This window comes from Culex quinquefasciatus, chromosome 1 (assembly GCF_015732765.1).
Source record: "Culex quinquefasciatus strain JHB chromosome 1, VPISU_Cqui_1.0_pri_paternal, whole genome shotgun sequence".
Classification (NCBI taxonomy): Eukaryota; Metazoa; Arthropoda; class Insecta; order Diptera; family Culicidae; genus Culex; species Culex quinquefasciatus.
In genome coordinates, this window is record NC_051861.1 from 110029735 (window position 1) to 110101823 (window position 72089).

The window sequence follows — 72089 nt, forward strand, 5'->3', positions numbered from 1 at the left end:
ATGTATTCCTTACCATTGTCGGTGCGCTGCGCAGCGTCTTCAGCTTCATTCCGGTCTGGCGCTCCGCCATCGCGTGGAAGGTCTTGAACACTGCCAGGACTTCGTCCTCCGATTTTCGTTGCAGGAAATACACGAACATGCGCCGAGACTTGTCGTTGATGAACGTGATGTAGTACCGGTTGCCGCAGTAGGAGTTCACCTCCATCGGCCCGCAGATGTCCGAGTGCACCAACTGAAGCAGTTCCGAAGCTCGTGATCCGTTCTTCCCAAATGGTAACCGCGCCTGCTTGCCCATCGGACAGATCCGACAATCCTTCGTAGCTTTTGCGTTGATCTGGATTCCATCTGCTGCACCGTTCGCAAGTTTGCGGATGTTGTCCGCACCGAGGTGACCCAGGCGCTTGTGCCACAGGTCCATGACTTGAGCAGCACCGCACGCCATCGCAACCTTCGAGCCGCGCACCTTTTCCAGCTTGAACTGGTTGTTGACGTGGCTCCCAGTTGCCACCAGGTCGCCGTCGGAGTTGAACACCTCACATCCTTGGTTCGTGAAGTTCACCGTGTAACCCTTCTCCACAATCTTGCTCACGCAATCGACGGAATCAACTGCACTTCACTGACCGTCACGCCGTCCTAGCCGCCGGAACACTTCGGCCAAATTTCGGTAGTACCGGTGGCGACGATGTCCATCAGTCCGCCGTTCGCTGCCATGACCTTACCGCATCCGTTGTCCAGCATGCTCCTGTTGGCCGTCATGTGAGCGTACGCGGCCGACTCGAAGATCCAGTCGTCGGCGTCGCCCAAATCAAACGTCGAAAGCACGGTGCAAAACGTGCTGCCTGCTTCTTCTGCTCCTTGTTGTCCTTGCAGTCCTTAGCGAAGTGGCCAAACTTTTGACACTTCCTGTACTTGGGACCTTTGGACGAAGTAGGCTGCTGCTGCTTTTGCTTACCGTGGCGACCAGGTTGTTTGGTGGTTGCGAAGGCCGGACTGTTTTGCTCGTTGCCATAGAAACCTTCCTCCTCCTGGAGAAGTTTTGGCCCTTTTCTTCGAACGCGTTCTCCAGACTGTCCGCGCAGATTCTTCGTTCTCGATGTGGACGTACAGCGACGGATCGATCAGAGTGATGATCTTGAGCCTCGCCCGAAGATCCGTTTCCTCCTCAACCGCCTCGAACGTTCCGTCCGCCTTCCGCTTTGGCTTCACTGCGCCCCAGAACTTTTCCAGCTGAAGATAGGTCTTCGTTGCCAGCTTCCACGTTCTCCAATTCGCGCGTCCCACCAGCCTTTCGAGGCCCGGAACGCCGGATCCCGTGTTGGAGCTTCCAGCTACTGCGCCATCCGCGCGACTTCCGGAACCGTCTGACATTTTTAAACTTTTTAAAGTGATAGGCCCATAACCTATCGCGAGTACGCTTTAAAGTAGGCGTTTATTGTACGATAGTTAGATTAGTAATAAATCAAAGCGAGAGCTCGCATTCATGGCATGCTTCGTTACTTCCAATTCAACAATAACTCTGAAAATTTAACAATTTTATTAGTAACTTTTATGCTCAAATTAATGTAATTCAATGGTTTAACTTAGATTTTTATAGTCCGTTTTCTAAAAAAAGAATCATAGCAATTAAACGATCTCAACTTTTGAGAAAAACAACCAAATGTAATCGACCTTCAGAACTAATCACTAAACACCGACCACCTGAACTCGCGCCCCATTGATCACCAGCTCCGTCTGGGTGGCGTTCCAAGCCGGCAGGACGTACGCCGCCGGTGGAATTCCGCTCGCACGCACCGTCTCCGACTCGATGGTCAACTTGCGCAGCGATGGCTTCTTGAGAATCGGTCCAAACAGGCGAAAATCCGGCGTTGTCAGGACGCACCCGACCAGCGTGAGATCGCGCAACTTGCAGAGATTGCGACCGATCTGGGCGAGGACTTGCTGCAGGGTGGCTTCGTCCGGACCGGCCGGGAGGGCCAGTTCCTCCAGGTCGTCGAGGATCGAGCAGAGGTTGTGCAGATTGTTGCTGGTCCAGCCGTCGGCGTAGGAGCGCGCCCGGAAGACGCGCAAACAGGGGAACATCAGGGCAAGCCGGTCGATGTCCACGTGGAGGGCCTGGTCAATGTCTATGGTGGAGACCATGTGGATCGGGTTGAACAGGTCCATCATTTCGGTGTCGGTGAAGACGGCGAGCGCGTCCGTGCGGAAGATCTGCAGACAGGGCAGGTCGCGAAGGTGACCGAGATCACACTCCTGGCAGTTGACCAGCTCCAGCTCCTGGATCCGAACGTGGCTGGAGGACACCGCCGATTGGCAGTAACAGTTGTTGATGCCAACCGTCAACTTGCGGAGATTTTGAAGACGTTTGCACAGCAAGTGGATGTCATTTCCGGCCTGTTGGTCGTCCTGCTCCAACGTGGCCCCCGTCACCAACAGCTTGCACGTCCTCAGCTTGGACAGGTCAAAATCGGCGAAGGTCAACCCGGTCAGCATCGGTCCCAGCTCGACCGTGACCTCCAGCGAGACCACGTTCGGAGACACCTTCTCCAACAGGTCAATCATCCGTGTATCATTGACGACCAAGCTCAACTCCCTAATCCGAGGCAACGACGGCAAACGCTCCAACTCCTCCTGAAACACCTCTCCCGTTGCCCAAACGCTCCGAACATCCCCACTAACCTGCCAGCGCAACTCCACAATCTTGGGAAAGTTTCGCAGCACACGGAGCAGCAGCTCCGCAAACCACGGCGCCGTCCAGGTCATCGCAAGACTTGTGGCCTCCGAGGCAAGCAGTTCCAGCTGGCATTTGACGGCGTCGTCGTCGTCGTGACGCTTCGCCGGAACCGGAAGTCCGCAGCGGGACAGGTCAACGTGGCGGTACGTGCGGTCCCCGCACAGCCCTTCCGACTGGGCCGGACGGAACACGAGCTGGTCCGAGCAGGCGCGGAAGACGAGCCGGTTCCAGCGGTGGGACACCGTGGACAGGGGGAGAATGTCGGGGAATTTGAAGTGCCGGAAGACGGACTCGAGGACCTTTGGTGGTGGGTGAAGGACAATTCTAGATGGGAGTCGTAGGGTTGGTTGGGAGAACTTACCTGGTCCGGGAATCCGTCGAAAGACGCGGCAGAAACGGTTTCGGTGGCCACCTGCATCGTTGATCGGTTTAATATTTCTTTTCGAAGAACTAAAAATATTTTTGGCGGCAAAATCGAGACGCTTCGGAATCTGCACTGTTATGCGAAACTAGTTATTTTCAGGAAGAATTTGCTTTGCACTCTCATTTAAAAATAATAAATGTGTCAGTTCAATAAACCCATGCTTTTTAAATCTGGATTTTACGCAAATTTTAGAGTAAAATATTATCCACCGAAACACTCTAGAGAGCCTCAAATACTCCTGATATTATTGTTTACAGCGATAAAGTTTATTTTACTGAGTACAATGACCCTTTGTACGACCACAAAGAGTTTAAAAAGGTATTGCCTTCCTCACCTCAATGAGGATTGAGGAAAGGCTATCGAGAAATTAAAAGTGCAACATGGAGTTAAACTTTCTCTCAAGCTACCGGGGGGATGGCAACCCTATTCCGACCAAAGCAAACTGACAACAGTCGACATTAGCATTAGCACGGTTGTCAAATGAGAGCCCACAACAAAAGCACTAGCTGTCAAATGGTAGCCCATAACAAATCATTGTTTGGGTTTATGATTTTCAAATTTCCCGCAATTCAAACGATAAATACCTGAAAAAACACGTGAATTGTGTTGCTGATGGCAAAATCTATCATATCCTTGGAGATTCCATCCCAATATTGGCTGAAAATTCATATCGAAAAAAGTGATTTTTCTGTTTACCTTTTTTTTGCTTTTTTTCTTTAGGTCGATCAAACAGTGTGCCCGTACACGGTGAATCGGTATTACACATTTTTCAGTTTGGTTTTACACATTTGCATGGGACTTTTGAGTTTAACCAGGATAACACACTTCGTGTTACCAAAGTACTATGAATAATACTGATTCTGAGTGTTTGTTATCTGAACTTCCAAGATGGCAGCTTCTTCGCTACCCCCTGCAAGCTACTGTGAAGTTTATCATGACAGTTGCGAAAGTTTAACTCCATGTTATGCACTGATAATCAACATTACACACTGTTCAGTTCACTTTTACACACTTGTATGGGATTTTTCAGTTCAAGTATGATTACACGAAAGTGTGTAATCATACTTGAACTGAAAAATCCCATACAAGTGTGTAAAAGTGAACTGAAAAAAGTGTAATGATGTTTACCAGTGTGGCCTATCTACAATCACTTAGCTTAGAACATCTAAGTAAAGTAGTTACTTAGGAAAGTCTGCAACTTACGTTCGTCATCCACAATCAACTTAGAAAACTTGCTGGGCTGATATACGTTGCTATGCAGTTGTTTGTTTACCTTTGATATGGAAACGTCAACTTACCGTAGATTTTGAAATTTTCCAAACCAAACGTCAGTTTCTAATTTGATTACTTTTCCATTGTAGAAACTCAAATTCATTTCCATTGATTCAAATTCCTAAGCTAAGTGAAATTTTCTAAGCTAAGTGATTGTAGATAGGCCATTACCGGCTCATATCTCTCTTTTTAATTTCTCGATAAAATCACTCGAAAAATGAACTTCTTTATTCGACCTCGTAGACCCATCTTCACGTATACCTATCGACTCGGAATCAAATTCTGAACAAATGTCTGTGCGTGTGTCTGGATGTGAGTCCGTGCACCCAAAAATATGCACACGATTATCTTCGGACTGGCTTAACCGATTTGGACCGTGTTGGTCTCATTCGATCCGTCTTAGGGTCCCACAAGACCCTAATTAATAATATGAAGTTTAGTAAAGTACTTCAAAAGTTATGCTAAAAACGATTTTAGCTAAACTTCTGAAGATTGTAAAAGGGTGTTTTTTTGTAAGAAACCCCGCCATGATACATATTGTTAGTAAGGTATTTGAAAGACCTTTTCAATGCATTCAAAAAAATGAAGATCTGACAACCCCACCAAAAGTTATACACTTGTTTGAGGCCGGATCTCAAATATTTTGATGAAAAAGTTGTCCGGATCTATCATTCGACCAGATATTTTGATAAAAATAAGTGTTATTTTTATACTTTTTTGAGGCTGTGTAGTGTTTTCACTTTTATGAATGCGAGGAAGGCACCAACCACCTAAAGGTGGATTAAGTAACGATTTAAATCAATTTTGGAAAATTTATCTCGCGGTCCTTCTAGTCAGAAAAGGTCCTGCTTGACAGTTCGTTCCAAGGGTACAATAGTTGATCCATCGAAAAAAAGTTGTCTTGTCATTTTTTTTGCTTTAAAATAAAAAAAAAGTGATTAGAAATGGTTTTTAATCGTGTTTTTTACCGTTGTACATAAAAATTGACATAGGGCTTTACACTCAAACACCGATGGTTTGACACCAACTGTTGTCAAACGAACGGGGTCACTTTTTAGTTTGACACCCCTTTTACACGGAGTTCACATATACTATTAAACGTTTGTTTTGATAGTACGCGTGAGCGCCGTGTAAAAAGTGACAGTTCGTCACTTTTTAGTTTGACTTTGACCAACCAACGGGGTACAAACTAAAAAAGTGTCAAACGAAAAAGTGACCCCGTTCGTGTAGTACCAATTATGCCAAAAGTCCCAGATTGTTTTTCAACGAGTTATGCCAAGCGTCCATTACGTCCAAATGTCCTTCTGTGTCACCCCCAATTGGGTCCTAAAATGAAGCTTAGATTGCTGATATTATCGAGAAATTAAAAAGAGAGATGTGAGCCGGTAACATGGAGTGAAATTTTCGCAGCTGTCATGGAAAACTTCACAGCAACTTGACAGAAAATTTACCTCCATGTTGCACTTTTAATTCCTCGATTGTTTACAGCGATAAAGCTTATTTTTCTGAGTAAAATGACCCTTTGTACCACCACAAAGAGTTTAAAATTGATTTTTAAATCAATTTTCAGCTCGTTCCAAGGGGACCATAGTTGATCCATCGAAAACATGTTGTCTTGCCAATTTTTTTTTGCATTAAATAGAAAAAAGTGACTAGAGATGGTTTTTAATCGTGTTTGTTACTATTGTACATAAAAATTTACATAGGGCTTTAGTACCCAATTGCGTTACGTAATAAAAGAACGCTCCTCAACGCTACATACCATTTTGGAAGCTGTCCATTCAAAAATGGTAGGGTATTTTAACCATTAGTGGACCCCCTAGTAGAGCCGAAGCACATTTTTCACAAATTTTCAATATTTTAAGCACTTTTTCATAACCCTTTGTACAAAACATTGAAATCTGAAGTCTTTTGAACAATTTTGACTATTTGTTTCATCAGTTATTTGTTTTTGAGCATAAAAATAGCCATTTGAAAAAAAAGTTTTTTTGCCTTGTTATGGACCCCCTTTTCCTATAGTGGACCCGGGTCCATAATCCGATTGTGGACCCGGGTCCACTATAGGCAAACTGTTATTTTTATACCAAATTTAACCCATATTTGATGTTTTGATGCATGGTGTAGGTCTAATGATAGATATAATGAATAAAAGATGGAATTTGCTCATTTTTCATTATAAACAAATATGTTTTGTTAACAAATTTGGCTTTAAACAACAAAAAACCTAACAGACATTTAAAAACATTTATTTCCGAAAAAGATCAGAGAAAACGTTTCAAAAACCACTATAAACATAAAAATAATTAAAAAAAGTAATCTTGATGCAAATTTTTTTATATTAATTACATAAATGGTTGAACGAAACTTAATAATAGATTTGTTTACAGTTGCTGATAAAATCACGCGTGTTTATTTAAAAAAAATGTGTTGTTATTGATTTATTATTATAAAATATCATTTCAAACTGCATTTATGATGCTTCAGTTAAGTACAATCAACTATAGTTTTGATTAATTATAAATTTTTACGGCTTCAGCATTTTTGGTACTTTTAACATGAAAACAGCTATATTTATACTCATAATTGAAAAAATATGCGTTTAGGTTGATAACAACAAGCATTTATTGTATGTTTTAGAGAAACTTTTGCTTGAATACACAATTTTCTTCATTTTTGAAGGTTAAATTAACAGGGGTCCACTTTTGGTTAAGTTTGGATTTCGTTGTCCTATATTGGACCCCCCTAATTTTTGCTCGAAAATGGCAGTTCTTCGCTTTATTTTAGTAAAGATCCTTAAACTTACATTATTTCGACTTGCTGAAGTTAAATAATCAGTCAAAAAATGATTGGATGGTTAATTCAATCATAAAATATAAATGCAGTTTTGTTGTGAAAATGCTAGTGGCCATGGCTGATTTCAGATGTCGAACTCAAAACACTTATTTTGGCGAAAAGGGCAATTCAATGTCAGTCAACATTGTTTTAAATGATGCTGAACATGCCAAATAAAAGATTTGTAGACAACAACACGCTTGAAATTGTGATTTTATTGAATTTTTCATCAAAAACCCTTCAGAGGGTCCACTATAGGAAAGGGGTCCACTAATGGGTAACGTACCCTACGTAAATATTCGAAAATCTGTATCTTTTAAAACTATCTGATCGGTTTGGTGTCTTCGGCAAACTTGTAAGTACACTCAACCCCCTGTGGTTGGTCACTTTTTCGTTTAACACTTTTTTAGTTTGTACCGCGTTAGTTTGAGAAAGGAAAACTAACGAGTGACGAACTGTCATTTTTTACACGGAACTCACACTTACTATCAAACCAATCGTTCAGTAGTGAGTGTGGGCTCTGTGTAAAGGTGGTGTCAAACTAAAAACTGCAACAATCGGTGTCAAACCATTGGGGTTTGAGTGTATTTTCAATGCTACAAAACGAAACTTTTGTTAAATTTTCAAAATAATTTAGAAAATTTCAAATCAGGCATCATTTAAAAAAAAATATTTTTTAATTTCATACTAACACATTTTTTATTTTAATCGGATTTTTTTTATTATTTTTAAATAAGCAAATAAATTAAGAATTAACTTACCATCCGTAACAAACCCTTGTCGTTTTCGCTCCACCAAGAATTTCAAAGAAAAACCAACCAAACTTTCGTGTCTTTAGTAAATATAATGTATATTTTTGTTGTTGCTTGCAATAATGGATTTTACGTTCCTTTTTGTTTCCCCACCCTTTCTTTTATTATTCTTCACAGTTACACAAAAAGTAAGTTTTTTTTTCCGACCACGCTCGTTTGGCACAAACATCCACAATTAATTCTTCTTGCAAAACGAAAGTAAAGAAAAGAAAATGCAAATTGTTAAAAATCTAATCAGTTTCTGGGTTATTTTTATTAAGTTTAACATGCTTTTCCTTCTTTTTTTTTTGTTTTGCTTGTGTCTGTCTCTGTGTTACTTAATCTTGATTCACCTGTTTTGATAACAATATTTAATTTTTTTGCTGCGTCCGAATTTTGTAGCTTCTTCTGTTTTTTAACATGCATTTCTTGACGAATTGTTTTTTTTTTAATAATTCTAATTTAACAGCGAAAAACTAAGGAAAACGAAACAAATATATATATATTGGGAAATTCGTCTGGAAGTGTGTTTGTTTGCTGCTTGGGAGTGTGTCTTCTACGCGCTTGTCTGTGTGAGCTTGAACCATTATCACATTCCTTCCTCTTCTTTTTTGTTTTGCCTATTTGATAGTGTGTGAACTTGTGTGTTTCTGGTTTGCTGGTGAGTCCGGGTTTAAATTCTAAGTTTTTCTTCTTCTTCCCTAAGTGAATGTTCGTTTTTTTTTCGTCTGAATCGACCGGTGGCGAATCCTTTGAGGTCGCCCCACGCCGTCACGTCACAAGAAGGTAGAAAATAAAGGTAAAAAACTATTCCTCCTCCGTCATAAAAAAAAAAACAAAAGTTGTTAAAGTCCCCATTTACCACTTCTTCTTGTGCTCATCCATCGACACCCCGCCCGGCCCCAGCGACACGATCATCAGCAGGCCCCCGATCACCGACAGCGTCTGGAAGAAGTCGTACTTCAAAAAGTCACGCAGCGGCTTGTACGCCGGAATGGTCCACCAGGCGTTGTGGTACAGGTTTAGCACCGTCAGCAGCGCGACCAAAATCAGTGCCGACAGCTTCGTCTTGTAGCCGACCGTAACGAGCACCATCAAAATGGACCCCAGGATGTCCTGCAGGATCTGGAGGAAGCTCAGCTCGAACCGGATCAGGGTGATGAACATGAAGGCGAGCAGGATGCGACCGGCCAGCTGCATAAAGTTCTTGGGTTTGTTTTCGCCCAGGGAGGGCACGCCGGCGAAGAGGCTGCGCGCTTCGCCGCGGGACTCGGCGAGGACGAGCAGGAGGGCGCCGATGAGGGCCAGGTTGCGCAGCAGGAACTGGATGTCCCACAGGATGGAGTAGGCGATGGTCTGGGGGAAGGGAGAGAGCAGATTTTAATTGTTATTATTGTTATTGTTATTATTAAATCTAACTTCTCCAAATCTCTAAATTTCAGAATACCAGGTTTTAAAAATTATATACGAGAATAGGTTTGAGGATACCGTGGAGATTTTCCCTTATCCCCTTAAAAAAGTGGAGCACCAACAGTGTTATTCAATACTTCCCATCTTCCAAATCCCCTTTCCTTTTCCCTGGTGCGCGGTGGAGATGAGAGCGACCGACACTGTACAACGGTCATGGTGGTGGTGGAATTGATTATAGAACCCAAGTATCGATTTCTAGGCAACTGGGGCTTTGACAATCATCACATCACATGACGAAATCCAGTCTGCAATCCGCCAAAATCACCGTCTCTTAGCGCAGCGAAGCGAATAAGTTTGTTTTTTTTTTAATTTAATCTTTTTAGCAAGGTTGTTAAGGGACCATCCATAAACCACGTGGACACTTTTTTGGAAATCTCAACCCCCCCCCCCCCCTTCGTGGACAATTGTTCATACAACAAAAAAATCTTTTTTGTATGGAGCGTGGACAATCGCTTACCCCCTCCCCCCAAAGTGTCCACGTGGTTTATGGATGGTCCCTAATCGATAAAATTATCGTCGATAATATTATCGTCTGACGATAACGATAATAGTTAACGGGACGATAACGATAATCTGTCGTTATCGTTATTTCGATAATTCTATCGTCGATAATCTTATCGCCGATAATGGACGTCTACTTGATGATTATTGTATTCGATCGTAATATTTCGATCGTAATTTCTCGACTAACGATCGAGATTTTTCGATCGTAATTTGTCGATGGTGAGTCGTAATTTGTCGCATCTACATACCATCGACAAATTACGACCGACGATCGAGAAAACCTCGATATGGTTTGGAAGCTCGTATTTAAAACTTTTAAATAATCACAATTTTAAAATTTCAAAAAATTCAAACATTTCAAAAATTTTAAAGATTTCAAAAATATAAAAAATTAAACATTTAGAAATTATAAAAAAATTAAAAAATCTAAAAAATTTAAAAAAATTAAATAATTTAAAAAATTAAAAAACTTTAAAAAATTATAAAAATTAAGAAATTTAAAAAATTAAAAAAAAATTAAAAATTTATTTTTTTTTAAAATATAAAAAAATTAAAAAATATCAAAAAATAAATACAATAAAAAAAAATTAAAAAATTGAAAAAATTAAAAACATTAAAAAAACTAAAAAAATTAAAAACTTAAAAAAATTGAAAAAAAATTAAAAGGTTTAATTTTTTTAAAAAATTTAAAAAATGTAAAAAATTATAAAAAAAATTTAAAAAAAATTAAAAATTTGAAAAAAATAACGATTAAAAAAATTAAAAAATTAAAAAAAAATATAACAAAAATTTCAAAAAGTTCATAAAAATCATTTTTAAAAAACATCCAAGATTTTTTAAAATTTTATTTTTTTTTTAATTTTTGAATTTCTAAAATTTTAGAATTTTTGAAATTTCTAAAATTTTCAAAATTTTTGAATTTTTTAAAATTTTTAAATTTTTAAAAATTTTTAAATTTTTAAAAATTTCTAGGATTATTGAATTTTTATATTTGTTGGATTTTTTAAAATTTTAAATTATTTTTAAATTTTGTAGGGGACAAGAGGACAGCCACTTCTAAATTTTTGAATTTTTTAAAAATTTGAATTTTTTATAATTATTTTTTTTAATTTTAAATTTTTTAAAATTTTTATAATTTTTAAAATTCAAACATTTCAAAAATTTTAAAGATTTCAAAAATATAAAAAATTAAACATTTAGAAAATATAAAAAAATCTAAAAAAATTAAAAAAATTAAATAATTTAAAAAATTATAGAACTTTAAAAAATTATAAAACTTTAAAAAATTATAAAAAATTAAAAAATTATAAAAACTAAAAAATAAAAAAAATTAAAAAAAAATTAAAAATTATTTTTTTTTAAAAATATAAAAAATTAAAAAAATATCAAAAAATAAAAACAATCAAAAAAAATTAAAAAATTGAAAAAATTAAAAACATTAAAAAAACTAAAAAAAATTAAAAACTTAAAAAAATTGAAAAAAAATTAAAAGGTTTATTTTTTTTTTAAATTTAAAAAATGTAAAATATTATAAAAAAAAAATTAAAAAAAAATCAAAAAAATTAAAAATTTGAAAAAATAACGATTAAAAAAATTAAAAAATTTAAAAAAATATAACAAAAATTTCAAAAAGTTCATAAAAATCATTTTTAAAAAACATGCAAGATTTTTTTAAATTTTTATTTTTTTTTTAATTTTTGAATTTCTAAAATTTTAGAATTTTTGAAATTTCTAAAATTTTCAAAATTTTTGAATTTTTTTAAATTTTTAAATTTTTAAAAATTTCTAGGATTATTGAATTTTTATATTTGTTGGATTTTTGAAAATTTTAAATTATTTTTTAAATTTTGTAGGGGACAAGAGGACAGCCACTTCTAAATTTTTGATTTTTTTTATTTTTTTTTTTAATTTTAAATTTTTTGAAATTTTTATAATTTTTGAAATTTTTAAAACTTTTAAAATTTTTATTTTTTTAAAAAATTTGGAAATTTTTGAATTATTTTTAAATTTTTAAAATTTTTAAATCTTTGAAATTTTTAAAATCTTCCTAATATCGATTAATTTAACCGTATCATGTTAAATTTTCTATGCTTTCACTAAGATTATATTTTTTGAAAATCTAGTAAGTTTCGAAGGTAAAATATGTACTCAAAATTGTTCAAAAAATACCCTTTTTCGAAAATACTCAAATTTTCATATTTTGCAATATGGGTATCAAACGAAGCGAAATTTTGTATGATTTTTCACATTATTAGAGTTTTTTTTAATACTAAAATAATCACAAATGACTGTTTTTTTTTGGAAAGTAGTCAAATTTTCATTATTTACTATATGGGTATCAAACGAAAATACTAAAAAATTTCAAAATATGCAATATGGGTATCAAACGAAGCAAAAACGTATATGCTTTTTCACTTTATTAGAGTTTGTTTTTCTTTAATTCAAAAAAATTCACAAGATACCGTATTTTTTTAAATACTCAAATTTTCAAAACCGAAATTTTGCATGCTTCCTACATATATTTAAATTCTGGAGTTTTTTTTGAAAAGGTCCAATAAACCAAATTTCCAGTTTTCGCTTTTTGAGTGTTTTTGAAACCGCCTTGAATCAGGGGTATTAAAAACACCCAAAAAGCTAAATCTGAAAATTTGGTTTATTGGACCTTTTCAACAAAAAAAAAACTCCAGAATGGTAAATGCTTCATACAAAATGTTGCGTCGTCATTGCGAATTTGAAAAATTGAGTATTTTCGAAAGAATTCGAAAGAATTTTGTGGAAACTTAAATGTTTTACAAAAAAAAAAACACTTATAAAGTGAAAAAATTTGACCAAATTTAGCTTTGTTTGATACCCATATTGCATATTTTAAAAAATTGTACTTTCGAAAAAATACGGTATTTAGGTATTTTAGGTATTTTTTATTTAAAAAACTCAATAAATGTGAAAAAGCAAACTAAATTCCGCTTCGTGTGATACCCATATTGCATATTTAGAAAATTTGAGTATTTTCGAAAAATACTATAATTTGTGAAAAATTTAGTTCTTTGCTAAAAAAAACTATTAAAGTGAAAAGCATGCAAAATTTCGCTTAGTTTGATACCCATATTGCAAAATATGAAAATTTGAGTACATTCGAAAAAGACGATATATTGTGAACAGTACAAATTTTACTTTGAGACTAATTAGATTTTCAAAAAAATATATTCTTAGTGAAAGCATAGAAAATTTAACGTGATATGGTTAAATTAAACGATTTTTGAAAGATTTTAAAAATGAGTTATCGTACATTATCGGGCGATAGAATTATCGAAATAACGATAACTATCGTTATCGAGCCTCGATAATTTTATCGTTTACAACCTTATTTAGGATTAATTCGGAATTTTCAAAAACGATCTCTTCTAAAAAAATCTTATGTTTAGAAGATATTGAATATTTTGATTATTTTTTTGTTTGTTTTTTTTTCAAACTTGCCACATCTTTATAAAAAAAAATTAAAAATATGTTAAGATTTTTTTAAATTTCATGTCGCAGATTTTTGATTTAAAATATTTTAATAAAAAAATAAATATTTTAATAAAAATTTTAACTTTTGATATTTTTGAGTTAAAAATTTTTTAGGTGCTTTGATTTTTTTTAATTTTAAAACTTTCAAGCATTAGAATTATTGGTCTGTTTATTTTTTTAAATTTAATTTTTATTTGGCAAAGTTAATATTTTTTTAAGATTGTTAATTTTATTATTTTTTATAACAGGGACGTCGTTCTCTTTACTAAAATTCTTTTTTTTTTCTGTAATTTTAAATTCGAGTTTAAATTTTGAATTGTTTTAACCAGCTATGTTTTATTGTGATCAATTCTCTACGAAATCGGCCTTATTTTTATTTTTTTGTATTTTTTAAACCGGCTGAAACTTTTTTGGTTGTCATTTTACATCGATTTTAGGTTTTTTTGTTTCGAAAACTTTTATTAGTATCACAATTTTGATGTATTGTTTTTTTTATGAATTTTTAAAGTGGATTTTTTTTATAAATGAACTTTCCTCATTTCAATAATTCTCGTTTTAATTTTTTTTAAGAATTCCATGTCATTGTCTGTTTTATGATTTTTATTTAATATTTTAATAGTTTTTATATTTTATTCCTTGATTTTTATTTTTCTATAAAGTTTGCCACATTTGTTTAAGATTTAGAAGTGTCAATTTTGAGATTTGGTCTGAAGCATAACAAATTTTAAACTCAAGAACCTTTTTTGAATTTTATTTTTCAGGTATTTTAAAATCGTATCAATTTTTTATATCCTGTTTTTTAAATTTTCGATTTGCTAAAACAAACGCCGTTTATTTATTTTGAATCTTCAAATTCTTCACACAATGAGTTTTTTATTTACTTTTTTAATGAATTCATTAAAAAATACTCTTCGGGTAGTTGAAACTTCAGATAATCGAATCACGACAATAAAAAAAACCACCTAAACTACTCTAAAGTGATTTAGAATTTTAAAATCTATGATTGCGGTGAAATATGGAGAAGATTTTATTTTTTTAAATCAAAAATTTAAATTTAACTTGAATGGAGTCGCAGAAACCGAATGTTAAAAGTAATATATTTAAAAAAAGATTTTTTACGTGCTCATGATTCGATTATTTGAAGTCCCACATCCAAAGAACTTCAGAAAATCTAGTCTGGAAATTTTAAAAACAAATTTATTTTTTTAGATCACACAAAAAAATTAATTGTTCCAAACATCCGTGCATTGATTAAAAAACCATTCAAAATTTCTTAAAACTGTACTTATCATAAAATTGTCAAATTCTCCTTCATTATTAAATAATATGTCTTTTCACGAATTTCGTAAGCTTAAGGAGGTATTAGACTATGACAAATAAACAGACTCGCACTTTTTGACAGTTGCGTTTGGCTTTGTTAGCGAGTTTGGCAAACTGTCAACCACGAAAATGTGCGAGTTTGTTCGCTTGTTTGTCATAGACTAATACCTCCTTAAGTTTACGAAATTTAAAACAGGCAAAAAAAAACATGTGTATGATATAAATACAGTTTTGAGAAATTTCGAATGAACAAATTTGAACATTGAAGTTTTCGAATATTTCGAGCTGCTTATTTTTGTTATTTATTTTTATAATTGGGAGGTTAATTTTATGAAAAATACATTATGTTTTTTTATTATATATTTTTTTTATTTTGAACTGAATTTTTCACCCTGTTTAATTTCAAATTACTTGACCAAAAGCAAAAATGATATTTTTGTATGTATTCAGTTTCAGATAATTTTTGATGGCTGAAATTTAAATTTAAGTTTCCTTAAGTATTTTAATAAAAAAATCAACTTTCGATATTTTCGAGTTTGAAAATTTTTAGGTGCTTTTTAAAACATCAAAATTATTTTTTTAACACATATTTTTTTAGTTTCTGGATGTGATTTTAAGAATACAAGGCTTTTATATAACTTAGTATAATAGCACACAATTGAAATGTTTAACTTGTTATTCAAGCAAAACAATGAGAACAGTGTATCCTGCTCACTCTTAATGTAAACAACCACTGACGTGAGCAGGACTCTTTGGTTACACACTTGCATTGGCCCATTTGCAATGTTTTGCTTGAATGGTTCAGATTAGGATTTTTTTAGAACTTTATATTTTTGAATACTTAAATTTTCAAATTGTTTCTTGTTTTTTTTAGTTCTTTGATTTAAGGTGTGTTTTGATATGTTATGATTTTAATGTTTGAAAAATAAACTTTTTTTAAACAAACTTCGAGTTTTTTTTTTAATTTTCCAGTGTTTGAATTTGGGATTTTTCTAGGGTTTATGTATTGAAACTTTTGCATAAAATATTCAATAAAAAAAACCATGTAAAAATTTGGTTTGACAAAACAAATAGAAGTGTCTGTCCCCTTGGTCGACCAGACCTACCCCGTTCAGTTTACAGCTTACACGATTCTTTTCAAATGAACAAATTTTACCCAAATTCTTCTCCCACTGAATAATAAAAAGTGGGATTTCAGAACGTTTGCATCCATTCGAGAATTTTTTTTATCCACTATCGACAAATTACGTCTTATCATCGACCTATCCCTGTCCATACAAGTTTCCAAACAAATTTGACTGATGATCCTTTACGGTATTTAAACGGTATCTAGATAAGTGAAAATCGGTGTCTTGTGAACGTATTTTCTTGTCGATTTTTCTGCTTTGAGCAAATTTTAAGGAATTCAGAAAACAAAACATTGTGAAAAATAGAATTTTTTATTTGGTTTTAAACACAAAATTTGTTTTGTTGCGGAAGCAAAGATTACTAAGCAGTGTTGCATTTTTTTCAAATTATAATTGTTTAAACATTTAAAATCTAAAATATTGTTTACAAAAAAATAAGACTACTATTACAACTTAAAAATTTGAGAGCGTTGAATTGTTTTTTAACTCTTATAATTTAGAAATCTATTCAAAAATCAATGAGTTTAAGGATTTCAGAATTTGATAATTTAATATTTTATGAATTTGAGAATTAAATTTGAGTGATTAAAGAGTTTATAAAATAAACATGTTTTGAATTAAAGAACTTAACCAATTAACAATTTAAGAATTACAGAAATAAAGAAATTTAAGAATTTAGGAATTGAAGGGTTTAGGCATGAAGGAATTAATAATTTTAAGGATTACGAAGTAAGGAATTTCAGAATTTAGGAATCAACAAATTTAGAGAATTGAATTGAAGGTTTCAAAATAGTGAATTTGAATTAAAAAATTGTGATTAACTTTTTTTTAAAGTAAAGTTTCTATATACAAATAGTCGTTGAAAATATAAATATAACTATTACACAGTACCAACGAAAAAAAGTGAAAAAACTATTTTCAAATTATAAAAAAAATAAACAAAATAAAACTCACCTGCAACACCACGATGAAGAACAGTATCCCGCACGCGATCGACACCTTTAGCCGGGCCAGCACCATCACGCAGCCCCCAATTTGGCCGACCAGATTGACCAGCACGAACACCGTCGCCAGGAACTTGCCGCAGCCCCAGCTCATGTCCATGTACTCGCGCTGCTCGTTCCACTGGACCCACATCCGGATGCCATCCTCGAGGAAGGTCGCGATCAGGCAGAGCCGGGCGACGTGTGGCAGGACGTACTTACCCTTGCGGATCACCTGCAAAATTGATGGAGAAGAATTTGGGTTTAAGATTCTGCGGCAAACTTATGAGGGTAGGTCTGGCCGACCGAGGAGACAGACACTTCATTTTTTTTTGTCGAATCAAATTTTAACAAGGTTTTTTTTAATAATTTATGCAACATTTCTAAAATTAATTTACACTTTTATAAAAGTAGGTCAAAATTTCTGGCAACACTGCCCAGCCAAATATCGAAACTTGTCCAGAAAGTGATCCAATGGCTAGCAAAATCCGGTTTCTGCGCGAAGTTTTTTATGTTTGTTGATTTTCTGGTTTTTCGTTACTCAACACGAGCCCCAGCAGATACTACACATAGATAAACAGACGACGACGACACACACAACTGTTGTTAAGGTCAAATTTCGTCAAACAACACGATTTCAAGTTCCCTTATCAATGGGCTCTCTTTCAATGAGTTGACGCTTCTAATCGATGACGATGGCAAGAAAAAAAAAATGTTTCTGTTCGATTTGCCTCTAATCAGTTGTAAATTTATTCACCTGGCCTTGACGTGTGGTTAAGTATGCAAATCAGTTTTGAAGAGATTTCAGGTAAAGTATCAAAAAAGATTGCAAAATTTTTAAATATTTTTTTTTTTGCAATAAATTTGCAATTTGAAAAAAATATCGAAGCACTTTTTTCATGTTTGTCACAAAATGGTCAAATTACCCCAAACTAAATGTTTACTACTCGAAGGTGGTGATAAGCGCGAGATGATTTTTTGATTACGTGTTTCATTGCCGTTATTTGAGGCAATAAAAAGAAGAAAGGAAAAAAAACGCGTGCGAGCTGAGAGTAGCGAAGGTTAAACGTGGTGATACCTTATGCGTTTGAAGGGCAGTGTTGCCATTTTTCTAAATTACAATCTCGAGAAATGATTGTGAAAATTTACTGGCAAAAGAAATTTTGCACTTATTGTCGCTGAAAAAAATCATTACGAGTAACTAAAACGTCAGATTTTCCGAACCTTTCTTATCGAAATTTATCTTTTCTTATTGAATAAATTTAATGTTATCAATCTAATCTAATCAAATAATTCTAATCTTATCAATTCAATGATCTGATAATTCTTGTCAGTATGAACATTTGCAGTGTGCCAGTATTGCAATACAATGCTTCGATACACCACACACATGATAGTGGCCAGGCCCACTGCGGAAAGTTTACCGCAGAGAGAATTCGTTGCGCTGGGTTGGGTATGAGTATTTTACATTTACATGGTCTTATCTAAATGTAATTTTCATACAATAACCAGAAAATTAGTCCCAAAACTGCGGAGTCAACAAAAATCACTAGACAGTGTTGCCATTTTTCTTGAAATATTTTTTTTTGATTATCGAAAATAAACTAAAAAACGTTACTTAATCCACTTATAGGTGGTTGGTGCCTTCCTCACATATTTTTATCAAAATATCTGATCTTTCAAATACCTTTCTAACAATATATAGCAAAAACCACCCTCTTTTAAGATATTTCAAACTACAGCCAAATCGTTTTTTAAGCATAACTTTTGAAGTGCTTTTCTAAACTTCATAATATTAACTAGGGTCTTGTGGGACCCCAAGACGGATCAAATGAGACCAAAACGGTCCAAATCGGTTCAGCCAGTTCGGAGATAATCGTGTGCATATTTTTCGGTGCACGGACTTACAGACATTTGTTCAGAATTTGGTTCTGAGTCGATAGGTATACGCGAAGGTTCTAAAATGCTAAAATTCTAAAATTCCAAAATTCTTAAATTATAAAATTAAAAAATTCTAAAATTATAAAATTTTAAAATTCTAAAATTCTAAAATTCTAAAATCTAAAAATTCTAAAATTATAAAATTTTAAAATTCCAAAATTCTAAAACTCTAAAAATCCAAAAATTCTAAAATTCTAAAATTCTTAAATTCTTAAACTCTAAAATTCAAAATTCAAAAATTCAAAAATTCAGAAATTCCGAAATTCAAAAATTCAAAAATTCAAAAATTCAAAAATTCAAAAATTCAAAAATTCAAAAATTCAAAAATTCAAAAATTCAAAAATTCAAAAATTCAAAAAATTCCTAAATTCCAAAATTTTAAAAATTCTAAAATTCCAAAATTCCAAGATTTTAAAAATTCTAAAATTCTGAAATTCTAAAATGCTAAAATTCAAAAATTCCAAAATTCTGAAATTCTAAAATAATAAAATTTTAAAATTCCAAAATACTAAAATTCTAAAATTCTGAAATTCTAAAATTCTGAAATTCTAAAATTCTGAAATTCTAAAATTCTAAAATGCTAAAATTCTGAAATTCCAAAATTCTAAAATTCTGAAATTCTGAAATTCTGAAATTCTGAAATTCTAAAATTCTAAAATTCCAAAATTCTAAAATCTTCAAATTCTAAAATTCTAAAATTCTAAATTTTCTAAAATTCTAAAATGCTAAAATTCTAAAATTCTAAAATTCTAAAATTCTAAAATTCTTAAATTCTTAAATTCTAAAATTCTAAAATTCTAAAATTCTAAAATTCTAAAATTCTAAAATTCTAAAATTCTAAAATTCTTAAATTCTAAAATTCTAAAATTCCAAAATTCCAAAATTCTGAAATTCTAAAATGCTAAAATTTTAAAATTCCAAAATACTAAAATTCTAAAATTCTGAAATTCTAAAATTCTAAAATTCTAAAATTCTAAAATTCTAAAATTCTAAAATTCTAAAATTCTAAAGTTCTAAAATTCTAAAATTCTAAAATTCTAAAATTCTAAAATTCTAAAATTCTAAAATTCTAAAATGCTAAAATTCTGAAATTCCAAAATTCCAAAATTCTAAAATTCTGAAATTCTAAACTTCTAAAATTCCAAAATTCCAAAATTCTAAAATCTTCAAATTCTAAAATTCTAAAATTCTAAATTTTCTAAAATTCTAAAATGCTAAAATTCTAAAATGCTAAAATTCTAAAATGCTAAAATTCTAAAATTTTAAAATTCTAAAATTCTAAAATTCTAAATTTCTAAAATTCTAAAATTCTAAAATTCTTAAATTCTAAAATTCTAAATTTCTAAAATTCTAAAATTCTAAAATGCTAAATTCTAAAATTCTAAAATTTTAAAATTCTAAAATTCTTAAATTCTTAAATTCTTAAATTCTTAAATTCTAAAATTTTAAAATTCTAAAATTCCTAAAATTCTAAAATTCTAAAATTCAAAAATTCAAAAATTCTAAAATTGAGGTGAGGAAGGCAAAAAGGTTTTGTATTGAGCAATTCTAGCTCAAAACAGGAATTTTCTAGGTACTTTTTTCTCGACCCTCTTCGATTTCAATGAAATTTTGTAGAATACGCTTATATAAGCCATTTTTGTGTATATATAGTCAGTTTCATTCGATAATGACATTTGAAAAGTGCGCAAGTGTTTTAAATTTTTTTGTAATTCGGAATTTAAATATTTCTTCTTTTTTCGAAGCCGTTGTATCGTATCAAAAAGTGGTCAAAGACAAACTTGTAGGAAATTTAACGGGCTAAAACAAACACGCCACTTTTGTGAAATTTTCTGATTTTTAAGTTTAAAAGTCAAATTTGAAGGTGAGCCCACGATTTTTTTCGTTCAAAATGTTTGTGAAAATAGCCTAAGATTTTACAAAAATACTCACGAAAAATGTATTGAAAATTTTTACTTTTAGAGCAGTGTTCAAAAAAAAAAAAGTTTCAGTAAATAATTTTTGTATTTTTTTAGGTGAGTTGCTCCATCCTGCATTTTTCGTGAGTATTTTTGTAACATCTTAAGCTATTTGCACAAAATTTTTGAACGAAAAAAAATCGTGGGACCACCTTCAAATTTGACTTTTAAACTTAAAAATCAGAACATCTTTTTTCGGAAAGCCCGTCAAAATTCCTACAAGTTTGTATTTGACCACTTTTTGATACGATGCAACGGCTTCGAGATACAGAAATATTTAAATTACGAAATACAAAAATATTTAAAACATCTACGCCCTTCTCAAATGTCCTTATCGAGTGAAACTGGCTCCATATACATAAAAATGTCTTATATACACGTAGGATAAATTCCTCGAACCTTTTATGCATTTTTTATCAATATTTTTATTTATTTTTTAAGTCCTGGTGTAAATATTTCAATAGGAATTTTGAAAAACAACACTGAGAATTGGGCAACATTTTTCTAAGGTCAAGATTTTTCAAGATTTCGATAACTGGATGTTTCTTAGTTGGGCGCTCGATGACTGGGCTGTAGGCCAGCTAAATAAGCAAGGGGTCGGTGGATGCAAAAATCAATATCAACAAATAAAACAATTATTTTTAAATTTTTTATGAAATTTAGTGTTATATTAAAAGGAAAATTGAGGGCATGCTCTGGAAATATTTTTGAGATGCATTTTATTTTTTAAAGAACATATAATGCATCGATGTTCCCCTCGTCATTTTTTGATAAGCCCAGTTAGCGAGATGTCAAGCGAGTTTAAAATTTGAATGGATTTTAATAACAATAGAGTTTGAATTTAATAGAAAATCAGTTAACAAACAAATTAAAAATTTAATAACAGCATCTTTTCACAAAATACCGTTGTTTTTCAAATACTAAATTTTTTATGCTTCCAAATTTCAGTAAAGCAATTCTCTACAACATCGGCTGATTTTAGGCATTTTTTTATTTGGTTCAAATTATGGCCTTCCTTATGACTAAAGAAGCCATTTTTTGTCAATATTCTAAAATCTGCAGCTATTCAAAAGGAATTTTCTGAGTGAATTGGTGTCTTCGGCAAGCTTGAAGGGTATGATGAAGACGGAAAATATAAGTAAATGGGGTTTTTTGAAGAATTTTAATTTTTTTTTCGTCAAAAATTAAGTTTTTCAAACACGCTCTACGAAATCGGTATTTTTTTTAATTAATTTTAATTTTTATATTTTTTTTTATCCGGTTGAAAGGTATGCCCAAAGAAGTTATTTTGCATCATTAGTTTGTCGATATAATTTTCCATACAAATTTGGCAGCTGTCCATACAAAAATGATATATGAAAATTCCAAAATCTGTATCTTCTGAAGGAATTTGTTCATCGATTTGGTGTCTTCGGCAAAGTTGTAGGTATGGATAAGGACTACACTGAAAAACAAAATCATGCACGGATTTTTTTTTGTGATTTTTAATTTAACTTTTTGTCACTAAAACTTGATTTGCAAAAAAAACACTATTTTTATTTTTTTTTATTTTTTGATATGTTTTAGCGGATATCAAATGCCAACTTTTCAGAAATTTCCAGAATGGGCAAAAAATCTTTGACCCAGTTATGAATTTTTGAATCAATACTGATGTTTTCAAACATACGTCTTTTCCAAAATAAATATTTTGAATCAAGCCTAATATTTCAAAAAGGCCAAATAGTCGACGCAAATTTGGCTTGCATGTCTTTTTTGCATATGGGACATTTATGCGAACATGGCAAGTTAAGTGCTTATAGTTTTTGATAGGATTGTCAGATTTTCTTAAGCTTTAGATTGGTGTTGCCTATTTTCTAGGGTAAACTTTGAAAGTGTTTTTCAATAAAATTTTCTTAATTTTATGTATTCTTAACTATGCCGTTATATGTCGCAGGCTATGACTCTACGCATTTTTTTTACATATCATCACGTGAAAATGTGAAAACAAGCAAAAAATTTAAATAGGTGCTGTTAAAACCTGAAAAAATATAAAAGGTAAAAGAAGGAATCAGAATAAGCCTAATACTATCAGAAACAAACATAAATTAAACGAGATAAATGCATGAAAAAAAAAACTAAACAAGAAAAACATAAAACAAGACAAATATTTTTTTTTCGTAGAGCAAAAGTTGTTCAAAATGACCTCTTAAACATGAGAGGGTTATGAAGTTATTTTTTTCAGTGATTTTTTTTAGAATCGATGACAAAAGATAAAACTCTTCCGTAAGCCACTTAAAATTTCAATATCATCTTAAAAATAATGTTAGAAAAAACAGCTCCAGAGTTTTTTTTTTGTAAAGGTCCTATAAACATATGAAACACAATAGCTATAAGACCTTAAAAAAAACTCTTGAGCTATATTTTTAAATAAATTAAAAAAAAATAATTTTATATAAATTTAAAAAAATACAGAGATACGAAAACAATGAACTTTAAACCGATTTTGGGATTAACGTCAGTAGCTCAATATTAGCTAAACTGAATAAATTCTTCAAATTACTTTCAAAAAATAAATAAATTCGGCAGCACTGCCCTAGTTAAATCCATGTTTTGTCCCCACTGCAAGATTTTTCAATATTTTGTTGTTGTTGGTACCCAAGTCGTCATTCCGGGGTTCTCCCACTCACCTGGTCCGCGACATCCTCCGTCTTTTCCAGATACTGGTTCGGTATGTTCATGGTTCCAAGACTTTCTCCTCTTCCGTCTGTCGGCACGACCTTTCCCTTTCGTCACACCCGCGGAATCCTTCTCTCTCTTCGTGGGTCTGTGTGAGTGCGTTTTGTGTGTGTTTTTGGAGTCGTGTCCCAATCGCGTCAAGGCCCCACAGCCGCCGCCGACCGAAAAGGTAAAGAAAGTGAAAAAGAAGAGAGTTTCAAATGTTAGGAGTCGTCGTCCAACTTGCTTCCAGCGTGGCAGCACCAGTCCGTCTGGCGAAAACAACAAACACTCACCGTTCGCAAAATGAAACGACGACGGAGCAAACCCGGAATCGGTCCCCGCTTCGAGACGGTCACTTTCACTGACTCGCGACGGAACAACCACACGGGTACAGAGGATTATCTCTGTGCGGACACCACCAGACAGAATCTGGACTTTTGGGAGAGAGCGAAGGAGCTGTTTGGAACGAAGAGTTGACACTCGCGCGGCGACGACGGCCAGATCTGTTGATGTGTAATTATTGCAGTTTTACCGCAGTTTTTGGCAGGTGATGCGCGGAGAGCGACGATATCTGTCAATTTGACGTGTCGGTGCACGGTTGTTCGGAATTGCTCTGTTCGGAGACGGGTTTACTCACGATTGCGTCGAATCAGGTCAAATGGAATCAAATTCAGTTTTGAATTATTCTTGCTTTTAACTCATTAAGCCCACAGTAATTTGGAACCTCGGGGTTCCAAATGAATGTGGTCTTAATGCGAGAAAGGCACATTTTTTTTCTTTTCAACCAAACTAAAACAATGTAATGAAATAATTTTTAGAAAAACAATGTAAATAGGCCAATGCGAGTTTGTGCACAAAGAGTGGATTTTGCTCACGTAGGCGTGAGCAGGATACACTCATTGTTTACAAACTCGACTGACGACTGACAGCTGTCAAAACCACAAAATCACGTGCTCAAAAATCGACGAACAAAGGTGTCGAAAACATCAGTTTGACAACTTAGTTTTGACGTTTGAGTGCCTTTTAATTCGTACGTGAGCATTCGAATGACGTTTGAAGTAGCTAAATTCTATTTGACGGTGCACATCAACCAGAGCTTTTGCACCCAGATTTTTGTTACAGTCATTTTAGTGTCTTCGAAACTACGGGTACTATCGAAATACTTTTATTCATCCCCTACAGTACTGTCCACAAAGTAGGGTAGAGTAGTCATCAATGAGACACGGGGAACAATGATAAAATGGCTCTCACAAGACGTAGTTTCAATCAATCAGGCTCATATTTGGAGGAAAGGTGTGTCTACTAGATACACGTCTGCTATAATTGTGGCTTTGGTTATGGATGCTTCCTTGTAAAGTTATTCATACATGTTTGATTCTGGGATGTAATAGTAAATTATGACTAAAAATTACATTTTCGCTCATAGGCTGCCATTAACACAAAAACTAATATTTCTCCAAATTTCTTTCGTCATTTTACAGGGCATAAGTTGGGCTACAATGTCCTTTTATTGGGTTTGACCAAAATTTAGAATATACCCAGAATCCAGGGCTGTCTCATTGTTCCCCACTCTTTTCTACCCATGGGTAACAATGAGACACTTTGATTTTTCTTCATTAAACTTTTCAAAATCTGTGGAAATCTTTCAAAACATGAATTAGAAATGATTTTTGGCATATTTATTGAGTTTGAACTTCATTTAACCAAAAATATAAAGTTATTTGATAAAATATATGGATTTTACAAAATTTAAATACTTTTTAGTACAACTTTTGTAAATTGAACTTTCATGTTGACAAAATTGCTTGACTATATTCAAAGCTAGTCACCTGCAATGGAACAATATAAAAGCATGATGTTTTACTAGAAAAGTATTGATTTTTGTAGAGTGTCTCATTGTTCCCCAGCTGTTTCATTGTTCCTGCCAAGTGCGTCTACAATGAGACAGTTGAATAACTCTGACTGTAGACGTCAGATCGATCTCATATTTTGGTCAATGTTAGAACAAACTAAAAGAAAGAAAATGCAACAAAAAGTTCTTTAAAATATGCTAAAGAAAAAAATACAAAAATCGTTGAAGTTTAAAAACCAAAAGTGTCTCATTGATGACTACCCTACCCTAATTTACAACAAAGTTTGATTAATTTTACAATCCTCTTAATGCAGGATTGGGTCCGTAAGTTTGACAATTTTGGAATAAGAAGCCAACAACTTCCATCGTTGCTGTGCACCCTTAAAGCGTTACATCCCGGGTAACATACACACAAAGAAAAAATACTCTAAATTTAAAAAGATCGTTCGTTGGATTAAAAGTTCGCGTTGGTGAATATTCGTAGAAAGTTCAAACTTTTTAATTGAAAAGTTGTAAAGTTTTTGATACTACCATGCACTTCTGGAACAAAATCGTTGTATCGGTAAAAGTATTTTACTTTTATTATAAGAAGAAACTTTTTATGGCAACAATAAATAACATTTAATATTACAGTGATGATTTTGGAAAAATGTGATGGATTTTATTTCTATTTTTATTTTTATTTTAATAATAAAACTACTGCTTATGCAGCTTAACATCGCGGCCTACATTTTGGAGCGCGACAGCGATGTAGAGAACAGGGTAGCCTCGTTGGCACCCCGGAACGAGCTTCAGTTTCGCCAACGTGGCAAAATTCGACGAGTACATGAATGTGGTCAAAATGGCTGGTGATGGCGATGACGAAAACCGCCGGTCGAGGAAAAGGACAGCAACGCTGTTATCACGAAAGTGGACGGAAAGACAGGTCATGGAGGCCGTTCCGGTGCAGTGGATGGGGTAGAGTCTGCGGGTCTAAAACTAGGGAAGAGGCGAACATGCTTTATCAATTGCTGGTCAAGCGCAAGTGGAAATGTAGCAAGTTGTTGAAAATAAATAGAATATATTTTAATAAATGAATACATTGCCGATTCGAACAGCTTCGATTTGTTTCTGTCGAGCGCCATGTTACTGAGGTAGTTTCTTAGCGTTTCAAGATATCACTTGGCACATTCGGAAGAGGAAGACGTGGAAAATATAAAACAAAATAGCGGGGATAGCCAAGGATTGTTCATCAGATTCACGTCTTGCCAGTTCAGGAGATACACCGAGGGATACACTAATCTCTGTCGGAACGGAATAAAAACACAAAACCTTGCGACGGTGGCATCGCGATCAGCGGCGTGATTGGTCTGATTTTTGGCCATCTGCTACTCCCAGAAGAGAAAATGATCGTCCAGCACGGACTGATTGAGGCCGTGTACGCCACCATCTGGTACTAGTTCTTGCACGGTGTCCAGCCCGACGACAAAGTGCTCGAAGTGCCAACGATTCCGACCAGTTTAGGTGCGCTGAAGGATAGCGAAGCTTGACGCCGTATTGCCGGAGAAGCAGTGAGATGGACCGTTGCTAGGACTGCGAGTGGTTAAAATAAAGTAAACGGCAGAACCGTTCCGTCCCACGAAGACCTCCAATCAAGCTCAAGTTTGTTTGTAAACATTGCTCAATATGACGTTTCTAGAAGTGTTGCCATGTTTTGAGAAATTCTTTCTTCATAATGGTGCGTGATGGTGCGCGAGGGTGTGAGAAGTGTGCGCGCACAGTGCGCGGCTGTTTTCCTCGGAGCACGCACAGCGTGCTGAGTGTCCAACTCCTGCTGGGCTCTCCGGTGACAACTCAGTTGTGATCCGGAGATGTCAACAACAGTCTCAACTGTTTTTAATCTGTTGTTATCGTCATTCATATTTTGATTCGTTCTTGTTCGTCCAGGTCTTGTTCTATGTGGTCGTGGAGAATGTCTTCTCCCGACCTGTGTAAATAAATACTCTTAATTTGTTTACGTCGTTTACTCCGCGGGACGCGTCGTAACAAGTAATATTTTTTTGTGTGCGATTTTTGATTTTAGCTTTTTTTTAAATACAAGTTTCAAAAACTGGCTATTTTTTCTATAATAACATATAAAATATTTTTATCTCTTTCTAAATAAACTTTTTGAAAATCAGCCTTAATTGGGTCCTAAAATGAAGCTTAGATTGCTGATATTATTGTTTACAGCGATAAAGCTTATTTTTCTGAGTACAATGACTTTTTGTACGACCACAAAGAGTTTAAAATGGATTTTTAAATCAATTTTGAAAAATTAACCTCGCGGTCCTTCTTGACAGAAAAGTTCCTACTTGACAGCTCGTTCCAAGGGGACCATAGTTGATCCATCGAAAAAATGTTGTCTTGTCAAAAAAAAAAAATTACATTAAAATGAAAAAAAGTGATCAGAAATTGTTTTTTATCGTGTTTTTTATCGTTGTACATAAAAATTGACATAGGGCTTTAATACCCAATTATCTTAGAGAGTGCACACACGCAGAAAAATATTTTGTAGAATCAGCCTGTTCGAGGTTTAATTCAACAAAATTTTTGTTGAATATAATCAACGCCGATTTTGCGTTGAAACAAACCTTGTTTTTCTCAATTCCACGAAAATCTTTTGTTGTTTTGAAAAAGTTACTTTGACGTTTAGCGTTGATTCAACAAAAATCTGGATTTTCAAATCAACAAAACGTTTTGTTGATTCAAATATGCCTTATTTTTCTGCGTGCACAAACAAACTCGTACAATTTTAGCTTAGCGTGTAACCCAAAAACTGCAAGAAAACTCACCCGGAATGCGGCCCTGTTGCTTTCCACTGACGTTTCGCCACTGTCACATCGGTTTGTTTTGATTCCAGAAAAATCGTTTACCAAGCAAAGTCAGCACGAAAACGCGTTTGAAACTTTTATTTGCCGAATAATTCCTCAAAAATGTTGGAAATTACCTGCAACGATCGGCTGGGCAAGAAGGTAAGACTGATTTCGTTCGAATTCCGGTGGAACATCTAGATATTGACGTTGATTTCCGAACAGGTTCGCGTCAAGTGCAACCCGGACGACACGATCGGAGACCTGAAGAAGCTGATTGCGGCCCAAACCGGAACCCGGTACGACAAGATCGTGCTGAAAAAGTGGTACACCATCTTCAAGGATAACATCAAGCTGTCCGATTGTGAGTTTGATCGTGGTTCTTTTTTCGGTTCGTTGAATTAATTTAAAACTTTATTTTCAGACGAAATCCACGACGGAATGAATCTGGAGCTGTACTATCAGTAGAGGAGCTTTTTGATGGTCACATTCTAAAACATTTAAACTTTACAATGCTTAAGTTAATCGATAAGTTAAGAAATGCGCTTTACATTTTTATGACGAAATTTGAGAAAGATTGTGTTCTAAGGAAAGTGTGTAAATAAAAAATCAATTGAAAGTAGGAAAGTTTTTTTTTGGTAAATCTCCGTAATGGAGTAAAACTTTCTATCAAGTTGCTGTGAAGCTTACCGTAACCGTTAAGAATGTTTCACTCCATGTTAGGGGAAATTCTCGTATCTTTGGCAGGTTAAGCACTCGCTCCTAACTCCATCCAATTTGCTGATTTTCACTATTTAAACAACTAATTTTGCAAAACTTTTGATAGAAACTTGCTTGCTCACTTCTTATTGAGCTATTTATCACTCGATTTCTGTTGAAATCGCTTTTAATGAGCTTTAATTGAATGTCAAAGTTCTGACCTGCCAACATTAGAGGCACGCTGGAATTAGATGCTGTTCCCCTACCTGCTCTCATCTCTCTTTAATATCTCAATCGAGAAATTGAAAAGAGAGATGTGAGCCGGTAGCATGTAGTGAAACTTTCGCAGCTTCTCAGAAAATAAACTGGAAATTTAACTCTATGTTGCACTTTTAAACAGTTTTAAACTGTTTTTTTTTTATTTTCTAGATACACGCACGTTAAAAATCACTCAGTTTTCATCAAACCCGAACCTATTCAGAAATGGTTAAAAGGGCATCTGTCAAATTTGAGTGAATTTCACTCAGAACTGGGTGAATATCACCCAGTTTTCGTGGAAATCTGAGTGAAATTCACTCAAATCTGTCAGATGCCATTTTAAACATTTCTGAATAGGTTCGGTTTTGACGGAAACTCAGTGATTTTGATCGTACCAGCTGTACTAGTACAAACATTGTATCGAGCAACATGGAGATAAACTTTCTGCCAAGCTTCTGTTTAACTTGAAGAAATAAAAAAGAGGGTATTTTTTTCAGAGTGTAATCTCTTATTGAATTCTGCTTATCTACACACTAAGATTTTTTAACCACATTCGGTATTTTTTTTACCGAAATCTCAACCGAGGAGGGCAAAATGGCTCTTTTTTGGGAGCCGCTCATTTTCGTTCGCTCATTAAAAAGAGCGGCTCTTTTCAACGGCTCTTTCGCTCTTTTTCAAAATTTGTTAAAAATTTTAAATTGTATTTTAAATAATGGAATGATTGGTAAAGTTTTTTTTAAACATATTTTTTTTGAACATATTATTTGAAAATAGAAAAAAAAAAACTAAAAAAATGGAAAATGCGTGAAAATGTATCAAGATCCCCAAGTAACCATCCAGCACTAAAACATGGTCACTATTCAGCACTGAAAGCGCTTTCACAGCTACCAGCAAAAGCTAAGAAGTTTTGAGATCAGCCCTAACAGCTACTTCAGTGCTGGACAATGACCGAGTTTGGACTTTACTCGGCCGGTTTAGTGCTGGCCCCTACTGTTGGTGTCCACCCCTGCAGAAAATGTCAAAAAATGAGAGAGACAAAAATATTACGTTCTCTCTCGCCTTCCCCATTCTCACTATTCTATTTTGGTTTGTCTTTTTACTACTACATTTTCGACTCAGCTGACCGAGTTTGTGAAGTCGATTTTTTTGGTTGAAGTTGATGAGATTGGGATGTGAAGCCAGATGCTAGATGTTGCCGTCGCTGTTGATTGCCGAGCTCGTGCCTTCTCACCTAAATAAGAGATGGTTTTCCGAGCTGGTTTTTAGAGACATATATGCAGCCACTTAAAAGAATGCCAAGCAACTTCTTGTGTTTACTCTTTCACCCTGTTGGAAAGGGCACTTAAGAAAACAGTTTTTGACGATGGTCTAAAGATGTCTTTTATTCATGAAAAAATATAATAATCTAATTACCACATACAATTTTGAAAGCCTTTCTGATTGAACTGGCTTGAAGAGATCTAATTAAATGTCCGCCGCCCGCTTAGTTCGGCGGGGGAATCCGGGACCCACCAGCAGGACAAAAACGCCATTTCTGCATGCGGCTTATTGTTGCGGTCAACCAACAAGGTGGAATGGCACTGGTACGTGTTAGCTGTGAAGAATTAATTTTTATTAAGTTATATAAATAAATACTTGTTAAATACTTACGAGGATGATGATGATGCAAAGCGAGATGAAAAAGGTTTTGAGCCTGCTGGCTTCGACAGCTTTCAATCATTGTTTATTTTTTGGTGCAAAGTGAGAAAGTGAGAAGGTTGTTGTTTTCTCGCACTCTCTTTTTCACTCTTCTCTCAGAATGAGAACAATGTTGCTAGTTTGATGGAAAAACGTATGACAGTGTTGCTAGCAGTTGCACTTAAACAGCATTCAATCAGCTTTGAACGGTGCAGTTGAATTAGTGCTGAATTGCATTTGTAAATGCTGTTGCATGACTAATTAGCAATGGAATGCCAATCTGTTGCCGATTTCTGACTTTTTGCTAGTGCTGGATGGTTACTTGGGGAGTTCTACTCAAACCTAAACGTTCGAATAATGTAATGGCGCCTAAACTTAAATCTAGGATTTTAGAGAAAATTGCTCTTAATTTTACGCAATGGCGTTTATTTCGGCCAAAATTGTACAAATGCTGATGTTTGGAGAAAATATTTTGCGAATTCTTTTTTACGGAATCGGATTAAATTGACAAAACCGATAAATGCTTAAGTTTAATCGGGCAAGAGGATTGATGCTTTTTTGTCCAAAATCTCGTATTCTATTTATTAAAAAATAACAAAAATCCAATTTAACCAATTTGAAATCCTCAAATTCATGTGCGGGTAATAGTTTAATTTACGATCAGGAAACTGAAATAATAAGTTTGATTTTTTTTAAGTAAAGTTCAATGATGGACATGAATGCTATTTAGAGTTTTCAATATATATTGATGAGAAAGTGGCAAGACCCCCCATTGAAAAATGACGATTAAGCTTTCAAGATGTCGGCCCCCTCTTTAACCTGCTTTTTTATCTTGAAGCATTGAAAAGATTCATCTTAGGATCAATTAATTAATTTTCCATTCTCAAAAACAAATCTGTGGCTGCATTTTCTTGGAAATTCTATGAATTATATTTATAAACATAAAAATAGACAGAAGTTTTCTTCCCTGGGTTCTGAATAGTGGTTCGCAAAACGGCCTATTGATCGCCAAAAGTAGAGAGTATTGTCACAGACAAACAGACGGGACACTCGAGTGCCAAACCATCGTCCTTCTAAAACGGTTATTTCAAATGCAATTTTGTTTCGGCATCCACTCACCCGGCGCTGATGTCGCTGCTGTCGTGACAGCTCGCCCGTCTTTTCTTAGTGTGTGTGATGTGTGTTTTTAAGTTGAGCTTGAGCACGTGTGAGGCAGCAAATGAAAACAAAACAATTATGATGGAATTCAAGAATTCTAACGATGATCCACAATCCAGGCTTTGCTGGACAAGATTGGGGCAGTCTTGGTCAGGGTCATATGAGCGGCTGACTAACGAAGACATACCTTTTGCCCCACTATTAATCCGGGAGGACTTCTCAACAGCCCGCCGATGTTGAGGCTACTGCTGAGGCGCCCGATACTGCGGAGGAAGCCGGATCCTATGGTGGAGTCATCTCCTTCGGAGCAACCTGATGCTTATCCTTCGTGGACTGCTGCTCAGATTTCTGCTGCTGGTCGTCCTTTTGGCGATGTTGCGTCGATCGTAGGCGCCACTCAATCTTCTTCTACAGTTGAGTTTCTTTGATTCTGTTTCGATGTATGATTTTGTGGTAACGTTTTTTGCAATCTTTGCGACTTTTTGCTTTTGTTGTTTGGCGCAACTTAACTGCTCCGTGGACACGTTCCCCGCGGATGTTTCCAAACGCCCATCATGGGGACCAATTCTGGTAGATTTGAATTGGATTTTTTTTCTATTTCAGCGGTCACTACTGGTGTTTTCGTGACCAGGGGTATTGAGATTTCGGTGGAGGAGGAAACTTCGACAGAACTTGGAAGCAACGGGAGGACCAGTTTTTTATTCTCTGTCGTTGCGGTTGTGTTGCGTCGGTGCTGATGCTGCCGCATGATTTGGCACATAAAGTTCTTCCATTGGAAACGGAACCAACCGTGGAACCGACCCACCGTCATCTTCGGCCATCGGTGTTGATTTTTATGTTTTTCATCGGGTACTGACGATCAGCAACAACAAAATTATTTCGATCAGCTGATTATGTTTACAATCGTTATGGCTTGATTGTCTCACGCATACATTGACATGACACATGACAGTGAAGGGTATTGGTATTGGTATGTTTGAGCTGCGCTTCGGCATCAGCTCACCCGGCAGCGCTGGCGTCGCCGTGATTTGGTGGTTTGATGAAGGACGATGGATTTCAATAATAATTTGTATGGAGAGTCACGTCTGTTTGTCTGTGGTATTGTTATCGATCATTATTTTTTTTGCAAGAAAAATAAATGTGTGGCTTTTGAGGACCTGGAGTTGAAGTCAAAAAATCTTAAGAAAGTTGGCACCTGGTTTAGTGAAAATCTTCTCTGTTTGTTGGATCAGCTTCACTAGAGTTAGCGATGTTTTTTTCGCTGGACCAGGAAGAGCTCCAGGAATCAGCCCGGGAATTTTTCTGCGACATCGCAGAATGAAACTCTCGCGCAGTTCTTCGTTACCCGTAAAAAAGAAAAATCTCTTGTAACCGATCGAAACGCGACAATTTTCCAGCAAAAAATGTCAAAAACTTGACAAAATAAAACACGTACTTCTGATTATAAAACAGCTCATTTGCCAGTAAGAAAAAAGTCATGCTTGTGCCTCCTATTTTGTAGATGTAAACAAAGTGGGATCATTCGAAAATCACGTTACGCATTCTCTTTATTCATCACCCACGTTCTTCCGAAAGACCGGAGATTCAAAACGAACCGCGGCTCTTTTTCTATGATCCATGGTTCGTTCGTTCTTTTTAGTGAACCGGCTCTTTGAGCGACTCACGCTTTTTTGTCCACCTCTACATCTCGGCATATTTTGTTTTATCGAGTACTCGGTAAAAGTTATTTCGTCAAAACAAGCTTAGTAAAATGTCGTTTCAACACAAACTAGGATTTGTTTGCCGAATTCGGTTCGAGTCTCCTCTTCCTCATGACAACGGCTACTTTATCTTTTACCTCAGTTTTCGTGGCAACAACAAATAATATAGTGCAGGCCTGTCCAACGTCCGTCCCGCGACGAAATTTCAAAATGGTTCTATGACCGGTCCCTAAGGCTGCTCATGAATTTGGGTCCTAAAATGAAGTTTAAATTGCTGATATTGTTGTTCACAACGACAAAGCTTATTTTTCTGAGTACAATGACCCTTTGTACGACCGCAAAGGATTTGCAGTTGATTTTTTAATCATTTAAAAAAAAATCGCGGCCCTTCTTGACAGAAAAGGTCCTACTTGACAGCTCGTTCCAAAGGGATCATAGTTGATCCATCGAAAAAGGGTTGTCTAGTCAATTTATTTTTTTTTGCATTAAAATGAAGAAAAAAGTGATCAGAAATAGTTTTTATGCGTGTTAAAAATTCAGGATCAAATTTTTGCAATAACATTTTGCTAATTATATTATATTGATGCATGCATTTTTTGTTTGTTTTTTCTTTCGAATGCAAACATTCTTCATGGTTCAATATTATTCATATTATTTCTATATTGATAGTTTCAGAATCAATTAATAAACTGTAAAATGGCACAAAATTACCCATTTCGTAAAAATGTGAAAAAAAAGATTGCAGACACAATAAGACACTAAATTTAAACTTCTTCCCATTTTTAATGTTTATTGCAAATTTAAGCTTTTTCTTTTTTGAGGAACTAGATTTAAATTTACTTTTTTAATAAGAAAGTATCAACAATTTTTTTTGTAAAACTTTGCAGTGATAAAGTGTTGTTAAAAAAAAGCCTATAAAAAGCAATTTAGTCATACTGAAAATAGAGATCGCTGCTAAAATTTCTTAAATATTAAAAACGTCTTAAAATGAGTCAAGAAATCAGGGAGCGAAAAATATATTTTTTTGTTAACAATAACAATACAATTTTGAACAAAAGAAAATAAAAATAAATTTAATAAACACATTTTTGAAAGCTATCTTTGCTTTTGTTTCTGAAAATATACAATATTCTACCTCAAATTGAGTTTTAGTTGTTGATATTTGATATGCTCTTTTCCCAATCTTTTCCATAACATTAAAATCCTAACATTGTGTTTTTTTTGATGAAAATTTCGTTTTTTTCCCATATCACCATTGCAGGCTACAAATAATTGAAAAACACTTATTTTCACCCCTCCGTCACGAGATGACGAAAAATCGACATAGGAGACGTGATCAGGGACCAAAATTACCGCTTAAGACAAAGTTTTAAGCAAATCGAAGAGAGGTCGGGGCAACTGCTGTGTGAGTTGGCAGAGAATGACCAAATAATTTGTAACTTTGACATTGATTCTACCCAGATTTTGAGCAGTTACGAAAGTTGCACGCCGAATTGTCAAAATCACGCAACATTACAATAAAGTGTGCCATGGTATGACAGCCACATTTTTTTTTTCTAGTATTGGTACCACCGCCCGATTTTGACATTTCGGGCGTGCATCATTCATAACGCCATCTTTGCTTGAAAATCTGGATAGATTCAATTTTGCAATGAGGGAAACGAGGGAAACCAATAGGAGTAAATTACTTTTAATAAGTGTTTAAGAGTTTCAAAAGCTTTTTTACAGGTTTTCAACGGTAAAGATTGAGCTAACGGTACAAAAAAAATGAAGTTATTTCGAGTCGCTTAATCTTGTTAATCTTCAAAAATGCTCTTACGACCGACAAAAAATATACAAAACATGACTTTCCTGTTAGCTCACGATAAGCAAAGTCCGCCTCGACAAGCAAGCAATCTGTATTCCTCGCCACCTGAAAACCCCCCTCGAGAAATGGCTCAATTTAATTTTCATCCAAATTGTGACCCGGTCGCGCACCACCACCGATGATGACGTTGACGATCGAAGCAACCCGCGCCGCGCCTGTTTATTCCAAAATTAGGCAGCCAAACAGCAGATAATGTTGCAATTTAGTTGCGTTTAAGAAAACATTTCCATGTTTCCACAAATGGTACCGACTTAAGTTTTGCTCTAGTTAAAAAAAAATACCGAAAAAATTAATGCAAATCTCCCGCCGAGCACGTTCGTCATTTGTTTTGGCTCGTCAATCAGCGTGTATTAGCCGAGGAGGCACGGACAAAGCCCTCATCAATCCCCCCCTGCCGGACCTCCTCGGGGTTGGCCACAGTCATAAATCAGAAGGGAAATTTTCACGATTTGACTCCGTTTTAATCCCCTGTCCACCCCCACACGGTCGGCAGTACTCCACCAGAGAGAGCACACCAAAATTAGAGACACGAACCCACCCGTTGAGTCCGCGGTGATTCCGGGGGAGCAGGTCAGGAAGAGCTCAACGGGGAGAGCGAGGGAGGGGGAAGTCTAGTTCATTAACGATTCCACTCATAAATCCGCAAAAAGCTAGTGAGATTCCGAGCTTTATGAAGTACGACGACGACAAATCATGGCCTGCTACGACGATGTCCGAGAGAGACTAAAAACAGAAAAGACACGACCTCACCAGTAGGCCAAGCCGCAGCAGTGCCTGGACGCAAATTTGTCACGGTCGGTAAAAGTTAATTAGCACCAGCACCACGCGCACGCAGATATCACTGCCAAAACTCACGGAATCACGTGGTCCACGTGGGGCACACACAAGTAGGCGTTGGCCTCTGGTCGGAAGACCTCAAGTGGCTCTCATTAGGTTGCTTTGATTTCCGGCACGGCTAGCAAAGCGACCAATTTTGGGTACGGTCCCAAATCAATCCCTCACGCTAGTGTTAGTATATTGACAGATTTGACAGTTGACAGGGGGTTAGTTGACAGATCTTACGCTAGTTTTGTACTTACCGATATGAACCGCTGCGAATTTAACTTCAAATTTGAGTTCGATTTTACATTTGGTACCTAGGATTTGAAGTCCGTAATTGAGGTGATATTCTGAAAGTGTCACAACTTGAAGTCCGTAATCGAAGTAGCCATTCTGAAAGGGTCTGTTTACAGTTGGTACCTCAAACTGAAGTCCGTAATCGAAGCAACCAAAGCGCGTACTAAGATTGTCAAAGGAGTGGGAGAGGGGGTTTGCCCGGGACACAATTAATGACGCATTACATAATTTATGCTGAACGGTGCCGGTGTAACCTACTACCAGAAAATTGTATTTTAATTAGCGCGCTCGGTTCCACCGCCGGATTCCTTACCGGTGGCAGCGCTCCCATTCGTTTACTTTGTTTTATTTTATTATTTACCACTAATGAGAGCAAATCAAGAACGTAACGCGTATACGGGGGAGGGAGGGCGGATTTTTTGTCGACGCTGTATGGATTCCAAAACGACCAAATTATAGGGCCCCCGCCGTATTTCGGAAACCGTTTCCGGACGACAGAAGGCGAACGGGTTCGGTCGATTCGGGCGTTCTGTAATTGGTGGCACCTTCGACTGTTGGGCTCTAGTTATTTGGACTTTTCTCTCCTGTGGGCTATGGTTGAACGATTCGTCTAATGTGTGACGGTGGTGTGAAGTAATTAATGATTTTACGGCGTCAAGCAATTACGTCTAATGCATTTTAAAACTCTCAAATATCCTATGATTTAAAAAATTGAAATAAATTTTAATAATAACAACCTAGTTTCATAGCGATTTTAGTCTTGTGAAACATTCCAGCAACTCTTTTATTACAAAAACTTCCAAAACATTCAAAATATTACATTCATATTGTGTCAATACCTATCCTGTCAAATGTGTTGTGACACAACCCAAGTAACAGTTTTAAACCAACTAGCCACCACCAAGTTTTATTGAGGTTTTATTGTAGCATCTTGATTGCTTAATAGTTTTATTTGGGCATTCACCGCAACCAACAAGCAAGAGCTAATTAATAGGTTCTAACAGGGTTTTATGCCTCGGACATAAAACCGGGTGGAAATAAAAGCCGACTGGTTTTTAATAAGGTTTTATGAAAGTTTTAATAGAGGCTTGAAAACCAGATGGCAATGCCATGCCAAACGGTTTTATCGCATGCTTTGTTAAAACCTAGGATGTTGTAGCTGTCAAGTGCCATTATGCATGTAAAAAGCTCACTTAAAACCATAAGCTCCTAAAAGAGCATTTATCGCGACCAAATAGTAGTGCATAAATATGGCGCTAAACGCGTGCTCTGATTGAATATGATTGACCGCCATCTTGGCAGAAAAAATGAAAAACTGTGTGAAAACACACATTTATGCTGAATTTCTGGTATGATTAATATAGCAATAGATGTTTAAAAATATTTTGAAAATATTTTGAACATTGAATTGCAATAAAATATTTTTTAACATTAAACACTATGATTACAAAATATTGACTTTTGATGAAGCGAGTTGAATTTTTTGGCTCTATCTCCCCTACATTTATCAATTAAATTTCAATCGCAGCTAAATTTGAGCCATCAATTGCGAGAAATAAGCTTTCAAATTATTTGGATTACCTCTAATATCTATTATTTATCATCGCCATTTTTGACAACCATCTCCATAATTTCATTTGGCAAGACGAAGACTTATTTTTGCCAAAATAAAACCTATTGGCATAAGACGTTTGAAGACGTATGAAATGTCATTTTTCCATAACTCCTGACTAGGTTTTAACAAAGGTTTTATCAAGGTTTTGAGGATGTTGTTAGGATTCAGTTGTAAAGCCTTGAACTCCTATGTAGGTTTTATAAATAGGCCGTAACAACCTTTTGCGGAGGTCCTTTTGGGTGTTAAGTGGGGTTTATCAAGGTTCTGGGGAGTTTGTTACGACTAAGGGGTTTTAATGTTGGTTTTGGCTGATAGGTTTTATAGCGGTTGTGACAGCTTTGATAAAGCCTAAAATGTTACTTGGGAAATGAGTTGTTAGACTATGTCAAACAAAAAACTCGCCATTTTTCGTGTTTGACAGTTTGCCAAATTCGCAAACTTGTTTTCGGCAAACTCGCAAATAAAACAAAATGTATACAGGCTGACGTTTCTGCAGACAAATGCAGGCAAACCTACAAAGAAAAAAAAATCAGGGTAATATTACATCTGGGAAGGGGTACATCTTTTATGTCAGATAAAAGGTGTAATTTTACCTCTGGAAATGCTTAATTTTACCACTTTTCTGGTGTAATGTCACTTTTTCAGTCTAAATTGAGGTAAAATTATATCATAAAAAAGGTAATATTCAACCTTCCAAAATTAAAGCTTCCAAATTTACACAATTTTTTTCTGTGTAGAGTTAAACTGTCAAAATTACAACAAAAAAAAATGTTTGTCATAGTCTAATACCTCCTTAAAGGCTAGTACGCCGATCGGAAGGATAGGGGTCAAGAAATGGCTTTACGAACAGCAGAACAAAGGAGAGGGAGCGATTTCTTGGGGCTTTTCTTCACCCTCTCTGGCTTGCTCTAGCTGCCGCTGCTGCCCATTTGATTTTTTTTCTTGACCGGTTCCTTCCGAAGTGCGTACACCGCTTAAAGGTCGAATGTAAACAAATCTGGATTGTTTGCCTGACAAGATAATAAGAAATAGTCTGGACATAACGAACGACTACATTTCTAACAAAACAATGCAAGTGGGCCAGTGACGAAGTGTAAACAAAGAGTCTATCCTGCTCGTTTCTTATGTAAACATCAACTGACGTGAGCAGGATAGCTTCAATATTTACCTTTTGTTTTACATTGTTTTGCTAAATTTATTCACGAACATCGAAACAAAAAACAAAGTATTGGCTTTCGCAAGCAGTAACATAACCATTAACTTTTCGGCACCCTCAGCAAACTTCAAATCAGTACAAATTGTTGCCGGATCTTTTTCCGGATCTCTCCCGGAAATGATCCGGTAGCAATTTTGTATGGTTTGACGTTTGCGGGGAGGGTCGAAAAAAGCTGGGTGATGAATAGAATGCGTAATGTGATTTTCGAATGATCCCACTTTGTTTACATCTACAACGTAGAAGGCTGTTCAAGCACAAGCATGACTTTTTTCTTACTAGTAAATGAGCTGTTATATAATCAGTAGTATGAGTTTTATTTTGTCGAGTTTTAAACATTTTTGAGGGGAAAACTGTGTGTGTTTCTAGCGAAGCTGATCCAACAAATACAATGAATACAATCGCATCGATTCCATAAACAACTTTCATTCATAATTTTAAAAAATGACGACGTCGCCTTCAACTTTCTTAAGATTCCTTGAATCAACTCCAGGTCCAGGTTCATTCTTGCAAAAAAAAAAAAATAAAAAATCAATGATCGATAACAAAACTCTCTACTTTTGGCGAACAGTAAATTGGTTCCACTTTGATAGTTCAAAATTGAGGCCGTTTTGCGAACCACTATTTAGCACCCAGGAAAAAAATGGTAAACAAATCACCAATAAAATGACAGATCACATCTAGCCACTGTCACGGCATCATCCAGTGACAGCTATTGTTTTTTTCAAGCAGTAGCACAACAAAACTTTTTGGCACCCTTAGCAAACGATCTCTTCCGGAAAAGATCCGGCAGCAATTTTGTATGGTTTGACGTTTGCGGGGAGAGTCGAAAAAAGGTAAACAAATCACTTCGTGCTTCAGCCAATGCTGAAAATGGAGAGCGCAACGGCAACATTCTCGCAGTGTTGCCGTCAACAATATTTTACAATGCGCTTACCATCCACACTCCACCGATTTTTTTGTTTTGATATTGTGTGTGAACACCTTGTTAAAAATGTCAGTTTGCCACATTCTAGGTTTCGAAAATTGCTCGTTCTGGACCTGCTGTAAAATTTGTTTTGGAATCATAAGGCATTCTAGTCGAAAATTTACTAACACATTCACACCTTTGAGTGCCACAGAAGTTGGTTTTTTTTGCATCAATATATGCTTTCTCTTTCTTGCAAAAGTTGTTTGTCATGCGACTTATAGCTGGTTTTGTCCGATGACAGTTAACATGTTTCGCAGGGATAGTGACAGCTCGAGCTCGATTTTTTGGTAAGTTCATTTGAGGCCCAGTGCCGCACTCAGAGCTGTCAAAGTGTTTTTTTTTATGAAACTCGCGCTAGTTCCGCACGAGTTTTGCCGCCATCTTCAAACTCTAGTGCCACACTCGATCTTTTTTTTCAGTTTCATGCGAGTTCCACCCTAGTAACATTTTTAAACTTACAGGTTTTATCATGGTTCGGGAAACCCTCATACGGCCTCAATAGGCTTTTATGGCCTACTTAAAACCTAAAATGTTACCAGGGCATGCACCCTGAAAAATCATGTTCGATTGAACCAAAACTGGCACCAACTAGTGTGACACTCAGTGCCGCACCGGCTCTTCAAACGAACGTACCATTTGTTTGCATCATGACACTGTGATGACGAGTTCGTCATTTCGCACGTTCAAAATAACTCAGTTTTCGTTAGAAATGAGTAAAGGGAGCTTCCGACAGATTTGAGTGAATTCCACGAAAACTGAGTGATGTAAGGCTTTCTAGGCCCAGTGGAAAAAATATAATTTAACCCAAAAATGACGAGCTTCTCGTCACAGTGTCCTGATGCAAACAATGATCGAGCTCGAGCTGTCACAGCCCTGTAAAGTATGTTGGCTGACATATCGGGCGGTCTGTCAAAAAAGTCAGCAAGAAGTCGCCTGACATAAAACTTTTGCTAGAAAGAGATAGGAAATCTGATGCAAACAAACGTCCAGCTGCCATGTAAACATAATTTGAATGTGTTGGTAAATTTCTGACTTGAAAGCCTTATTCACCCAGTATGAGAGAAATTCACTCAAATTTGACTGACTACTCATTTCTGAGTAGGCTCGGGTTTTTACGAAAACTGAGTGATTTTGAACGTGCGGGTAGATAAACGTTATAAGGGCTGTCACAGCCCTGCGAAATATTGGATTGAGGTCAAACGTTTGGGTGGTTCTCAATCAAACCTGGGTGCATGTCACTCAATTTTTATTCACCGAAATCCGACATTTAGTAACAACACTCATTCCTGAGTAAGTTCGGTTTTGATAGAACTGAGTGGTTTTTGAAGTGCGTGAAAAAAGAGACGAACTGTCTCTTTTAAACGGCTCTCACAGACACTATCAAACTAGTTGTAATGAAAATATTTGTTACAGCTGTCAAAAGCACGGCACCACGTGCTCAGAAAACGGTGGACAAACGGATCGAAATGTAAACATTAGTTTGACAACTCATTGAATACGTAGCGAAATTCAAATTAACGAATCCGCTCTTTATTTGAACGAAAAAATGGCGCCTTTTGAAATATTCACGCTGAAATGTAATTTTGTCCGCTTACCAAGAAACTTCTTTGATGCCAAATCGCGTCACACTAAACACCCAAATGTGTGCGACCACTAATTAGAACCGCCACCGCAAACACCGGTTATTGCGTGGCCAAAGAACAAGTTCGTTTTCCGAAAGATTACAGCGATTGATAAGGGGACACCGGCACGACCAGCGGCAGTGTTGCCAGCTTGATTGAGTGAAAGAACGCGTGTTTTCTCTTCTTTTCTCGAGAGTTAAGGTGCAAAAGGTGAAAGTGTTTGGTCATTCGCCATTATGGCAAGTTTGCCATAAAGTTTGACATTTCCACCGCAAAAGCGACAGTGTCAACAATACATACAGGGTAAATTACCTCGCACGTGTTTCACAAAAGGTCTCAAATTGTAGGTCAAAACAGCGGCAACATTGTTGTAGTTGTTGTTGTGACTAATTAAAATTATTAACAAAACATGACGCGGCTGCCGGTGGCCAGCGGCCACGTGCGACACCGTTCTCCTTCTTCTTATCGTCCTTTAACGTGGTCACGGGGTTCGCTTGAGAAATGGTTTCGATTTTTTTTTCAAGGCGCACGGTGGTGGTTATTTTATCGCAATCAGAAAAGTTGTAGCAACGAAGGAAAGGAGAAAGGATATCGGACGCGGAGTCTCGGATTGGACCCATGTCCGGTCCGTATAATTAGGTGGTCATTAAGGGTCCTTAAGGCCAATCGATTAGTAGGTCGTACATCATGGTCAAGCGGGGCAGCGGGGACAGTTTTTCGAGGTTAGGTGCATTTTATGCTGTGGTTTGGCTAGGGTCAGTAGGCGGTGATGGATTTTGACTAATTTTAGAGTTTAAGGAAGAGTCTTGCATCTGCGCTCTGGCGGCGAAGCGATTAAGGGCTACCTTGATCGATCATTTGAATGCAGCTGCTTGGGATCGTTCTGAGCATTTAAGCCGAAAACTGAAACATTTTTAAATAACAGTTCTTGAGAGGATATTCATTTAACAGGTTATTGGTACGCTGTTTCTTTAAGCTTTCAGCTTATCGACTATTTGCAGTAATTTATTGCTGCAGCTGATAATTACTGATCTATTTTAAACAAGCATAATGTTCGGTGTGCTTTTTTAATCGTGTAAAATGTCATCAGTAATTACACTCTAAATCGAATAAACAACTCAGGGAGGCAACAATTTTGAAAAAATGCTTCCTCATTTGTGGATGGCGTCAAACTTGGTTTTCAAGAATTTTTCTATAATTTCAGTAATTTTAATAGTGTGTCATAATCGGAACCTACTTACACTTTCATTTCAAATCACTTTGTTTTAGTCAATACCTACTCAAAAACGAGTGCTTGGTGCATCTGTCAAATTCTGAGTTAAATTCACTCAAACCAGGCAGATGTCTTGTTACTCATTTTTGAGTTCAGTTTTATCAAAATATTGTAAATATTCTTTCCCACCGTTCTCAATCAAACGATCAACCACAAAATTTAACCAAAATTAGCGTCTGTTCAAGTAAGTGCCCGCAATGTAAACACGCAATCCCTCGAAAAGGTACACGCTCAAATAAACCCTCTCGAAAGGCTCAAATCACCCCCTCCCTGCACACCCCGTCAAATAAACTTTCCCGAAAACGGGCCCCAACTCAGAAACAATTTATCTTGACCATCTATTATTAGTGCCTAAAACACAGTCAAAGTAAACATTTATTCAACGGGTGTTGGCGATCCTAGTAGGCACTTGCACTCGCGGTTACGGGGCAGGACGCGGTAATAGATGGCGCTGCTGCTCGCTCTTTTACTCTCAAATTGGTGGTTGCCTGTCACGATTACGAAATGGATTGGTTGGCGGAACCACCCTCCTCCCTCTCCCTTGGCTGTCAAATCAAAGGTAACCACTGCGAGACTTTAAGAGGTGGAGCATGCTTTGCATGCAACCCACGTGGGGACCCTCTACTTAACCTAACCTCACCCCCCCCTCGTGTTCTGTCATGTTCCAAACGAATGGTCACCGATTTGAGGGGGGCAACCTTCAAAAGTGAGACCGAAAAGAAAGAAACATTGAACAAAACCAACTAAATTGTACGCTAAAACGTCTAATGTCAACTTCCCACCCTCCTGCCGCAACCGCGCCATCTGCCCGGCGCTGCGCAAAACTACACGATTGCGTGTTTTGACAATTGTTGAAAATTAAGCTAATAATTGTGGGTGATTATAATTATTTAAATCACGACATACAGCCTTTTTGTTTGCATTTTGCCCGCGTGGTTCGCTGGAATTTGGTTCGGTTCACTCGCCGGGGTAGGTCTATAGGAGGCCATGCTTTCAATGTATCAACTTTGATTGCCAGACGACGCAGGGAAGGAACATAAAAGCCGCAAATTGAGCGAAAAGTTCAAACATGGTTGACATTTTGGAGCTGGAGCGGCGGTTGATAATTTGTTTGGTTGAAGCTCATGGTAAACAACTTTCTTTACTTGATATATCTATATTTGCATAGTTTTATTCAAGAGTGTAGAATTTGAATTTTTTTTTTTTAATGATCCAGATTCAAGAGTCAGATTTTAGAAATTCTCACTCAGAATTCATTGAAAACTGAATGAACATCGCCAGATCCGATTGAACTTCATGCAAATATGACAGTTTTCCCTTTTACTCATTTTTGAGTACGACCAGTTTTTATGAGGAATGAGTAAATGAGACTTATGTCAGATTTGTGTGAGTTCACTTAGAATGGAGCACTTCCATTCGAGCAGTTTTTGCTTTTTTCTACAATGTATTTCTTATGGAGCGAACTGTCAAAAACTGCTCGACTGCGGGTGCTCCATTCATCATAATTTCGTGAGATTCTTGCAGATCTGAGTGAAACTCGCCTGACAGTTGGCAAGCAACAACCCAATGGAGCGTTCTTTCATTACGTGACGAAAAATTTGGTGAAAACGAACTTCTGTCAATGAAAACATTAAAAATGGACAAAAGCTTTTGTGGTGAAGATCTTTTATTGTGATTAAAAATGACATTACAATTGGGTAGTTTTTAACATTTTTTTTTCTGAAACTTATATGTCCAAGTAAAAACACAAATTTTTTGGCAAATCTAGAAAAAATGTCATATCCCGAAAACATTTCACACCCAATCTTGATAACGCATCGCCCTTCCATCCCCTGATAAAACAACGGCTGCCTCCGCGCGAATCCAACGCAGGTCTCAACCCGATTACAAATTTTATGAACTTGTTAATATTACATAAATCACTCACACTCTCCGAACTCTCGCCACGGCAACAGAACCGTGGCAATCCCACCCAACAAGCCCCGCTCCGGTGGGACTACTTTAAATGCGCAAAACAACTGCTAAATAAAAACACATTAATCCCAATTTATCACACTCCACTCACTTAGCAGTAAAAAATCAGATAAAAAGATCAAAAACACGTACACTCCCATTAATTATGCATTCCAGGGGCCTTTCCCGTACGCCTCTGCCCTCGCGACATTTCTCCAGGGGTTGTTGCTCACTCTGCTCACTCCACTTTCGGCTCACGAGCACTCACTCACCGAAGATTTCGCGATTTCCATCGAATGCGTCACACTGTTGCTAAAAATGGGTCATTTGATGGCTTCCCAGCGGGTTTGACAGATCGACACCTTTAGTTCTCTTGCACCTTGGTTGCGAACTGTCAAACGTCAAACTCGATGGCTTTCTCGCAAACTTTTATACGCGTGTACTAACCGAAAAGCCAAAACCAAATTGAAAAACTCATAAACACGTCCCTTAATTTAGGGCACTTTATTCTAATTTGGCCCACCCCTGAAACTTCTAATCGCAAAAAAAAAGCCCTGCGACGACTCGTTAGCAAAACAGGGCCAAAAACATGGCTTTGCTCCGCCACCGGAATGTCATGTCAAGTTAGGTCTCCAAGTGTAAAATTAGGCAGGTGGGCGGAGGGAGGGAAAACCGGAAAATTCGGAAAAGCAAACACGAAAAACTGTGGGGGTGAGGAGGGTCGAGCAATGGGTAGCAATTAGCCACTCGGGGAAAAGCAGGAAAATGGGAAATTTATTTTCTTGAAAGGGGAAGGTTGGCTTGTTCACTCCTTTGTGGTATTTATTTAATTCGTCTTATCAGGAAACTTGCTGGAAATCGATTAACTTATTCGAAAAATCTAGTTCAACAGTGTTTGTTGCCGATGAAAAGAATTGCTCAAGATCAATTTGTTGTTTTTTTTAAGCGGGCATTAGACTATGACACCAAACAAACACACTCGCACTTTTTGACATTTTGAGTTGTTTGCGGGTTTGCCGCAAAACAAGTCAGCGAGTTCGGCAAACTATCAAACACGAAAAAGTGCAGTGCAAGTTTGTTTGCTTTAGTCTAGTACCTGCTTCAGCAATCGTCAAATCAGCACAAGTTGCTGCCGCATATTTTCCCGGATCACTTCCGGAAACGATCCGGCTGCAATTTTGTATGGTTTGACATTTCTAGCAAAACATTGTAATAGGGCCCAATCCGAAGTGTAAACAAAGAATCTATCCTGCTCGTTCCTAATGTAAACATCAACTGACGTGAGCAGGATAGACTCTTTGTTTACACTTTGGCTTCGGTCCTGTTACAATGTTTTACTTGATTTGCGGGGAGAGTCTAAAAAACAAATCTCTTCGTGCAAAAGACAATTCGTCTTGTATTCCGATCATAATATTTATATATTTTTTGACAGTAGTGGTGGTGTGGCTCACCCGTGGGCAAATAGTTTGCTACACTGCTACTGCTGTCAAAAAGGTAAATATTATGATTGGATTTCTAGACGAATTGTCTTTTGAAAGCAGTACATAACCAAACTTTTCGGCACCCCCAGCAAACGTAAAACAAAAAAAAAAAAATGCTGCCGGATCTTTGTCCGGATCTCTGCCGGAAAAGATCCGGCAGCAGTTCTGTATGGTTTGACGTTTGTGAAGGGTACCAAAAAAAAGGTAAACAAATCGCTTTGCGCATCAGCCAATAGCCTAGAAGACTAGTTAACTATTGACAGATTTCACAGTTGACAGGTGGTTGACAGATGTAAGTTGACTTAGAGATCCTAAATAGGGAGACTGGACGAAGCAGCCCGGGAGCATGTTGACAGCTCCCATACAAACTGAGCGTACCCCTTTTTGTGGGCCCAGTGGGCCTAAGATGGCGGCCTTCGATATTATCTAGCCAAACTTTTGAAAATGGCGAATAGTTTAAATAAATAAAATGTTTGCCTTGTTTCCGTTTAAAACGACAAAATATGCAGTCTAGAATCATTTTCTTAAAAAAACTTGTTTAGAGATACGCCACGTTCAAATATTAGTCTAGAACAGTTGAAGTGAGCGGGCCGCGAAAGCCGTCACGAAAAAAAAGTTTCCCATGCAAATTCTGAGTTGCGTATTTATTGGGCGGACTCCGACGAGGCCCACTCGCCATCTGTCGGTGGATACGCGCAACTCACGAAAACTGTCATGTTAGGGGACGGCTGGGACGAAGTGAATTTGACGTACCCAAACAGACGCGAGTTTGACGTATCCAAACGAGCATTTGCCTTTACGCCCAGCAAAACTTATCAGTGTTGCTAAGCTCAAAACATTCGTTGCCAGATCGATTTAGCAAGCTTAGACCAGTCTCCTATTTAGGGTCGCTAAGTTGACTGACGTTACATTGATTTTGTACTCTCTCTCAACTGTCATTGCATAGAATTTGAAGTCCTTAATTGAACTAAATGAAACTCAAGTGTGAAGGTTTTGTTTTGATTTCCCAATTTTGTCAACTTGACATTAGAAAAACAGTGACAGGCGCCATTTTGGCGCGACAAACACCACTCAAAGCCTGCTATCACTCCGAGCTAATCCCAATCCATGAATATAAAATCGAACCAATTTCGATCATTTTTGCAAAACCCACACACACACAAAATCTGTCTCAAACTCTTAAAAAGCCAATTGACTAACTGGGCACACTCGTTTCGCAGGCATCATCGTCGAACCAATCAAAATATTCAAATCGCACTCGGAATCGATCAGTTTCCAGAGCATCGATTTCGATTGGCCCGACGTCCGTCAAAACCCGTGCTTCGCGGTATCGATATTCAAATTCCCCGAAAAATTACGCCAAACTTCACACGCGCGTCCCGAAAATGCATGACGTGGGACGCACAACTCCGTCCACGTGACAAATTATTCCGGGGTTTTACCCCGTGTCCCCCTCTTCTAGTAGCTCCTTAAGGGCGTTAAGTGACGTGAAAAATATGATATAGTAATTTTCACACCTCCCGGCGCCTGCGGCGCCATCTCTATCTCCCTAGCGACGACGATAACAATCTCTCACCCCCCCCTTCCCGACAAGCTGTCACATTGTGACAGCCAAGTAGGCGAGCGGCGAGATGTAATTCGAAAAAGTACATCCGAGGAGTAAGGGCGCACTTTGCGCGCCGTGGCAAATATTCTCTGCCCATGAATACTTGATGAGCCGAGGGAATTGACAGCGCCACTGTAGAAATTGCGCAAAACAAAGATGGCGGGTGACAATTTGATTGCGAACGTGGCGGCGGCGCCGCCTTCCGGTTGCGATTGCAGTTGGCCATGAAATGCCCGTCTCCGGGCTGACTCCTTTCGAGGCGCCTCACGAGAAGGATGCAATTATTTATTGGTTTATAAGAGATTCTAATTACCCGGCTTCGAGCTTTCCAGAGCAGGCAGAGAACATTAATCGCCTCTTCCAGACGGGAATGGCCTATTAACCACCCATCAAAAGGCATCCTAGCGAACGCAGCAGTAGGCCTTTGTTTTCGACCGATCGTTGCCATAATTTATAGTTCCTAGGAGAGCGTCTTCTTCCCACCGCCGCCGACCAAGGCCGTCATTATTGGGCGCTTGTCTACTTCCTTCCTAACCTCATTCTGGACGGCGAGGGGTTTGGAAGCCGCATTTTATTCATGAAAATTGGCCAGCAAACCTTCATTGATGCGATCCTGTGCGGTTTGGCAAGCTTACCCCCGGACGCACGCTTTGCTATAAAAGGGCTGTAATTATGGTGGGCGAAAACCACACCTCTCTATGATTGGGCCTTGAGCCTTTTGATGCAGGTAGAATTGTCTCGATTTTGGGTAAGTTTGACGATGAGTGACAGTTGGCCATAATGGCGGCCACTCAACTGTAACTGAATTGTCATGTTTAAACTTACTAGCTTCATCTCAGTTGCGGACTTCAACTTTGAGGTACTCCAACCTGTTTGAGCAGTCATTGAAAGTTTGTTGCGGAGTATTTGGTAAGTACAACCCTAGTCTAAGCTCACAATGCTAACACAATCTGTCAACTGTCAATTCTGTCAATCTGTCAATCCTGTCAATACTAACATAATTTACAACCGAAAGGTCAAAAAGGTTACTTTCAACCTACAAATAAGCCCCTCTTTAGTCAAATCATCATCCCAGATCGCAATCCTTACCTCCAAAAATCCGTCAGAGCGCAAGTGAAAACGTCAAGCCAACCTTTCCGGCTAATAAACCACGAGAGTCCTGCCCCCCACCCAAACTTCCGGCGGAGTGTGTTTGCTTTATTCATGAGAACACTTCCGATTTGGGCTCCGCTCCGCTTTTTTTCGGCTGCCTTTGCTTCTTCGGAGTTTGATGGAACCAAATCTGAAAACCATTAAGCGTAAGCGGATTACCAAAGTTGATAAATTTCTTTTCGCACCGTAAAGGTGGGGTGCGTTTGTTGTTGTTGTGGTGGTGGTGGCCCTTTTACGGTTGTGATGATCCTTTTTTTCGGGGTAAAATGATGACTTTTTGCACGAATTTGAGGGAACTGAGGCAAGTTGGCAACTCTTACTTTTCAACGTGACAAGGTTTCCGTTTTGTATTTTCGTCAAAATTGGAAAAAAAAACTGTGAAACAATTTTAAATAATTTGAAACAATTTTGAACAGTTTTAAACAATTTTAAACAATTTTAAACAATTTTAAACAATTTTAAACAATTTTAAACAATTTTAAATAGTATAAAACAATTTTAAACAATTTCAAACAATTTCAAACAATTTCAAACAATTTTAAACAATTTCAAACAATTTAAAGCAATTTTAAACTGTTTGAAACTATTTTAAACTGTTTTAAACAATTTTAAGCAATTTTAAACAATTTTAAACAATTTTAAACAATTTTAAACAATTTTAAGCAATTTTAAACAATTTTAAACAATTTTAAATAGTATAAAACAATTTTAAACAATTTTAAACAATTTCAAACAATTTTAAACAATTTCAAACAATTTAAAGCAATTTTAAACTGTTTTAAACAATTTTAAACAATTTTAAACAAATTTTAACAATTTTAAACAATTTTAATCAATTTATTGCAATTTTAAACAATTTATTACAATTTTAAACAATTTTAAACAATGTTAAACAATTTTAAACATTTTTAAACAATTTTAAACAATTTTTAACAATTTTTAACAATTTTAAACAATTTTAAACAATTTTAAACAATTTTTAACAATTTTAAACAATTTTAAACAATTTCAAACAATTTTAAACAATTTTAAACAATTTCAAACAATTTTAAACAATTTTAAACAATTTTAAACAATTTTAAACAATTTTAACAATTTTTATCAATTTTAAACAATTTTGTGCAATTTTAAACAATTTGAAACAATTTTTGAAATTTTTAAACAATTTAGAATGATTTCAATATACTTAAAATTTTGCTGATTATTAATTTTTTTTTTAAAGCAATTTCCAACAACCATATTCCTAACATTTTTTTCAAGGTTGTTAACGATAAAATTATCGAGATCGATAACGATGACGATAGTTCTATTGTTATCGTTATTTCGATAATTCTATGGGCGATAATTTTATCGACGATAACGGACGATAACTTATATTTAATATATTTGTAAAATTGACTAAAACCAATAACATTATGTTGAATTTTCAAGCTTTCTAAAAGTAAATATTTTTTGATAATATGGTAAGTTTCAATGTGTAAGTACTTTAAAAAATCACAAATTAACGTATTTTCAAAAGGACTAAAATATTTATAATTTGCAGTAATTTGGTATTAAACGAATCGAAACTTTGCATGCATTTTCACTGTTTTAGAGTTTTTTGAATGAAATGCTCAAATTTTCACAAAATAACGTGTTTTCTCGGGAATGCTTAAACAGTAAAAAAAACAGGTAATATTTCGCTTCGTATCAATATGGGTATCAACCCATATTGTGAATTATAAAAAAATGAGTATTTAAAAAAAATACGTCGTTCAAAAACTCTAAAATAGTGAAAATGCATGCAAAATTTCTAGTAGTTTGAAACCCATATTGCGAATTATAAAAAAATTAGTATTTTCGAAAAATACGGTATTTTGTGAAAATTTGAGAATTTTATTTAAAAAAACTCTGAAACATTAAAAATACATGCACAATTTTGAATCGATTGATACCAATATTGCAAATTATAAAAAATTTGAGCATTAAAAAAACGGTATTTTGTGAAAATTTTAGTATAAATTTAGCTTTGAAACTAAGCACATTAAAAAAATCTAAGCAAATGCATTTAAAATTTAACATGACATTGATGGATTAAGTCAATTTAAGAAAGATTTTAAAAGTGAGTTATGGTCCGTTTTCGGCGATTAGATTATAAAAATCTAAAAATCTAAAAATCTAAAAATCTAAAAATCTAAAAATCTAAAAATCTAAAAATCTAAAAATCTAAAAATCTAAAAATCTAAAAATCTAAAAATCTAAAAATCTAAAAATCTAAAAATCTAAAAATCTAAAAATCTAAAATCTAAAATCTAAAAATCTAAAAATCTAAAAATCTAAAAATCTAAAAATCTAAAAATCTAAAAATCTAAAAATCTAAAAATCTAAAAATCTAAAAATCTAAAAATCTAAAAATCTAAAAATCTAAAAATCTAAAAATCTAAAAATCTAAAAATCTAAAAATCTAAAAATCTAAAAATCTAAAAATCTAAAATCTAAAAATCTAAAAATCTAAAATCTAAAAATCTAAAATCTAAAAATCTAAAAATCTAAAATCTAAAATCTAATAATCTAAAAATCTAAAAATCTAAAATCTAAAAATCTAAAAATCTAAAAATCTAAAAATCTAAAAATCTAAAAATCTAAAATCTAAAAATCTAAAAATCTAAAAATCTAAAAATCTAAAAATCTAAAAATCTAAAATCTAAAATCTAAAAATCTAAAAATCTAAAAATCTAAAAATCTAAAAATCTAAAAATCTAAAAATCTAAAAATCTAAAAATATAAAAATCTAAAAATCTAAAAATCTAAAAATCTAAAAATCTAAAAATCTAAAAATCTAAAAATCTAAAAATCTAAAAATCTAAAAATCTAAAAATCTAAAAATCTAAAAATCTAAAAATCTAAAAATCTAAAAATCTAAAATCTAAAAATCTAAAATCTAAAAATCTAAAAATCTAAAAATCTAAAAATCTAAAAATCTAAAAATCTAAAAATCTAAAAATCTAAAAATCTAAAAATCTAAAAATCTAAAAATCTAAAAATCTAAAAATCTAAAAATCTAAAAATCTAAAAATCTAAAAATCTAAAAATCTAAAAATCTAAAAATCTAAAAATCTAAAAATCTGAAAATCTAAAAATCTAAAAATCTAAAAATCTAAAAATCCAAAAATTTAAAAATCTAAAAATCTAAGAATCTAAAAATCTAAAAATCTAAAAATCTAAAAATCTAAAAATCTAAAAATCTAAAAATCTAAAAATCTAAAAATCTAAAAATCTAAAAATCTAATAATCTAAAAATCTAAAAATCTAAAAATCTAAAAATCTAAAAATCTAAAAATCTAAAAATCTAAAAATCTAAAAATCTAAAAATCTAAAAATCTAAAAATCTAAAATCTAAAAATCTAAAAATCTAAAAATCTAAAAATCTAAAAATCTAAAAATCTAAAAATCTAAAAATCTAAAAATCTAAAAATCTAAAAATCTAAAAATCTAAAAATCTAAAAATCTAAAAATCTAAAAATCTAAAAATCTAAAAATCTAAAAATCTAAAAATCTAAAAATCTAAAAATCTGAAAATCTAAAAATCTAAAAATCTAAAAATCTAAAAATCCAAAAATTTAAAAATCTAAAAATCTAAGAATCTAAAAATCTAAAAATCTAAAAATCTAAAAATCTAAAAATCTAAAAATCTAAAAATCTAAAAATCTAAAAATCTAAAAATCTAAAAATCTAAAAATCTAATAATCTAAAAATCTAAAAATCTAAAAATCTAAAAATCTAAAAATCTAAAAATCTAAAAATCTAAAAATCTAAAAATCTAAAAATCTAAAATCTAAAAATCTAAAAATCTAAAAATCTAAAAATCTAAAAATCTAAAAATCTAAAAATCTAAAAATCTAAAAATCTAAAAATCTAAAAATCTAAAAATCTAAAAATCTAAAAATCTAAAAATCTAAAAATCTAAAAATCTAAAAATCTAAAAATCTCAAATTATTCGCTCTACAGCATTGCCTTGGCGTTCTCGATTGCGAGATTCCTACTCGAAACTAGGTGTCCGAAGGTTTGGTTGTTGAGGCAACTGCAAACCTCTTTTTACACCTTAGCTTCCATCCACCCCGGGATTCGAACTGACGACCTTTGGATTGTTGGTCCAACTGCCTACCAGCGACTCCACCAGGACAGGACCCAGGGAGACGACTCCTAAACCTGGACTGAGCTAACGACCTAACCTTTTTTAGGTTAGTCCGGGGCCAACATTTACTTCCCGTCCGACGGAAGGCGTGATCAGACAAATCTCGTCTCAAAATTTGTCACCGGGACCTTCTGGGATCGAACCCAGGCCGACTGGGTGAGAGGCAATCACGCCTACCCCTACACCACGGTCCCGGTTAAATTTTTAGATTTTAAGATTTTTGGATTTTTAGATTTTTAGATATATTTTTTTTAGATTTCTAGATGTTTAGATTTTAGAAAATTTTAGATTTTTAGATTTATTTTTTTTAGATTTTTAGGTTTTTAGATTTTAAGATTTTAAGATTTTTAGATTTTTTGATTTTTTGACTTTAGGATTTTGAGATTTTTGGGTCTTTAGATTTTAAATTTTTAGATTCTTGGATTTTTAGACTAGTTGTAGTCACTAAAGCTACTAGGAGCAACCATTGCCAAACTACCCCCCGTTCCCAAAACCGCCCTCTTAAGGTGACACACAGCTCCAAATTAGGGTCTCTAAGCCGCGGGAATGATTTATTATTTGCATACTGATTTCCATCACTTTGCACTTTGCTCTCACTCCACTTCGAGCGCAATCGCGCTTCACTGACCAAAGGGATATCCAGGTAGGCCGGGTCTAATGTCAGAGCCTACTTAGAGCCCCTCCCTCCCCTCGGTTGATTGATCCGCGGCGGCCTCGCCGAGGGGCGCACTTTTGTTCCGACGACCATCTGATTTGAATAACCTACCAAAGCAACATCTTTCTGTTCCACTTGTCGCCGAAGTTTGTGCTGTCAGAACGGCCGTTAAGGGGAACCGGGTCTCCTAAGCAAGAAATATCAATATTAATATCAATATCAAAAAGCATTCGAAACTCAATTGGGCGAAGGCGATGAAAGAGTTATAACATAAACATAAAAACGTACATAAATAAGCAGTAACAAACAAATTTATATTCAATTTAATTAAGAGGAAATGTCTTTATAGGAGCGTCACCGAAACCGGGACCGGCTTCAAAGGAAAAGAGGGGGGCCGCCGCCGCCGCCAAATTGATATCGATTTGATTTTGTCACTGCGGTCCAAATATAGAGAGCGAGTCGACCACGTGTTTGTACCGCCTTGTCACTGTTTTGTGATGGTTATTGGGTCTTGATTAATTCCTTCTCCTCCTTCCAACTTCTTCTCTACCGTTGAATCTGATCTCAATTTAGGCGGCGATATCAGTGACATCTGATAGCGGACGCTGTTGACGCTCGTTTGTAAAGATGTAATAAAAATAAAAATGATGGCGGCACTGGGAATAGAGAGATTTGCGGTCAATCGATTGGGTTGTTCCGCTAATTTATGGACGCCGGATGGCCGGCGGCAAGTGGATTGAGTAGATTTACCGGATTGGACGTGACGTGTGGGGTGATTTTTATTGAGATCATTATTGATAAAAACGTAGTCCTACGTTAAACTGGGAAACGTAGTTCTACGTCAAAATAGTTTATTAAGAATCATGAGCATGTCTTATTGTTGGATGAGATCTACACAGAAAAATCAATTTCTATGCTCTTCTCTATTACGGACGTCAACATTAAGGTACCTCATACCGATTCTTCACTTTGCTGAAGTGGTTCGCGTATTGATTGGGGTAAGTACTGTTTATAAGATCTGGTAAGTACATTTAGTGTAAATTCTGTCAACTAACATCTGTCATCTGTCATCTGTCAATAACTAACACTAGAAATAAGGTTAGGGCTTTTTCTTTAATCCCAATTTTGTTTTGATTTCTCATTGATACTCTATCAACCAACCCATGCGCCCCCTGATTGAGCAATCAAAGGCCGAAAACTCAATCTTGTCGTCCCACATCCGATCCCTCTAATAAATGAATGACGTCGTCGTCATTGTCATCTTCCGCGGCGGCGGCACCTTTTGTCTTTTCCGATCGATATCATTACGATCAACCGCGCCCCCTGTCCCAAATGCGGCGACACACCAAACGTCACTTTGACGTTTCTGCCGCGTGGTTTCACACCCGTTCCGTCGGCTTCGGGATGACTTTGTCGAAAAATCAAAGACAGCTCAATTTCTTCCGCCGATCAAAGTAGGCGGAAAGTGGTAGCGGCCAGCAGCAGTGTTGCTAGCGAAACATCATAATTTAGAGTCCGAGAAGCGGCGAGCCGTACACACAGGAAATAGAGTTAGATAGTTTAGATTAGCTGGCAAATTTATGATTAGGGCGAGAGGGAGGGGGGCCTTTCGTTAAAATTGAAGCGAAAAAACAACAGAAATAACAGAGTTAATCCGAACTTCTTGGGTTCCGAAAGGGGGGAGGCCCGCGAAAATTTATTAGCATCAAAATCGAATTAGAAGAAGAGCTGGAGCCCTGAGTACAGGCGGGGTTGAGGTTAGGTGGTAATAAAACTAAAATTTACAACGGAAAAGCCCGCGCGGAGAGTGGTGAAAAAAGCGCCGTTTGTAACACTCCATTAATTTAGCGTGTTTAACACGCTCCGAAATTTGGCGCCCATTTAGCAGATAATAGAGATGTACTTAGCAGTAGACATTTAAGTGCAAATTTTTGTGTGAGCCACTTTTGCAGGAGTTTTTTTTTCTGGCAGCGAGAAAGACAAAAGCTCCGAAAATTAAGACATTTTCCGGTTGTATTTGATCGCCATTGGTGAGCTGGTTAAGGTTAGTTAGGTTAGAAAATAATATTTATATTTTCCAATCACGATCTGTCAAGTTCAGCACAGACAAACAGGCGTAAATCTCTTTCAATCATTTTTAACACATCAATCAACAGTTTAACGGTCAAATTGAATGACACGAAACTTACCACGGCGATTTTGATTTCACCACAACTTATATACAAGCGTTCGACAGATGCTTGGAACTGTCTGTAAACTTTCACAAATTTAGCCCCAAATGAATGTGGAAACCCCCGCTTTTAGTACGTTTTATTGTCAAATTCATTTTTTGACGTTTCGAGAAAAATGCGCGTTTTGATGTTTGACCATGAGTAAACAAAACTAGCAAAACAATGTTATTGGGCCAGTATCGAAGTGTAAACAATGAGTCTTTCCTGCTCATTCCTAATGTAAACATCAACTGACGTTAGCGGGATAGACTTTTTGTTTACACTTCGACCAAATTACATTGTTTAGCTATACGCAGAAAAATGTTTTGTAGAACCAGCCTGTACGAGGTTTGGATCAACAAAAATTTTGTTGAATGTAATCAACAAAAAATTGCGTTGAAACAAACATTGATTTTCTCAATTCAACAAAAGTCTTTTGTTGTTTTGAAAAAGCTACTTTGACGTTTAGCGTTGATTCAACAAAAATCTTGATTTTGAAATCAACAAAACGTTGAGTTGATTCAAATATGCCTCATTTTTCTGCGTGTAGAAAAACTAGAAAGTAAATAAGGCACCTGTAAATTTTCAGTGAATTTCACATAGAATTCAACGCAAAACTGTGTGATTATCACCCAGATCTGAGAGAAATCACCTCAACAGTGACAAATGCCACATTTACTCATTTCTGACTTAGTAGACTCCGAGACTGACTACCAACTGTCAAAAAATCACACTTCTGTCAACAAACTGTCATTTCTTGATGGAGAATCGCAATGTTAGTTCCTTCCAATACTCATTCCACCTCAATGTGTGTCGTTTTCGCATAAGAACAAAATCACGACCGTTTTGCGAGGTAATTTTCGGGGCGCGTCGACGAGAGACCCGACCGGAAACCGTAATGATAATCCCCCCGCTCAGTTTGGCTGAGGATTTTTGGCGACGGCATCATTTGGAAATCGGCCATTAAAGCCCGCCCCAAAGTAGCAATCAAAGGAGGCTGCTAATGGGGAAGCTGGGGAATGGCACTTCTGAGAGACGCTTCTTTTTTTGGTTTGGATGTCAAAATAAGTTTTCAAGGTCGAGTAACATCAAAGTTACCAATCGCTCAGACCCCCTAATCACAGTCTGGGCCGGTAATCGGCGGCTTGACCTTAACAAAGTGCAACTTAATTTGGCCATTGTGCGCCTACTGCGATCCACTTGACAACCATCCATGGGCGACGATCTCCGCCCACTAAATTACCGTGCGTCTCCACCGACGCCGACACAAAAGTTCATTCACAATAATTACCATAAAGCAAATGCAAATGTGACTCCGACTTTGTCGGGAAGCGAAGGATCCTCCGTAGATCGTCCCACGCGCACGTGTCTGCTGTGATGGTGCTGCTGGAGCTTCCCCATAAGACACGGCGTCCAGAACCAGTCCCATTTCATTCACCCGCCGAGGTGACACCTCATTCATTGTCACCTTGCGAGGTGTTGAAAAAAGAGCATGAAATCACGAAATTTAACACCTTTTGTCACAGACAACGAGGTGGTGAACTTCGTGATTCGTGGGCTTTTGACAGTTGACAGTTTTGACAGTTGACAGACTTTCACTTTGTGGTACTTACCGAGTTTTGTTTAGGAACTCACACCTCAATTTCAAACGCTTTGAACTAAAAGGTACTTCATCTTGAAGTCCGTATAAGGCTTTCTAGTCAGAAATTTACCAACACATACAAAGTATGTTTACATGCCAGCTGGACGTTTGTTTGCATCAGGTTTCCTATCTCTTTCTAGCAAAAGTTTTTTTGTTAGACGACTTCTAGTTGGTTTTTTTGACTGACCGCCCGACATGTCAGCCAACATACTTCACAGGGCTGTGACAGCTCGAGCTCGATCATTGTTTGCATCAGGACACTCTGACGAGAAGTTCGTCATTTTTGGGTTTAATTATATTTTTTCACTGGGCCTAGAAAGCCTTATTAGATAAGTTATCAGTTTCTTTTCAGAAATGTCAAAAATCAACACAAATCTTCAAAAAAGTTGCTCCGTATGTCTTTGGCCCAACTCCCCATCGAAAGGTGTTCGCATTTGCGTACGCGAATTCGTGTAATAACAGCTAATAAAATAAATAAAAGTATATCGAAAAATAATTTGAAATTTCAATTAGAAGAACACGGCACGACCGAACATCATTTCTCATCGTGGCGTTGCCTTTGGGGCGCTGTCAGCGACGGAGCTTTTGCCTTTGTGTCAGGTTCTTGTCCTTTGCCGTCGCGCGAGTGTGTCGCACCCCTTGCATCGAATTAAAAAACTATTTATTTCCATTGATACGGTCGAGCAAGCGTCGAGGTGCGGTGACACTCTCGCGGCCATTATCAAATCTCAACATTTTTAATACCTACCTTAAGTATATTTATGATATTAGTTGGGAAAATATTAATTTTGATAACTTTATTCAAAATTTGTCGTCGCGCCGAGACGCAAACCAGTTTTCGACATTGTTCAAGCAAAAAAAAAAGAACATGGCACTTTGTGACTTTATTCATTCATAATATATACACAAACTTGCAAGCAAATCGGTCTTGGGGGTGAAGCGAACGTGGGTTTGACACACAAGAAGGGATAAGTTATAATAAATGGTGCGCGGAATTGAGGAGAGCAAAAAAAAAGAACAAAGTTTGTAAAAAGAAGAAAACAAAAATCGTTGAACGAACGCGACGAAATATTTTGTAACAACTTTATGGATCAGCCGTTATCGCCAGACGTTCTGACTTTGGGATTTGCGGCAACGAGTTAGCTGAACTGAGTCCAACGTATTTGTCATTTAACCATTTGTGGACAAATCAAGTATTTCGAAGGGGAATTTCTAGGCCCCGTGAAAAAATAGAATTTAACTCAAAAATTACGAACTCCGCGTTACAGTGTACCTGATGCAAACATAGATCGAGCTCGAGCTGTCACTGTCCCTGCGAAATATGTTAACTGGGATTTCAATCTTAAAAAGGCTTTCAAGTTAGAAAGTTACCAACAAATTCAAAGAATGTTTACATGGCAGCTGAGGGTTTGTTTGCATCGGATTTGCTATCTCTTTCTAGCAAATGATTTTGTGAGGTGACTGTGACAGCTCGAGGCTCGAGCTCAATCATTGTTTACATCAAGACACTGTGACGAGAAGTTCGTCATTTTTAGGTTAAATTATATTTTTTCACTGGGCCTTTTCGAATAAATCGATTTTAACAGTCAAATTGTAAATATTTTCAAACTATGAATGATGAAGTACTTTGACTTCTAAAAGAACTGCTATTTTTCAGATTTTCTAGCCACAAACACCTTCGTCCATCGAGCCAAATTAATGAGATGTTATCGCCCAAATGGGCTCGTTTTGCATAGAATTCCACTAAAAAGTAGATATCCGCGGGCGCGAGCTCGAGCCCAAATCTGACCCGTTCGCGGCGTATCAGCTTAATGGCCCTAAAACACCTCTAATAGCCTTCGTTTCCGGGGTCTTCCCTGCACAGGTTCCGCATGGAGCAGGGAAGTATCACTTTTATCGGAAAACGAATAATTCCAAGGGGAAAATGACTTTCTATGCGCGTGTTGTGATGATAGACTTTATCGCTTTCGTACGCACATTTCACCTTAACATAACCTAGTATCTGCTGCTACTCGCGAGTTCCAAATGCGATATCAGAAATTGATGATACCTACCTACACGGGCTGCTCGCCGTGCTGCTTCAAATTCGTCTAATATCTATATAATTTGAATTTGCTCTTTCTGATTTCGTAAAACTATAATTATAGTAAGCTCTCAAAGTTTTTTTGTTTCTGCTGTGCTGCTGCCTTAAGATTCTCTTGATTTGGGTTCACGGAAAAAAATGTCTTGAATGTCATTCCATTTTGTACTACCTCATGTTGATGAATCTTGGTGATTTGACAACTAACAGTAAATTGTGGATTTTGTACAATTAAATTTGCCCAACCCAATATTGACGAATCTTGGTGATTTGACAGTTGTCGCAAAAAGGTAAACAATGACTCCAAAAATACCTGTTTTTCCGTGTCACGGGGTTTCACTTTTTCGGAGGCTAGATTTTGGAAGTCTGCGGACAGAAAATTAGCGCTCGTGGCCAGACCGGATCCGGCGACGGCGGCGGCAAACCGAAAACTTTGATGATGACGAACGACTGTCAGAGAACGCTGCGCAGCAGAGGTGGGCGTCGGTAACCGGAAACGTATTAAAGAACATTTTGCGTGCCGTGGTTCCATCCACGAGGAATTGGATCGACGGCTTGGCGGGGAGGAGGAGGAGGAGGAAGAAGCTCCGACGCCGAAGGCATGGCCGCAAGATATTCATTAGAATTCGGCAACAAACAAATATCATCCCTGGAGCCCTAGGTCGTAGAAGGAGAGGAAAATTTACAGTCAGAAAAAAACGAAGAGTAGCCAAAAATTAATGAAACTGATCATTATGATATTACAGGTTTTGGCGCTTTGGCGGAGGTTCCGGGCTGGACGGGTCGGTGGTTTCAGTCATCAAGCTAGACCAGCAGAAGCTTCGAAGACTTGGCCTGGAGAAGGGCTGTCGCTCCCGGCATGGCGTGTTCCGTGATCGTCGTCGTGCGCGACCTGGCTTCCATCCAGAAGCTATTACCGGCTTACTGACTGACTTGAGATGATTTTTGAGCATTGAATGATGTTTGGAGATTATTCACGATAATTGACAGATTTTTTTATACTCTATTTAAAATTAATAAGAGCCTAAAAGTAATATTTTAAACACTTAAATAAATGCAGATGATACCAAAATTTTCAAAGAATGTTTATATGGCAGCTGAACGTTTGTTTGCATCAGATTTGTTATCTATTTCTAGCAAAAGTTATTTGTCAGGCGACTTCTAGCTGGTTTTTTGACTAACCGCCCGATATGCAAGCCAACATATTTCGCAGGGCAGTGACAGCTCGAGCTCGATAATTGTTTACATCAGGACACTGTAACAAGAAGTTCGTCATTTTTGGGTTAAATTGTATTTTTTTCTTTGGGCCTAGAAAGCCTTATTATGGGTAGAATGGCAGAGTACGAAAAATACATAATTTTCCATCGTTTCAGTTCGCAAAGAGTTCAAGAGCACGTTCTCTCAAATTAACTTCCTAAAAAATCTTCCTCGCAGTTGAAATCATGAGTCCAGCAATTACAATAACCTAAAAGAGGGAAAGTTCTCATCCCAAAAATTGCTAGAAGAAACATAAAAAAAACTGCACAAACATCGCATCTTCAAAAGGGACCGGGATTTCGGAAATTGGCCACTTTCACCTCTGCGCGCCACGCCGTTTCCCAAAATGCTTTGAACCTGACCGCTGGACCCGATCTGGCGCGACCTTGCCGTCGTCGTCGTCGTTCCGGCGCTCGAGGGTGTGGCCCAGGCCCTGGTGGCGTCTTCTAATGATCATCTAATTATAGCGAGAGAGTCCTGCGAGAGCCGCCAGCAAAAAAAAGTGAGGTTAAAAACAACGGCGAAAAGTTAAAACAAAAAAGAAGGACTTTAAGGTCGTGCGATGACTAGTAGGTGTTGAAGAGTGCAGCAATTAATTATCCTACAAAGCAGGGTTGAGGGTTAAGATGAGAGAGTGTGGCGGAGGAAAACAAAAGAAGCCTCGCTCGTGTGGGTGAGGGTCCTTAAAAGTTAAGGGGACGGCTCAGCGGCTTTGCGGTTTCTGTTTGAGAGGCCTTTTCTCTCCTTTTATTACCTGAGATTTTGCCCTCAGGATTGTTGGTTATTCGCACCACCGGAGAGAGAAAGCAAAGCAAAAAATGAGGCAATTTTAGTGTGTTGGGATATGATTTAGGACCGAGAGTGATTTGTTGTTTTTAAACTGGAGTGGGATCGTTCATTCATAATTTGCTGGGTGGAAGCCGCTTATGAATGAGTCGAAAAATGTGATTTTTTGAGTAGCTTATTAGTTTTTGTTTCATTGATCGGTCTTAAAATGAAACCAAAATGTATCCTCAACAGCATTATTGTCAGAGTAGCAGTTTTACCAAATTTAATTATTCACATATTTCTCGAGATAGAAGTATTCCCTTCATAAGAGTTTCACTGGCAACTAACTTGTGAAGATTTAAATCAAATTAGAGCATACCTTCTACTCTCTCTCTCTCTCTCTCTCTCTCTTCTCTCTCTCTCTTTTGAAATATCGTAGAAATGATTCAGATAAGACTCTTTAATATGAAAACAACTGCATTTGAATTGATGAATCCATAATGCTCATGAACCATCCGTTGGCCGCTGTCACTTTTTATGGTCGCCTCACAGTTTTAAAAGCCCTTGGAATTGTCGTTTTTTGCAATTGCAATTGGGTACTAAAGCCCTATGTCAATTTTTATGTACAACGGTAAAATACACGTTTGAAAACCATTTCTGATCTCTTTTTTTCATTTAAATGCAAAAAAAATTGACAAGGCAACATTTTTTTGATGGATCAACTATGGACCCCTTGGCACGAGCTGTCAAGTAGGACCTTTTCGGTCAAAAAGGACCACGAGGTTAATTTTTCAAAATTGATTTAAAAATCCATGTTAAACTCGTTGTGGTCGTACAAAGGGTCATTGTGCTCAGAAAAATAAGCTTTATCGCTGTAAACAATAATATCAACAATCTAAGCATAATTTTAGGACCCAATTGTGAAATTAATTACTTTTCCTAAAAAAACGAAACTATTGGCACTAGGCCCCCCGGGGCATGGCCTTCCTCTAACGTGGGATTTCTGCTCCAGCGCCTCTGACGAGACAGGAGAAACCGGGACCGACGTTTTACTTCACCATCCGATAGAAGCTCAGTGGATAAGGCGGGAATCGAACCCGCGTCTCATAGCATCATCGGGATCGGCAGCCGAAGCCGCTACCCCTGCGCCACGAGACCCACCCACAATTGGGTCTTAAAATGAAGCTTAGATTGCTGATATTATTGTTTACAGCGATAAAGCTTATTTTTCTGAGTACAACGACCCTTTGTACGACCACAAAGAGTTTAAAATTGATTTTTAAATCAATTTTGAAAAATTATCCTCGCGGTCCTTCTTGACAGAAAAGCTTCTACTTGACAGCTCGTTCCAAGGGGACCATAGTTGATCCATCGAAAAAATGTTGTCTTGTCAATATTTTTTTTTTGCATTAAAATGAAAAAAAAGTGATCAGAAATGGTTTTTAATCGTGTTTTTTACCGTTGTACATAAAAATTGACACAGGGCTTTAGTACCCAATTACTTTTCCTGTCGTACTCGAATGACGAAACGACCTACTTTTCATCGTCAACAATATTGTACGATCAGTTCCTAGCTGGACTCGGTCGCTGGAAACGACCGGCGACTCAACGACCGACGAAATAGGCGGCGGGCCATATGCGGGCATAAAAATGTCAAAATCTCTTCTCCCCCTCACTTCGTCTCACCATCCAGCTGCAGCTTTGTTGACAAACAAACGGAGCACGCGGTCGCATGATGGCGGCATCGAGCCAAAATTAGGGGTGATCATGTGATTAAAAATGAAAGTTTTTTCAAGAAAAATAATATTTTTCCGACCGAATAAAAAAATTGCGAGCATGTTCAAACAATTATTCCTGATGTCGGAGAAGTGATAAAAAGGCAAAGTCTACCCACGACCGTTTCCAATGACCGTGAGAAGATGCCAGGAAATCCAGCTATTATGAGCTAAATCCACAATAACAGTACTGCAAAGGACTTTTCAGCATTCATTTGAGTGCTGAAAAAATCATTTTAAGTGCATAAAATCTATTTAAATACCTTTTTCTAACCTATATTCTAGGTTATTGATCTTTTTATCCGATCATTGTTGACATTTACGTTATAAGTGCCTTGGATCTCCCCGTTTTGCAAAAAGTCTCACGTATCGTTCTGAACATTTGGTGGTCTATTCTGCGTGCAAAAATATGCCAATTTCCGAAATTTGAGCCATCTCCATGCAGGGAAATCCATCAGCCTAAGGATTTTAATTTTTTTTAACTTGTACAAAACCGTTATTTTTTGTGATTTTTGGCAAAAATAGTTTTTTTAATCAAAATGTTTTAGTAGACATAAAGTGCCAACTTTCCAGGAAATTCCACAAAGGACAAAAATCTTTTTTTATGTAAGAGTGGAAAAAACGAAAAAAAATAAAACAAAAGTTTTTTTTTAACATTTTTTAAATGTAAAATCAAATTTGCAATGAAAAAGTACTTTAGAGATATTTTGAATAAGTGCACAATTTCCAAGTTGCAGCTAAATTATGTTTTTTTTAAGTGCTCATGTTTTTTGAAAAATTCTAACACATTGTCAATTTTTTTGTTTAAAAATTTCTCTTAAATTTTCAATGATTTTCCAAAAATAAATAGCTCTGGGCAAAATTTTCCAGCAAAACATCACGTCTCAATGTGATCTTTTTTTCAAAAAAAAAAAAAAAAAAAAAAAATGTAATAGGCTGGTACAAATTTTAGGTTTTGATTTCCCCCACCCTCCTTCAAAGTTGGTCCGAAAAATCAGGGGGCAAAAAATCAAGTTTTGCAACTAGTTGCTTACAACATCTTTTGCAATTCCGTAACACGCTTTTTGAATGGAATTTTGTGTCAAATATCCATGTGTTAAGTAAATTCACTGTTCAAAACAACAAATATTGAAAAATGTTACTTTTCGATGCAAGTGCTGAAAAGTTCAACTTTTCAGCACACATTTCGATGCCGAAAAGTAAAACTTTTCAGCACTGGTATTAAAAGGTATTAACTTTCCATTTTTTTTTATTTTTAGTAGACAAAATTAGGCCGTTTCGTCACTCGAGAATGACAAGAAAAGTAAATAGTTTCACGACGGAATTGCAAAAATACTTTTTTTCAAAATATTTCATATTTTGCTACTGCAATCAACTGAAATCAATTTAAAATGCATTCCACACAGTGTTCAGAATCATTTTTAGCATGTTTGGGTTAATTCAAACACCTTTTTAATTTTGTTAAATTTTCAATGCACAAAACCGCAAAAGTTTTTTAGTCGCAAAAAATGTCTTTTTGTCAAATCTTACTTTTTTTGACAACTAATGATTGCATATCAACTGTATGGGTGTAAAATGCATTTTCCAAAGGGTTTTTAATTGAATTGTTGAAATTTTGGCTCGTAATTTCAGTTATTATTATTTTTTAAACGCAAAATGTTGGGAATTTTCTCATGTCTCGTTTTTTTTCACTTTTTATGCATTTTTGTAAAAACTACGATTAAAAAAATATCTAAAAATGGCTGTAACTTGAAAACGGTGCTCTTTTTATTCAAGCAATCATAACTTCTTGAGCAAGAGAGTGAATAAGCATTTTGACAGTTTACATTAATTTTGCTAAGCTTCACTAAACTTTTTCACAAAACTCGAAGTGTAAAGTAACAACTGGCCTCCCCAGCCACCTCCAATACTTCGGGGATTGTTGAACAGGTACTTGTTTTCTTGTAATTCGCAAAATTGTTGCAGCTGTGCTGTCAAAATGCTTATGCGCCCTCTTCAAATGTTGCTACAGAGATGGTAGACAAATTCTTGTCCTTTCTGGAATTTTCTAAAAGAAAATGGCATTCAATGTCCCCGAAAACAATAAAAAAGTGATTGAAAACATATTTTTTTTCCTTGCTCCATTTTTTTTTCTGTGTGGTCCTCAATCATACCTACAACTTTGCCGACGACAACAAAATGATCAAAAAATTCCTTCAAAAGGAACAGATTTTTGTACAGTAGGTTGAACAGAAGGGTGACAAAAAACGACCTCAGGGATACCCCCTGATTCAATTTTTCAGGCAAAAATAAATAACTGTGAAATTTAAATCGTTTAAATCGTTAATAACACGTCAGGTTTAATCGGATAGTTTTTCGGCCTTCGACAATGTTGTTTGCTTGATATTGATCCGTCGCCTATTTCTAAGATTTTCCAAATTTTTCATTTTCTCTTGTCACCCTAATGAACAGCTGCTGAATTTGTATGGCAAATGCTATGGACAAACTGATGATGCAAAATGGCTTCTTTGTGCCTACGGAAGGCACCCAAAACGTTTCAGCCAGATACAAAAAATATTCAAAAAGTCGGATGTCCGAAATCTCAGAGAATGCTCAATTGTCAAAAATCATTGCTCCGATAAAATGGTCAATAACTTTGTCGAAGACATTAAATCGATCAGAATCACCATCCAACATTTTGTGTGCGCGACTGGAGGGCGAATCAATGTAGTAAAAATATCTACCTGCAACGAAAGTTTAAAACACAGAAAATGTCGAATTAAATCCAGGGTTGTGTTTCCACCTCCACAAAATCTCTCACCGCGGCATATGCAAACATTCCTTAGGTCCAAATCCGGATTCTCTTCCGGGGCTAAAAATAATTGACCCCTCGAAGGGAAATGCAAAACCAGGCGGCGGCATTCTTCTTTGTTTGTTCTAAGAGATTTTTTTCCCTTTCTCTTTCAAGCAAGGGGAAGTAACAATCTACCTTCAAAACGTTCCTCTTCCGATTCAAATTGACCAAATCTTTACACTCTCTCCCAGGTATGATGGATTGGGCATGGGTGTGTGAGTGAGCAGCTTCAGCTTCTTCCAATCGAAAAAGGGTGGGGAGGGGGAACCAAATCAGAATGTTCCGTCAGGTTTGTGGCGGTACATAAGTTATCGATCGGAAGTTCGTACCGAGGGGTCCGATGATGGTTAATTGTTGTATTTCTCTAATAAAAATCGGAGATTTGTTTGAATGACATATTCAATTGTTCTTAATAAAGTATGAAAACAATGACATTTTGACAGAACGTCAAAACAACAATTTTGACAGCCGAGGGGTACGACAATCTAATGTTGTTGGTAGATGTTTCTAAATGATTTTTATTATTTCTGTGTAATTCATCCAATAGAATTTAATCAATCTTAAATTTGAGGATTTTCTTTAAATAATAAACTTCCTACCCCTCGATCACTTGAAATTCCACCGTTCCGCGGTTCCGGCCGCGTCGTCATCACGTCGGGCGGCTGAACTCCGCTCACTGGCGAAAATCTCTTTTCATTGAGTTTAATTTGATTGAATAATTAGACCACTTACCACCAGCAGCACCAGCACCGACTGCCGTTGGAAGCTCCATCTGGGGGGCTAGAATAGTAATTTTCTCGTTTCTTCAGCATTGATTTCTCCCTCTCTCTCTCTCTCTCTCTGTCGGCTTCGGCCGGATTCTCAAGGTCGCTTATTTAAATATGAATTATCCGGTTCTGTTCCCCTCGGGGTTCTTCGCAAGATCTGGTTCCTGATTATTCAAAAGTTGGAGCGAGAGCGAGTGAGAAAAACGAAAGAGGAAGTACCACTCCAACTTCCGGTCAAACTGCGTGCGATAATCAACCACATTTCCTGAAGAGGGTGGGCTTAAACACAAAACTGGGTTGAAAGATGTGTTATTGAATAAAAGAAATAAACTTCATTACAAGTTTGACCCCCACCCCCCTGCGGACGCCCACTCACAATTCAATTAAAAACTTATCACGACGAGATGGGGTTTTGCACTCATCATTTGGACATTGGAGCAATTTTCCACCATAATTTTGGCACAGACAAGTAGATTTGATTTTTTTTAGTTTTTTTTTCAACTCAAAAAATAGGAAATCTAAATGAGAGTGTAGAGCCAAACTGTCAATTTTGACAGATTCGAACTTTTAAATAACATGTAAACGACATCAACAACATTAACATCAACTTCTTAATAAAACTCAAAAACTCAAAAGTAACATCAACAGTCTTCACTGTCTTCAGTCTTCACTGTCTTTAGTCTTCACTGTCTTCAGTCTTCACTGTCTTCAGTCTTCAATGTCTCATGTCTTCACTGTCTGTTTTCAATCTTCAATGTCTTTAGTCTTCAGTATTTAGTCATCAGTCTTCTGTCTACTGACTACTGAGTACTGAGTACTGTGTACTGACTACTGATTTTTTACTTCTAGATTTTTGACTTTAGGACTTTTGACTTGAGGATTTGTGACTTGAAGATTTTTGACTTGAGGACTTTTGCCTTGAGGATTTTTGACTTGATGACTTTTGACTTGATGGCTTTTGACTTGAGGATTTTTGACTTCAGGATTTTTGACTTGAAGACTTTTGACTTGAGGACTTTTGACTTTGACTAGAGGATTTTTGACTTGAGGACTTTTGACTTTGACTAGAGGATTTTTGACTTGAGGACTTTTGACTTGATGGCTTTTGACTTGAGGATTTTTGACTTCAGGATTTTTGACTTGAAGACTTTTGACTTGAGGACTTTTGACTTTGACTAGAGGATTTTTGACTTGAGGACTTTTGACTTTGACTAGAGGATTTTTGACTTGAGGACTTTTGACTTGATGGCTTTTGACTTGAGGATTTTTGACTTCAGGATTTTTGACTTGAAGACTTTTGACTTGAGGACTTTTGACTTTGACTAGAGGATTTTTGACTTGAGGACTTTTGACTTTGACTAGAGGATTTTTGACTTGAGGACTTTTGTCTTGAGGATTTTTGCCTTGAGGATTTTTGGCTTGAGGATTTTTTACTAAAGGATTTTTGACTTGAGGACTTTTGCCTTGAGTAATGTTTATTTGAGGACTTTTGACTTGAGGATTGTTTATTTGAGGAGTTTTGTCTTGATGACTTTTGACTTGAAGACTTTTGACTTGATGACTACAGGATTTTTGACCTGAGGACTTTTGACTTGAGGACTTTTGACTTGAGGTTTTTTGACTTGATGACTGTTGACTTGAAGATTTTTTACTTGAGGAGTTTTGACATGATGACTTTTGACTTGAGGACTTGATTTGAGGACTGTTTTGACTTTTTGACATTTTGACTTCAAGATATTTTGACTTTTTGACTTTCAGATTGTTAGACTTTTTGTCTTTTTGAATTTTAGTCTTCTTGTCTTTTTGTCTTTTTGTCGTTTTTGTCATTTTTGTCGTTTTTTGTCATTTTTGTTGTTTTTGTCGTTTTTGTAGTTTTTAGTTTTTGTCGTGTTTGTCGTGTTTGTCGTTTTTTGTCGTTTTTGTCGTTTTTGTCGTTTTTGTTGTTTTTGTTGTTTTTGTTGTTTTGTTTTTTTTGTCGTTTTGTCGTTTTGTCGTTTTGTCGTTTTTGTCGTTTTTGTCGTTTTTGTCGTTTTTGTCGTTTTTGTCGTTTTTGTCATTTTTGTTGTTTTTGTCGTTTTTGTAGTTTTTAGTTTTTGTCGTGTTTGTCGTTTTTGTCGTGTTTGTCGTTTTTTGTAGTTTTTTGTCGTTTTGTCGTTTTTGTCGTTTTTGTTGTTTTTGTTGTTTTTGTTGTTTTTGTTTTTTTTTGTCGTTTTTTGTCGTTTTGTCGTTTTTGTCGTTTTTGTCGTTTTTGTAGGTTTTCTTGTTTTTCTCGTTTTGGCCTTTTTTTTCTTTTTTTTCTTTTTTGTCGTTTTTGTCGTTTTGTCGTTTTTGTCATTTTTGTCGTTTTTTTCGTTTTTGTCGTTTTTTTCATTTTTTGTCGTTTTTGTCGTCACGAAAAAACGACAAAAACGGAAAAAACGACAAAACGACAAAAACAACAAAAACGACAAAAATGACAAATCATTTGTCGTTTTGTCGTTTTTGTCGTTTTTTGTCGTTTTTGTCGTTTTTGTCGTTTTTGTCGATTTTGTCGTTTTTGTCGTTTTTGTCGTTTTTGTCGCTTTTGTCGCTTTTGTCGTTTTTGTTGTTTTTGTCATTTTTGTCATTTTTGTCATTTTTGTCATTTTGTCATTTTTGTCGTTTGTATCGTTTTTGAAGTTTTTGTCTTTTTGTCTTTCTCTTGACTGTGACTGCACGTTCAATTTCAATTACCCGCGTTACCGCGCCATATAATTACAAATTTCAATTTGGCACCACACCAAATTGACTCGAAACAACCGGCAACACTTCCCCTGACCTCAAAATCGCCCGAAAAAATCAACAAAACACCAAACACGATTAGCGCGCGCGTTAATTTATATGGTGCCAAATCTTTAATGAGTTCGAAGATGGACATAATTTGATTTTTTTTTTCAGTAAAGCGATAACACCTCTTTCCCTCTACCTCTGCTTCGTTGAGATTTGTTTTGGGGTGACCACACAAAATTAATCCATTCCGAGTCGGACACGGCGTCGCGTGAAGGAGGAAATTTCATTCACAAGATGAGGCAAAACAAAGCAAGAAAGACAAAGTGGTCCCAGGCGAGGAAAGAGTCATTGAGATAAGCTCGGGTCAATTTCACCTTTCTTTTTAAGGTGGGAACCTAGAACGAGACGGGTTTTTTTAGGGGTTTGTTGGTGTTTACGATCATCTTTTAATAAAAGTCACCTTTTTTCTGGGGTCCAGAAAAGGCAGATAAGAGTTCGGTTTTTGTAAATGTTCCAAATTTGTGTGAATGAACGGAGCTGGTGTCCCGAAAATACTCAAGGAATAGTCATTTCAAATTTAGAGTAGGGTAAAGTTGTAAATTTTAGCTTTTTAACTAAAATTTTTGAAAATGTAAGGCAATCTGTAAACGATAACGAACCCAACCCTAAAAATTCTTTCAAAAAAACTTCAACCTCACCTTCGTCGCGTTGGTCCAGCGACGATCGCAACATATTAAGCGATAAACGATTTAATTTATTAAATTTCTTTCCTTTCCCCACTCTTCCGCCTGTCTTTCGATATCGAACGAGTGAAACAACCGATCACCTGGACGACCCTCCTCCTCTTCCTCCCTAATATCTTGGACGGTGTGATCCTTCTCAAAACGGACCCACATCGCCACTCTTAAATGGATAGAGTATGTTTTCGCTGCCTCCGCACACAAACAAGTTGGACGTGGAAGTGGTGCAAGGTGTGTTTGTTTTGAGAATCAAGAAATATTTGAAATAAATTCCCCTACAGTTCTGTTAGTACCGTATGCTCTAATTTGACAATTTACAGATTAGTTTGACAGATATTAAATTATGATGTACTTACCAATTGCACTATTCACATATTTAATAAAAACTTACCTTATTTCAAATTTAGCTAAGCTGACCTCATTGCTGCTTTAAGTTTGAAGTCCGTATTTGAAAGCTAGAATTTTCTAAGTTTATTACTTTGTGAGCTAAATTGACTATAGACACAGTTGGCACTTAATTTTTTTTATAAAAACTTTGAATTTTACTGCAAATCGTGCAAAGTTGACCTCATTAGTACTTTTAGTTTGAAGTCCGTACTTGAAAGGTTTAATCTTGGCTTTAATATAAGTTTTTAAGGATTCACAAACGTGTTGTGTTGATATAGATGTGTTGCATATGAACTAAATTGAAGACATTTAAAGTTAGTTGAGTATTAAACCTAAATGAAGGCAACATTTCAGTTGGCAATCAGTTTAATTGGACTTAAATTAGGTTTTACTCAAATACCAAACTCACATTTTCATTCAAAAAATAAATTACATTTACCTTTGATCAAATTT

At 36.1% G+C, this 72089-nt stretch overlaps 3 protein-coding genes and 1 long non-coding RNA gene across 4 annotated transcripts; 1 reads left to right on the forward strand and 3 right to left on the reverse strand.

Annotated features, from left to right (window-relative positions):
* Positions 1–1683: 1683 nt before the first annotated feature.
* Positions 1684–3212, reverse strand: LOC119771096. Its single transcript, XM_038266484.1, has 2 exons — positions 3093–3212; positions 1684–3030 (listed from the first exon to the last, which is right to left on the reverse strand). The coding sequence occupies exons 1-2, from the start codon at positions 3147–3149 to the stop codon at positions 1684–1686; spliced, it is 1404 nt and encodes a 467-aa protein (XP_038122412.1). The 5' UTR covers positions 3150–3212.
* A 4871-nt stretch (positions 3213–8083) lies between these two features.
* On the reverse strand, positions 8084–24072 carry LOC6044376 (surfeit locus protein 4 homolog). The gene is made up of 4 exons (XM_038248118.1): positions 23851–24072; positions 23527–23663; positions 16933–17196; positions 8084–9406 (listed from the first exon to the last, which is right to left on the reverse strand). Exons 2-4 carry the CDS (start codon positions 23575–23577, stop codon positions 8909–8911), a joined length of 813 nt encoding a protein of 270 aa, XP_038104046.1. The 5' UTR covers positions 23578–23663; positions 23851–24072; the 3' UTR covers positions 8084–8908.
* Positions 24073–28243: 4171 nt separating this feature from the next.
* LOC6044377 (ubiquitin-like protein 5) lies at positions 28244–28863 on the forward strand. The gene is made up of 3 exons (XM_001861863.2): positions 28244–28402; positions 28466–28604; positions 28665–28863. The coding sequence occupies exons 1-3, from the start codon at positions 28364–28366 to the stop codon at positions 28706–28708; spliced, it is 222 nt and encodes a 73-aa protein (XP_001861898.1). The 5' UTR covers positions 28244–28363; the 3' UTR covers positions 28709–28863.
* A 1688-nt stretch (positions 28864–30551) lies between these two features.
* Positions 30552–31060, reverse strand: LOC119765289. Its single transcript, XR_005276622.1, has 2 exons — positions 30848–31060; positions 30552–30791 (listed from the first exon to the last, which is right to left on the reverse strand). It is a non-coding gene; the product is annotated as an uncharacterized LOC119765289 (long non-coding RNA).
* Between the last annotated feature and the right edge of the window lie 41029 nt (positions 31061–72089).

Coding starts and splice junctions, on each gene's coding strand:
- LOC6044377 (XM_001861863.2), top strand. CDS start 28,364: ATGTTGGAAATTACCTGCAACGATCGGCTGGGCAAGAAG. Junction 28,403..28,465: donor ACGATCGGCTGGGCAAGAAG/GTAAGACTGATT, acceptor ATTTCCGAACAG/GTTCGCGTCAAGTGCAACCC. Junction 28,605..28,664: donor TAACATCAAGCTGTCCGATT/GTGAGTTTGATC, acceptor CTTTATTTTCAG/ACGAAATCCACGACGGAATG.
- LOC6044376 (XM_038248118.1), bottom strand. CDS start 23,577: ATGAACATACCGAACCAGTATCTGGAAAAGACGGAGGATGTCGCGGAC. Junction 17,197..23,526: donor CGGAGGATGTCGCGGACCAG/GTGAGTGGGAGA, acceptor TCAATTTTGCAG/GTGATCCGCAAGGGTAAGTA. Junction 9,407..16,932: donor TCTTCATCGTGGTGTTGCAG/GTGAGTTTTATT, acceptor CCCTTCCCCCAG/ACCATCGCCTACTCCATCCT.
- LOC119771096 (XM_038266484.1), bottom strand. CDS start 3,149: ATGCAGGTGGCCACCGAAACCGTTTCTGCCGCGTCTTTCGACGGATTC. Junction 3,031..3,092: donor TCGACGGATTCCCGGACCAG/GTAAGTTCTCCC, acceptor CCACCACCAAAG/GTCCTCGAGTCCGTCTTCCG.